The following is a 63,669-nucleotide window of genomic DNA, read 5'->3' as shown; positions in this document are numbered from 1 at the left end:
GAATTCATTATCGCAGTTGATGTCCGTCAGTAATGAGTGTCAATCATATTTCTATCAAAATAAATATTTTAAATGTGAACAACGAAATGGCCCAAATAAAATAGCAGAGTCATAAAAAATCAAGAAAAATAACCAAATCGTCTTTCGTGACACACTTATCTCAAAACATAGTAGCTTTTGTAGTCTACGTACAGAATCTGCAACTTACACTGGCTTAGTCAAAAACACAAACACCTTGCACGCAAAGAAATAGCCAAGAAAATCAACAAGGTATAACCAGCTAATCCTAATGACAGGAAGCAATCTGACATAAAGGAATTCTCCAAACTCATAACCATCAACAGAAAAAGAAAAACGGGAATGTAGAGAAGGAGCAACTCACCTGTGCTTTCCTCCCGTGCTGTTGGCTGTCCGCACAAAGAATGTGTATTGTACATGGCGGCTTGCCGGTGTACGGCACGGCTGGAGAGAGCGAAGAGACGAAGACGCGCGAATCTGAATGAACGGAGACGGGGCGCAAGAGTGGCACACTTCAGAATAACCAAGCCCTGCGATCTCAATAGCAAGGTCGTCAAAGAGTTGAGGTACTCTGCAAGCAGATGGAAATGGAATTTTAGCAAGATGTGAGCGGGGAGATACAGGCAATGGGAGACAACGGGGATGGAGTTGTGGCAGGATGATAGCCTTGGGCTAGCCCCGGATGAAGGTTTTTGTTTTTTCCTTTTGAAATCGGGATGAAGCTTGAAGGTATGCAGTCTTTTCCGTTCCAGCAGTGCGCGCGCGCGGGGCTCTGTTTCAATTAAATTATTCCAAACGTCGTGAGCCGTGGAGCTATCGGGAAGGTGCGAGTAGCTTCCGAACGCGCGAGCGCGCGGGAGACAGCGCGGGAAGGGAGTGGTGACGAATCCAATTGATTGCAGCCGTCCGATTCAGTGAAGCTAAAGGCTGATGAAGGGTGGATAAGGGGATATGTGATGAAATCAACGGCTAGAAGTGAGTTTGTGTTACTTGGCGGAAAACAAGAGTGAAGTGTAAATCCAATTTCAAAACTGATGCATTATAGTAGTAGAGAAGAGATATTGCCAAGCCCCTGATCCGATGGGCGATCGCACCGGCGGAACGGAGGGGATTCCAGTAACTTCCAGTGGACAGTTGAGTGGTCACCGCGTGTGAATGAAGAAGCTAAATGGTCAATTGCACCGGAGATTCATGGACGTGCACCGCGTGTTCATTTTTGTCCACAGAGTTGCAGAATGGAGCCGACGAACTTCCAACTCGGGTTTCAATGACCCTGCTTGACCGACTGTTCAACACCGTGTCCTTGAACGGAGTTAATTGCACAGAAGTACTACAATTCGGGCATCACATGCAGATTGGTATCATAATTGTTAATTTTTGCGTGTCAGTATCAATATTGGTTTAAGTTTTTGCAAATTAGGCTAAAACGCGTATTTATACGTATTGACGGTGTATCTGACCGATGGGGCCCGCCGGTGCCGACATGGCATGTTTTTTGCAGAAAACCACCTTATGTTATATGTAATCACAAAAATGCCCAAATTTTTTGCGGGAAAAAGGCTGCAAGAGAGGATTTTTTTGTTCGCAATTTCCACCATCGAATCTGGACTGGTTTCAATGACCCTGCTTGACCGACTGTTCAACACCGTGTCCTTGAACGGAGTTAATTGCACAGAAGTATTACAATTCGGCCATCACATGCAGATTGGTATCATAATTGTTAATTTTTGCGTGTCAGTATCAATATTGGTTTAAGTTTTTGCAAATTAGGCTAAAACGCGTATTTATACGTATTGACGGTGTATCTGACCGATGGGGCCTGCAGGTGCCGACATGGCATGTTTTTTGCAGAAAACCACCTTATGTTATATGTAATCACAAAAATGCCCAAATTTTTTGCGGGAAAAAGGCTGCAGGAGAGGATTTTTTTTGTTCGCAATTTCCACCATCGAATCTGGACTGGTTTGAAATTTTCCGCCACTTGAACAAATAAATAAAAGGAAAGTAAAATCAGGCGCCGGAGGGAATTGAACCCACGACCTGCAGTGCACAGGCGCCACGGGCTAACCACAACGCCTCAGAGCAGCTCACGTTCCTCTACAGGCGTCTCCTTTGTTATAGTATGCCTGAAGCGCTGGGCCGGCCCACCGAGGCCTGCATTTTTTTTCGTTTCGCACTTAACTGGCGCGCGTGTTGGGCTCGTTCCTTGCCCCGGTTACTATTCGTTTCATTTCTGTTATGCTTTTATAATGCGCGGTGAACATTTTGTAATCTATATATGGTGTACATTTTCATAATACATGATGAGTTTCAAGAATATTATGATCACACAATTTTTTATTTATAGTGAATGTTTTCTTAATACATGGTGAAATTTTTTGCATTTCAAAAAATGTTCAGCATGTATTAAAAATTTATTGTGTAAAATTCATTCTTGCATTTCCAGAAACACGTCAATTTTTTCTTATAAAATTTGAACAGTTTTAATGCATTTCTAAAATTTATTAAGATTACACAATTATTTTTAATACAGGTTGTCAAATTTTCTTTACGAATGATTAATACTTTCTCCATTAATAAACGTTGAACATATTTTAAATGCAAATCGAACATTTTTGTAATATATCTTGAACTTTTTCTTAAGATATGATGAACATTTTACGTAATGCGCGGTGAATTTTTTGTAATTTATGGTGAACATTTTCTTGATACATGAAGAGTTTCAAGAACTTTTTGCCCCGGTTTCTTAATCATTCTTGCAATCAATGCATTAAAAGTTGAACATATAATTTTAAATGCATTAAATTTTCGAAACATGGCGCAGAACATGTATTAAAAATAATTGTGTAATCATAATAAATTTTAGAAATGCATTAAAACTTTTCAATTTTTATTAAAATAATCAAGTGTTTCTCGAAATGCAAATTGATTTTACACAATAAGTTTTAATATATACTGAACATTTTGTGAAATACAAAAATTTCATCATGTATTAAGAAAATATTCAACATAATAATCTTGAAACTCACCATGTATTAATAAAATGTCACCATAAATTACAAAAAAGTTACCTCGAATTAAGTAAAATGTTCCTTGTCGTAAGAAAATTGAACAACCTATAGTACAAAAATGTTCAATTTGCATTTCAAATATGTTCAACGGATATTACCAAAGTTTATTATATTAAGAAAATGTTCACCATTTGTAAAGAAAAGTTCATCGTACATTGAAAAATGTTCAGTATAAGCAGAAAAAGTGTTCAGCATATATTTTTTTGAGGATTTGTTCAGCGTATATTTAAAAAAATGTTCACCGCGCATTATAAAAGCATAAGAGAAATGAAACGAATAGTAACCGGGGCAAGGAACGAGCCCAACACGCGCGCCAGCTAAGTGCGAAACAAAAAAAAAATGCAGGCCTCGGTGGGCCGGCCCAGCGCTTCAGGCATACTATAAGAAAGGAGACGCCTGTAGAAGAACGTGATCTGCGCTGGGGCGTTGTGGTTAGCCCGTGGCGCCTGTGCACTGCAAGTCGCGGGTTCGATTCCCGCCAGCGCCTGATTTTACTTCTTTTTATTTATTTGTTCAAGTGACGGAAAATTTCAAACCAGACCAGATTCGACGGTGGAAATTGCAAACAAAAAAAATCCTCTCCTGGAGCCTTTTTCCCGCAAAAAAATTGGGCACTTTTGTGATTACATATAACATAAGGGGGTTTTCTGCAAAAAACATGCCACGTCGGCACCTGACGGGCGGGCCCCATCAGTCAGATACACCGTCAATATGTATAAATACGCGTTTTAGCCTAATTTGCAAAAACTTAGACCAATGTTGGTACTGACACGCAAAAATTAGCAATCATGGTATCAATCTGCATGTGATGCCCGAATTGTGGTACTTCTGAAATTGCGAACAAAAAAAATCCTCTCCTGGAGCATGCCACGTCGGCACCTGACGGGCAGGCCCCATCGGTCAGATACACCGTCAATATGTATAAATACGCGTTTTAGCCTAATTTGCAAAAACTTAGACCAATGTTGGTACTGACACGCAAAAATTAGCAATCATGATATCAATCTGCATGTGATGCCCGAATTGTGGTACTTCTGAAATTGCGAACAAAAAAAATCCTGTCCTGGAGCCTTTTTCCCGCAAAAAAATTGGGAATTTTTGTGATTACATATAACATAAGGGGGTTTTCTGCAAAAAACATGCCACGTCGGCACCTGACGGGCGGGCCCCATCGGTCAGATACACCGTCAATATGTATAAATACGCGTTTTTACCTAATTTGCAAAAACTTAGACCAATGTTGATACTGACACGCAAAAATTAGCAATCATGGTACCAATCTGCATGTGATGCCCGAATTGTGATACTTCTGATTTTACTTTCCTTTTATTTATTTGTTCAAGTGGCGGAAAATTTCAAACCAGTCCAGATTCGACGATGGAAATTGCGAACGAAAAAAATCCTCTCCTAGAGCCTTTTTCCCGCAAAAAAATTGGGCATTTTTGTGATTACATATAACATAAGGGGGTTTTCTGCAAAAAAAATGGCCACGTCGGCACCTGACGGGCGGGCCCCATCGGTCAGATACACCGTCAATATGTATAAATACGCGTTTTAGCCTAATTTGCAAAAATTTAGACCAATGTTGGTATTGACACGCAAAAATTAGCAATCATGGTATCAATCTGCATGTGATGCCCGAATTGTGGTACTTCTGATTTTACTTTCCTTTTATTTATTTGTTCAAGTGGCGGAAAATTTCAAACCAGTCCAGATTCGACGGTGGAAATTGCGAACAAAAAAAATCCTCTCCTGGAGCCTTTTTCCCGCAAAAAAATTGGGCATTTTTGTGATTACATATAACATAAGGGGGTTTTCTGCAAAAAACATGCCACATCGGCACCTGACGGGCGGGCCCCATCGGTCAGATACACCGTCAATATGTATAAATACGCGTTTTAGCCTAATTTGCAAAAATTTAGACCAATGTTGGTACTGACACGCAAAAAATTAGGAATCATGGTACCAATCTTCATGTGATGCCCGAATTGTGGTACTTCTGTGCAATTAACTCCATTGGACGGGAACGGGACTCGCCGCACGCCAGCGGGAATGACGCACGCGCGGGCTCCTTGCTAACGGCGCCGACGGAGTTGCCCAAGTACTCCCCCGGCAGTGCCACGGGAGCTGCCGCGGTTGTTGATGGCCGCGCGGAACGCCGTCTCGTGGTCTTGGACCGAGGCCACCCGGCGCGGCCGATGCACCCCTGCGATTATTATGGGCCTGGATCAACCACGTCACGACGGCCGCCAGGAGTGCCTGCGGCAACACGGGCCGTATATTGACCCTTTCCTGAACCTGCGGCGGTTGCGTGTCCACCGGAGGCTGATGTAACTTAGTACTTCATCCGCTCCTTTTTACTCTGCATATTAGAATTCTCTAAAGTCAAACTTACAAAGTTTGATCGTATTTATATAAAAAAATATCAACATCTGACATGCTAAAGTTATACAGTATGAAACTTTAAGTCATGACACATCTATTGATATTGATTTCAGATTGTGAATGTTGGTACTTTTTTCTATAAAGTTGGTCAAACTTTACGAGGCTTGACTTCGGTCAAATCTTATATGTTCAAGTGGCGGAAAATTTTACTTTCCTTTTATTTATTTGTTCAAGTGGCGGAAAATTTCAAACCAGTCCAGATTCGATGGTGGAAATTGCGAACAAAAAAAATCCTCTCCTGGAGCCTTTTTCCCGCAAAAAATTTGGGCATTTTTGTGATTACATATAACATAAGGGGGTTTTCTGCAAAAAACATGCCACGTCGGCACCTGACGGGCGGGCCCCATCGGTCAGATACACCGTCAATATGTATAAATACGCGTTTTAACCTAATTTGCAAAAACTTAGACCAATGTTGGTACTGACACGCAAAAATAAGCAATCATGGTACCAATCTGCATGTGATGCCCGAATTGTGGTACTTCTGACTTTACTTTCCTTTTATTTATTTGTTCAAGTGGCGGAAAAATTTCAAACCAGTCCAGATTCGATGGTGAAATTGCGAACAAAAAAAATCCTCTCCTGGAGCCTTTTTCCCGCAAAAAAATTGGGCATTTTTGTGATTACATATAACATAAGGGGGTTTTCTGCAAAAAACATGCCACGTCGGCACCTGACGGGCGGGCCCCATCGGTCAGATACACCGTCAATATGTATAAATACGCGTTTTAGCCTAATTTGCAAAAATTTAGACCAATGTTGGTACTGACACGCAAAAATTAGCAATCATGGTATCAATCTGCATGTGATGCCCGAATTGTGGTACTTCTGATTTTACTTCCTTTTATTTATTTGTTCAAGTGGCGGAAATTTCAACCAGTCTAGAATTTCGACGGTGGAATTGCCGAACAAAAAAAATCCTCTCCTGAGCCTTTTTCCCGCAAAAAAATTGGGCATTTTTGTGATTACATATAACATAAGGGGGTTTTCTGCAAAAAACATGCCACATCGGCACCTGACGGGCGGGCCCCATCGGTCAGATACACCGTCAATATGTATAAATACGCGTTTTAGCCTAATTTGCAAAAATTTAGACCAATGTTGGTACTGACACGCAAAAATTAGGAATCATGGTACCAATCTTCATGTGATGCCCGAATTGTGGTACTTCTGTGCAATTAACTCCATTGGACGGGAACGGGACTCGCCGCACGCCAGCGGGAATGACGCACGCGCGGGCTCCTTGCTAACGGCGCCGACGGAGTTGCCCAAGTACTCCCCCGGCAGTGCCACGGGAGCTGCCCGCGGTTGTTGATGGCCGCGGCGGAACGCCGTCTCGTGGTCTTGGACCGAGGCCACCCGGCGCGGCCGATGCACCCCTGCGATTATTATGGGCCTGGATCAACCACGTCACGACGGCCGCCAGGAGTGCCTGCGGCAACACGGGCCGTATATTGACCCTTTCCTGAACCTGCGGCGGTTGCGTGTCCACCGGAGGCTGATGTAACTTAGTACTTCATCCGCTCCTTTTTACTCTGCATATTAGAATTCTCTAAAGTCAAACTTACAAAGTTTGATCGTATTTATATAAAAAAATATCAACATCTGACATGCTAAAGTTATACAGTATGAAACTTTAAGTCATGACACATCTATTGATATTGATTTCAGATTGTGAATGTTGGTACTTTTTTCTATAAAGTTGGTCAAACTTTACGAGGCTTGACTTCGGTCAAATCTTATATGTTCAAGTGGCGGAAAATTTTACTTTCCTTTTATTTATTTGTTCAAGTGGCGGAAAATTTCAAACCAGTCCAGATTCGATGGTGGAAATTGCGAACAAAAAAAATCCTCTCCTGGAGCCTTTTTCCCGCAAAAAATTGGGCATTTTTGTGATTACATATAACATAAGGGGGTTTTCTGCAAAAAAACATGCCACGTCGGCACCTGACGGGCGGGCCCCATCGGTCAGATACACCGTCAATATGTATAAATACGCGTTTTAGCCTAATTTGTAAAAACTTAGACCAATGTTGGTACTGACACGCAAAAATAAGCAATCATGGTACCAATCTTCATGTGATGCCCGAATTGTGGTACTTCTGTGCAATTAACTCCATTGGACGGGAACGGGACTCGCCGCACGCCAGCGGGAATGACGCACGCGCGGGCTCCTTGCTAACGGCGCCGACGGAGTTGCCCAAGTACTCCCCCGGCAGTGCCACCGGGAGCTGCCCGCGGTTGTTGATGGCCGCGCGGAACGCCGTCTCGTGGTCTTGGACCGAGGCCACCCGGCGCGGCCGATGCACCCCTGCGATTATTATGGGCCTGGATCAACCACGTCACGACGGCCGCCAGGAGTGCCTGCGGCAACACGGGCCGTATATTGACCCTTTCCTGAACCTGCGGCGGTTGCGTGTCCACCGGAGGCTGATGTAACTTAGTACTTCATCCGCTCCTTTTTACTCTGCATATTAGAATTCTCTAAAGTCAAACTTACAAAGTTTGATCGTATTTATATAAAAAAATATCAACATCTGACATGCTAAAGTTATACAGTATGAAACTTTAAGTCATGACACATCTATTGATATTGATTTCAGATTGTGAATGTTGGTACTTTTTTCTATAAAGTTGGTCAAACTTTACGAGGCTTGACTTCGGTCAAATCTTATATGTTCAAGTGGCGGAAAATTTTACTTTCCTTTTATTTATTTGTTCAAGTGGCGGAAAATTTCAAACCAGTCCAGATTCGATGGTGGAAATTGCGAACAAAAAAAATCCTCTCCTGGAGCCTTTTTCCCGCAAAAAATTTGGGCATTTTTGTGATTACATATAACATAAGGGGGTTTTCTGCAAAAAACATGCCACGTCGGCACCTGACGGGCGGGCCCCATCGGTCAGATACACCGTCAATATGTATAAATACGCGTTTTAGCCTAATTTGTAAAAACTTAGACCAATATTGGTACTGACACGCAAAAATAAGCAATCATGGTACCAATCTTCATGTGATGCCCGAATTGTGGTACTTCTGTGCAATTAACTCCATTGGACGGGAACGGGACTCGCCGCACGCCAGCGGGAATGACGCACGCGCGGGCTCCTTGCTAACGGCGCCGACGGAGTTGCCCAAGTACTCCCCCGGCAGTGCCACCGGAGCTGCCCGCGGTTGTTGATGGCCGCGCGGAACGCCGTCTCGTGGTCTTGGACCGAGGCCACCCGGCGCGGCCGATGCACCCCTGCGATTATTATGGGCCTGGATCAACCACGTCACGACGGCCGCCAGGAGTGCCTGCGGCAACACGGGCCGTATATTGACCCTTTCCTGAACCTGCGGCGGTTGCGTGTCCACCGGAGGCTGATGTAACTTAGTACTTCATCCGCTCCTTTTTACTCTGCATATTAGAATTCTCTAAAGTCAAACTTACAAAGTTTGATCGTATTTATATAAAAAAATATCAACATCTGACATGCTAAAGTTATACAGTATGAAACTTTAAGTCATGACACATCTATTGATATTGATTTCAGATTGTGAATGTTGGTACTTTTTTCTATAAAGTTGGTCAAACTTTACGAGGCTTGACTTCGGTCAAATCTTATATGCGAACTAAAAAGGATCGGAGGGAGTACTAAAACAGTCACGTAAGAGCATCTCCAACCGATGCGCACTAGCGTGATGCGCTAAAAAAAATTTACAGCATCAAAATAGCGTTTTAAGGCGCGTGGAAGGGTGGTTGCTTTTCGAGGCGCTGTAAATTTAGCGCGCCGCTGTAGCGCTTCATCTGGCGTGGTAAAACCCAGCACGCCCGCCTGGCCCGCGCTTGGAGCAGGAGTACAAAATACCCAGCGCGGTAGAGCTGGCGCGCGATGCAGTTTTTCCTAGTGCGCTGGCGCTTTCTTACCGCGCGCGGGATTATAGCGCGGTTACTGGAGCGCTACTTTCAGTCGTGCGCTATATAGCCGTTTTATCCGGCGCGCGGCTTATTTAGCGCATCTGTTGAAAATGCTCTAAGAGCATCTCTAAATGCAAAATGAGCTCCGCGTCGGTACATCGTTAAACGTACAAAGGGTAATATGGACCTTTACAAATCAACCATTCGTTTAAAGAGAACCACACTAACTAACTAGAACAACTTTGTACCTATTTACTTTTTTTCTTTACTTCTTCTTTAGTTTGCGGAAGCCCCCGGTTTCGCTGGGCCGGTCGATTGTTGAATTGGTCCTTTTCTAATTTCTAATTTGTTTTTTTTCTTCTTTTTATTTCTCATTTTCTAAAAAATCTTGGGCTTTTAATTTTTTTCAAGTTTCAAAAAAATGTTTTTTATATTGTCAATAAAATAAAAATATTTGCATTTTCATATTGTACCGAAATATAAAAAAATGCCATCACTCAAAATTGCTCAGGATGTCAAAACACGAACATTTTTTTAAATGAGCGACTAAAATTTTGAACACAATAGTTTTTTGATTTTCTCGAACATTTTTAAGAAAACACTAACAATTTTGGAATTTAAAAAAATACGAAGAAATTTTGAAACATATTTTAAAATTTCCCCAGACATTTTTTGTATTTGTGTAGATTTTTTGTGAAAACCGGAACATTTTGTAAATTCCAAACAAATTTTGATAACACAGACATGATTTGAAACTCCTCAAAAGTTGTTTGGGTTTTTTGACAATTTTTTGCATTTTCTCGAGTTTTCTCGGTGAATAAAAGGCTGATAAATGGCCGGACGCGTCGCAACATGCATAAGATATCGAAGTCATTCAAACCTAGCATGTATGCCTACAATGGGCATATGCCCACCTTCTTACAAAAGTTGGAGTCATTTAAGGGATGTCCAAAAATAAACCATGTTTGACGTGAGGTGTCTTGGTAGGCTAGAAGGCTTCGTAGGAGAGCATTTTTTCCGACGTCCGTCAAATGGCCATAATTTTTTTCCATGGCCTTGTCAAGGCACCCGAACACCCTTCGTTGAACATGGTTGTTTTTTTGACATCCTTGAAATGGCCTCAACTTTTACAAGCAGGTGAGCATGCCCATGATAGGCATCCATGCCTGGTTTGAATGACTTTGAACAGTGTATGCAGGTTGTGACACGTCGATCATTTATCTATCTTTTTTAACCGAGAAAACTTCATAAAATGCAAAACTTGTCGAAAAGTTAAACAACTAGAAATGGTTCCTTGAATTCATCATAAAATCCGTGAAAAAAAATTGGGGTCATTTAAGGGATGTCGAGAAACAAGGTACTCCCAAACAGACCCTTTCGGCCTACCCGAACACTCTACATTGAACATGGTTTTTTAAGTCTCAAGACAACCACAACTTTAGAAAGCAGGTGGACATGCCCATCTTAGGCATTCATGTCTGATTTGAACGGCTTCTAACATCGTATGCATGTTGCGACATGTCCAGTCATTTATCAGCCCTTTTCACCAGGAAAACTCCTGATAATGCTAAAATTGTCAAAAAAAATCAAACAACTTGGCATGGTGCCTTGAATTGATCATAAAGGCCATGACAAAAAAATTAGGGTCATTTCAAGGATGTCGAGAAACAACGTGCTCTCACACATAGCCTTTTGGTATAGCGAGACACCCTGTGTTAAACATGGTCTGTTTTGAAACATTATTAAAATGACCCCCGGCATTTTCAAGCGAGTGAGCATGCCCATGGTAAGAATCCATGCCATGTTTGAACGATTTCCGACAATGTCTGTGACAGCTCCTTTTAGTGATCCGATAAAGGAACAGAAAAGTATCTTGCACCTATTTCCCCAGAGCTGACCCTGGATTATCGAACCCATGAGAGAAGGTTCCCTTGAAGCGATGGTCTCTAGCAAGCTTTCATTAAAGGATCAATTCTAGCTTTTGACCAGATCAATCAAGCAAATAGTGATTCAAACACTTGTAATAAAAAGAGGTACGAGTATGAGGTCTTAATGCTTACAACCATGCATTTGTGTTGAGACCAGATATGATCTTAATTTATGCGCTTGAAGTTACCCATCAAGATGTGCTTGTTACAAACCAAAGTGGAGGATGACTTGATGGGTGACTTCAAGCGCATAAATTAAGATCATAAATGGGTGATTCCTTATTTCTTCATTTCCACTCCTTTTCATGTTCACACGTAATTTCTTCCCTTTTTAGCCCAATTCCTGTGGAAACACATCAAAGAGAGGGTTTGTATAATCATTTGTATTCATTAGTCATTAGTAGCAATATTAGAGCGAATATCTCAATTTTAATAAAATATCTCGGTTTAAACAAATGGTGAATAAGTGTAAAAATATCACTCATCAGTCTGCAAGTTTCGACACGTCCAACCAATATCAGTCTTTATTGACACAGAAAACTCCAAAATGCAAAACTTGTTGAAAACCAAAAGAACTTGGCTTGATGCCTTGAATTTGTCATACAAGCCAATTAAAAAAATTGGGGTCATACGACGGATGTCGAGAAACAGCGTGCTCTCAGACAGAGCCTTTTGACCTCTACACAAACATTCTCTGTTGAACATGGTCTTGGACATTCTTGAAATGACCCCAACTTTTGCAAGAGCATGCCCATAATAGGCATCCATGTCAGGTTTGAATGACTTCTAACACCATATGCAAGTTACGGCATGTTTGGACATTTATTGATTTTTTTACCGAGAAAACTTCAAAAAATACAAAACTTGCGAAAACCCAAGCAGCTTGGCAGGATGCCTTGAATTGGTCATATAAGGCCATGAAAAAATTGAGGCCACTTGACGGATGTCTAAAAAACGTGCTCTCGAACGGAGCCTTCTAACCTACCCACACACCCTATGTTGAACATAGTGTTTTTTTGGACATCCTTGGATAGATGGCCGCGGGCAATCTGGAAGCAGGTCGGCTGCGAACCGAGCCTCGCGCCTGGTCCAGATCTCCTCCAGCAGCTGCATCCGCCTCTCCAAAGTAAGCATTGCATAGGTGGCTAGCAGCGGATGGATTGGAAGTGGCGAGCAGCGGAGGTGAGAAAGAGGAAGAAATTGGAGCGGGCTAGGGTTGGTCTGCTCTCATCCGACTTAAATAGCCCAACTTGATAGGCACCATGAATGTGTCCTTACCAACAAACGAAGGAGGCGCTCGGGCTGCTTTACGCTATTGACCGTGTGGGCCCTAGAGGTCAGTACTAAGTGGCGGGCGCGTTCGAGTGTCCCCCTATCCGTCTTATATGAGTCAGGTATGGGGTTGTCGGTTAGTCCAGGCGTTTGTATCGGATTTGCGAGGTTCGGTTGGGTGGCAATTTCGCGTCTGGGCACTGACTAGGCAGCCCACCCAGGCGTTTGGGGACAGCTTTGAGAGCTCCAGTGGTAAATCCTCTGACATACTTATTTCACACCTAGTAGACGTGATTTAGCAAACGTGATAACTATTTCTAAATCGATTGAGCCACAGTCACCCCCAAAAAACCACTCGTGCTAGCAAAACACGCTTTAAAAGCATCTCCAACAGCCGCGCTAAACTAGCGCCGCGCCGCAAATTAGGCCGTTTTAGCGCGCGCGCAACGCGGCGGGTCGCTCCAGCGGGCGCACAAAAACGGCGCGCGCGCTATAACGGGTTGGGCGCGCGGTTGAAAACACTTACCCGCGTGGCGTATTTCGGGCGTCAGCTACAGCGCGCGGCACACTCGAGCGCTCGCACCGCACTCTCTCCTCTCCTCGTCCTACGCCCCGCGCACGCCGGCGCCGGCGCCCTGCCACCCACCCATGGACGCGCACACCGGCGCCCCGCTCACCCCGCTGTACAGCCGCGACCCCCCCCCCCCCCCCCCCCCCCCCCCCCCCCCGCCGCCGCCGCCGCAGCCGCCGGAAACCCTAGCGCGGGAAGCGCTGGCCTCGGCGCCATGGGTGGCGGTGCCGTCGGCGCCATGGGTGGCGGTGGCGGTGGCCTCGGCGCCATGGGAGGCATGGGTGGCTTCGGAGCCATGGGAGGCATGGGTGCACATCCGGCCGCCATGGGAGGCATGGGTGCACCTCCGGCCGCCATGGGAGGCATGGGTGCACCTCCGGCCGCCATGGGAGGCATGGGTGGCTTTGGAGCACCCTCCGACGCTATGGCCGCCATGGGAGGCATGAGTTTTGCTTCTCTCATGGGAGGCATGGGTGCACCTCCGGCCGCCATGGGTGCAATGTCTTTCGATGTGCCTTCTCACACACATTCTTATGAAGATGCCGTTGAAGATCTTGCCAACACCGTCGGAGCTTCACATGATGCGGTGCGTGATGAGAAGATGGAGGAAGATTCATCTTCGGAGGCGGAAGAGTCGTCTTCGGAAGATGAGGACGAAGACGAAGACGAGGAAGATGAAGATTGATGTGTCTTTCATGTCTTGAACTTTAGTTTGCATTTGAACTTGGTTGGATGAACTTGTGGGCATGAACTTTTATTCATCAACTTGTTTGTGTCAAATTTCACATGTTTATTTTTGTTTAAAATATCATATATGCAAAATGCCCGGCGAGTCACGCGTGCTGTATTTTTGCGCTCTGCTGGAGCGGCGCGCGCGCGCTGCATTATAGCGCGGCTGCTGGAGCCAGCGCAGCGCGCGCGGTAAACAGATTTTTTGCGCGCGGCGCTTAGCGCGGCTGTTGGAGATGCTCTTAGCATACAAGCATTGCGGCCGTGCTCTGGATCACCGGTACTCTGCACTTGGGCATGCACGCATGCCTTGATTTGGTGTGGTTTCGTGCTCCCAATTGGGTGGCTTCCCGGCCTCCTCGCGCCTCCCGTTGCAGTGTATCAGCGAGTCAACCAAAAATAGACGAGGCAGCATCTCGAATTGGGGCACGGCGGCAGTGCCCTCTCTTTTGCCGCAACGGCTGCATCCGACTAGCTCCATCTCGAATTGGGGTTCCGCTTAATCTCCAGGTCTTGGATTTTTGTTGCAATTTCCTTTCTTTTTCGTTTGATCTTAGGCAGAGAACTCAATTCGCATAATCGCCATGCATGGCTCGGCAGGACGTGCTCATGGAGCCCCAGTCGCGCGGCTCGCCGGCCTCTCCGGGGAAGCCGTCGGCGCCGGAGCTGCCCGAGCCTTATGCGGAGATGCGGCCGTTGGACGTGGCGCCGGACGAGGACGCCGCGGTCAAGCCCGACCGGCGGACGTCATCGGCGTCTTCTTCTTCGTCGAGGGCGTCCTCGCCCGGGTGCGTTTTCCAGGTCGACGCGTCCGAGATGCGCACCCCGTTGGTCGTGGCGGCGGCGGACGGCGACGACGACCATGCCGACGCCGGTCCGGCCGCGCCGCCGAAGTTGCCCGACGACTGGGCGTCGTTTTCGGAGCGGTCGACCGGCGGAAGCACGGTGTCGGCGGCGCCGGAGGCGCAGACGATGGCCAAGCCGGCGGTCGAGGGCTTCAACCCGGACAGGATCCCGGCGTCCATCTTCCAGCCCAAGCCGGGGGCGCAGGCGGACTGGAGCATCGCGTCCAACGAGTCGCTCTTCAGCATCCACGGCGCCAGCCTGAGCATCTCCGACGACTTGTACGCCCCCAGCAGGTCCCACTTCGACTACTTCTACGACGAGGCCATGGCGGCCGGCGGCGGCGGGTACCCAGACGGCAAGCTGCCGCCGCTCGAGGAGGTGCCGGGCAGCGCGATGTCGGACGCGAGCGAGGGGAGAGCGATCCGGCGGCACGAGAATGGCTCCATCGGCAGCTCCAGCAACTTCTCCTTCGCCTTCCCAATGTACGTACGCCCCGCCGCACGCACGATTTTCTCTCTGCCATGACCGACCGTGCTTGATCGATACCTTTACATACGCAGACTGGCGGAGCCGTCGACGGGGACGAAGGAGAGCATGGGCGGCTACCAGCAGCTGCAGAAGGAGCACGAGCAGTCGCCGCCGACGCCCTCGAACCGCAGGTCGCAGTTCGAGGAGATGACGACGGAGGAGGAGCGGCGGCCGCAGAAGGCCGGGTGGTGCTGGTGCGGGGAGTGCTGCGGCTGCTGCTGGTTCGCCTGCTCCTGGCCCTCCTGCTGCTGCCAATGGCGGTGGCGGTGCTGCTCCTGCTCGTGCTCCTGTCCGACCTGCTGCCAGTGCAGCTGGTGCCTCTGAGAGGTGGCGAGAGCCACACTAGAAATGGCGGGAAGAGAACACAGAGCTGATCTTTCAAAAAAACCATAGGTGTTGTGAAGGAACAGTAGATGAGTAGGGAACCAGCGGGGTAAAAGGGATTCAGAGATGCAGTGTAGTACATTGTTGACAGGGGATGAAAAGTGCAGACATGTACTGTTTTGTTAGGACAAAGCAAAAGGATTTTCAGAAAGTATTTAGCAGGTCATATGCATCATACAAGCACATAATCTAGCAAGACAACCATATATAGTTCTTCATGTTGGAACATTTTTTCCACAGTGCTGCGGCGCATAGTAGGCACACATCCGGCCATCGGCAAATGTGCCATGACCAAACCAACAGCCTTCAGAAACTGTCGAAGACGGTGATGCGTCGACCAAAGTGTCGCAGGCACTGCTAGCTCTGCGATTCATGATAGCCTCGAATGAAGTATGGGTACAAGGGTTACTGCCAAGTACCCCATCGCCATATGATCTCCGGAAACCTTGGGAGTCCCCGAATGGATGATGGCCAGACTGATGCAGCAGCTTGACGAACAGCATCGCTGGTATCAGCATGGAAAAGAACAGCCACCTCGCACGACGGCGCGCTCACACTAAGCAACGGCACGAACGGACAAGCAGTGATGTCCGATGCCGGTAGATGGACCAGAAGTTTCTCCAAACGGCCTGCAGACGCATGATTCGTACAGAGGCATAGGAGGCTCATCAGTACACATGAAAACCTTGGTGACAGCTTCACTTCGGTGATTCTGGAGAACAATTGGACAAGGTAGTCTGGCTTCACCTCATGGTAAAGGTCTACGCAGTTCACAGAAACTGGTAGCTCAAGATCTAATGTCCTGATATCCCGATCACTTGCAAACAGCTGCAGGAGGGACTTCAGATCCGAGGACTCGATTCGAAGATTTTTCAAACTCGCTAGGCCGTCAACTTGGACAGTTGGACCGAGTTCATCAATGGTCAGCTTCAGAGTAGACACGGAAGGAGTGTCTAAAATGAGGATATCTGGTTGAACACACTTCAACTCGAGATGAACCAAGTTCGGCGCATGGATAGCTAAGGACCACGGAGCATTTGATACCTCCCAGCGGAAAGTCTTTACTTGAGAGAGGTGAATCTTGGGGTTTTCGAGACCCCCGACTCCGATAAGATTGAGAATCTGAAGGCAAGGGAAGCATTCATTCAGCTTGCTCAGGTCCTCGTCATCGAGTCTAATGAATTCAAGAGTCAGATGGGTCAGATTAGGCATTATCTCGAGCCCATCAACAGACAGCCATGCATTTTTCAGCCCCAGTTTGAGCAGATTATGACCTGCATACACAAAATTTAATCTCAGATCATTACAAGCAGGGTTTAATTAACTGGGTAAATATCTGGAACCAAATAGACCATCATAAACTCAGCGTGACAGATGCAGCCTTAACTACACAAATTATTTATATCTGAATATGGTGATAAACTGATAATAGCACTACTTGGTGAGATTCCACATTGCAGCGCTATCACCCAAAAATGTTTTCATCTATGACCCCAAAATGTTCTACTTGTGTATCTTCATTCAAAGATAATAAAATGGTTGGAAAGTTCTCTCTAATTAAAATTGTGTTTTTGCCGTTCTGCCAGGACGAGAGTAAGCCAAATCTTAAGCCACTGTAATCTACCGAAATATCGGTTTCAAGCTTTAGACAAAGCAAAATCAACATGATCCCCTAAAAAAATGTAAAATCTACAACTGACATCTAAGAGACCCAGAACTTCAAACCAATGAGCAATAGAGTTTTAACAAAAACCAAGCCCCCTAATGTAATTATTATTTCTAGAGCCCAAAATTGATAAATGAGCAAACGGGTAAGTTTCTAGAACAGCACAGGTTAAAAGACAACCTTTTTAGAGCATTACAGATTATAATTCAACGAAGAAACAGTAAGCTTTGTGAATAAGGAGCATAACTTCAGCTAAATAACTTGTTCCGACGTGACAAGCTAACTCTAGCAGGATAATACATTCCTTGAAATGAAACAACTTTTCAATGCAGAGAACATAAATACTGCCAGAGAGAGATTGACAGAAGTGCGAAATGACAGGGAGCGCCTCCGCCTTCCGCCAGCATGACTGTGGCCAGAAGTCAGCAAATCTCCACCTCCCGGAGGGCAGGTCCTGCGGCTGTTGTAGCCCACGCCCGCACGGAGTTTCCACTGGTAACATGCAGATCATCAGGCTCATCGAACTCCCCCTCCTCCACCCACGTCGCTTCATCGGGGCAACCCTGCCCTTCAGACGCAATGATCACAAGGGAGCGGAGGTGCGACCCGAGGCGTGACGCGAGGTTTCCAGCGAGTGTGTGGAAGGCGGTGCCCTCGACCCCTCCCCCACCCTTCCGAAGACCGGGTGCGCGGCCAGAGGCGTCAAGGCGGATGCGGGGGCACTGGTAAGCCGCAGCGAGGAGCTCGCGCGAGGCAAGGCGGCACGATGCGATGTCTCTGGTATGAGCGACGCGGCCGAGGATGTCGGCGAGGATTGATAGCGGGAGAAATTCGAACGGGTCGCCAGCCTCTGACATGTGGGCCATGGAGGTATCGGATAGGGTGGGATCAGATGAAGGTTTGCAAAGTGGGATTGCTGAACAGCTTCTTTTCTTTTTTCTTTTCCATTTCCCATCATTTCCGTTTCCCGTTTCATCATGTTTCCGTTTTGAGTTTCTATCAACGGTTCGTGTTACAAATGATCCACCAATGAGATTAGCATCAGTAGGTGTTGGAGCGGCAACATTCTCCGAGTGAGAAGGATCATCGCTGATAGTAGCACATATGCCTCTTGAAAAGTTGGGAGACTGATCTTCAATAGGATCAGGAGAGACACGTGCGATATCACCCGAGACTAGACCCTCGGTGCCAACATTCTCGTTCACTTGAGTGTCCTGAGCATCCTTTGAATTTAGAACAGGAGAGACATGTACATTATCATCCGACACTCTGGCTTGACTTTCTTTAGCATCCATTGAATTTAGAACAACCTCTGGAACCTGACCTTCAGATGCAACAGCAGGATTCTGCTGATCTCGGACCAGATCGACAGGAGCTTGATCAGGACGTGGAACTTGATATTCAGTTGTACCAACAGGATGTAGCTGGTCTCGAACTTGACGGGAAGAAGCATCCACATCAGTCTGGCAGTTGCGCACGAGCGATGAAATAGCGTCAGAAATGTCGGCTGCCATTAAGGATCCACCGTGCCCACATGGCCCTAAGGCAACCAGAGACGAGGTGGACCAAAGGCGGCGCCGGCGGGAGGTGGAGGGACCCTAAACTTCTTTTGGGAAGGAGGCGCGTATTCAATCCATTAACAATATGAATGTATGTAGGATGTAATGTCCTACCTCCGTCAGGGTTTATTGTGCCCCTTCGTATTTTGGGGTAAACTTTGATCATCTCTAAAACTAACACGATATAAATTATATGATACATAAAATATACTGTGGGATTTGTATTTGAAATAGCTTTTATAGTATAATTTTTATGGTATACCGTTTACATTTTACGGAGTATTAGTTAAAATTATGGTCAAATTTTAACCCAAACTGAAAGGAGGCATAATAAACCCGGACGGAGGTAGTTATATGTGTAAATTTCATGATGAAAAACCCTGAATTGCAAGTTGTGCACACTGAGAAACAAAACCGTGAACTTTGAGAATGAACAATGCATGTGCTAAAGTTCACATATTTGTTTTTGTTTTTTTGTAGCCCTCGTTTTAACTTATTTCATCATTAAAACTTAGTAACTTACACACATGTACATTACATATCTGGGTATATGTGTTTTCGGATTTTTTTGAAACAAAAAGTATGATTTTTTTAATTGTTTAACATTGGAGCCCAAGTTTCATTTAGCATTTACGTATTTACTCATCCCTCTCACATATTCTCACCAAATAGTTGGTCAAGTGAGGATGAAGGATTGCTTGATAAAAAAAAGAACAATTCTGCCCCACATTTGATTTGGTAGGGCTACATGGGACATGGACCAAATGTATCCTTGCATACATGGGTTACACTTGCCTACAAAACAATTCAGAAAAGAACCAGCATCAATCAAGCATCTTGAGCTATATTGCTTGATATCAACAGGTAACTAGTGACAATCAAGAATTTATTGCCTAACTGGCTTTCATGTTTTGATGAGTTGCCTGGGATCTTTTCCATGACCTATGTCGTGTGAACGATCGAAATCGAAAGAATCATTAAGTGGTGCACCAAATGATAAGCCACAACTAGTGCCTCCACCTCCGGCTGTGAGAAAACCGGCACACCAGAGCCTGCTATGGAATTTTGGAAGTAACAGGAATTTTGGAAGTAACGGTAGTAGCGTACCTTAACCTCGCACCAGCTTAGCAGCTGATTTAGGGTCAAAGTGCAAATATGTATGGTTTTGGTTAGGACAAAGCATGATACCGATCATTTTTGTTTCTGTTCCATAAGCTAGCACCCAGAAACTATATATATTTCCTTATCTTGGAACATCTGTACACAGTGGTGCCAAACAGGCCCAGTACATAAGCATATCCATGGTTTCTACTTCCTCCGTTTCAAATTACTCGTTGCAGAAATTGATGTATCTAGAACTAAAATACATCTAGATACATCTATACTTGCGACAAGTAATTCGGAACGGAGGGAGTAATTTCTACCATAACATACATATGCACACATTAGGCATTTTTAGGCCATCAACAAATGTGCCATGACCAAACTCAGTTTCAGACACTTCTAGTTCTGTGACTCTTGATCATCTTGAAACGAAGTATCTATACAGGATTACTGCCAAGTACCCCATTGCCAAGTGATGTCTGGAAAACGCAGCGGCCAAGAGGATGCAGCAGCTTGGCGAGTGGCATCACTGGAATCCGCATGGAAAAGAACAGTCACCTCGCACAACGGCGCGCAGTTGTTGATCAAGGGTATGAACGGGCAAGCAGTAAGGATGGATGGCGGCATATGAACCAGAAGTTTCCTCAGACAGCTTCGGCAGTCATAACTGGTCATGGAGAACACAATGCGCCTCATCAGTTCATATGAAAACCTCGGCGACAGCTTCACTTCGGTGGCTCTTGAAAACAGCTCAGGCTCCACCGCTTCATAAAGCTCACTGAGGCCTGCAGAAGCAGGTAGCTCAAGATCTAGTGTCCTGACATCTCGACTCTCTGAAAACAGCCTCAAGAGGGAATTTAGATCCGATGACTCTATCCGAAGGTTTTTCAGATTCACAAGGCCATCGACTTGGACGGTAGGGCCAAGTTTATCTATGGTGAGTTTGAGAGTGGACACGGATGGAGTATCTAGAATGAGGATTCCTGGTCGAACACACTTCAACTCAAGATAAACCAAGTTAGGGGCATGGATAGCTAAAGACCGTGGAACATCTGATACCTCCCAGTGGCAATTCTTCAGCTGAGGAAGGTGAATCTTGGGGTCCTTGAGCCCCCCAACTCCAATAAGATTGAGAGTATGAAGGCAAGGGAAGCACTCATTCAATGTGCTGAGGTTCTCGTCATCTAATCTAATGGACTCAAGTGCCAGATGAGTCAGATTTGGCATTATCCTGAGCCCATCAACAGATAGCCATGCCTTTCTCAGCCTCAGTGTTGAAAGATTATGACCTGCGTAGCCAAAATTTAGTCTGAGATGCATGCAGTGTCAAGCTAAACAGTTAAATATGTAGAATGAAACAGATTATAAGACTGTGCGTATGGCGGGTGTCGTCTTGAATGTGCGAATCGCATATATATCTGATTACATCATGATTTACTAGATACTGAAACAAGCAACATTTGCTTAGTTAGTGGAATTCCCATACAGCTACGACGAACCAAACAAGTTCTACTTTCTGGTTAAAACTGGGAATGGATGTGAATAAGCTAAATTCCTGCCAATGTTATCTACTACTCCAGTGTCACATCAGTGTCACATCAAAATCAAGCAATGTCCTTGACTGAAACTAACAGCCTACAAGACTCAAATCAATGATCAACAGTCTTAACATAAACTGCTCGCCTCATATTGCACAAGAGAGGTGATTCCACCAAATCTCCTTATTTCTAGGACGACGATAACTGCCACACGTGTGGCATCTAGGGGGTATGTGCCGCACGCCCCGTGTGGCATCGACACATGCCCGCCCGCACGAGCACGTCCGCGCGCACCCCACCACAGCCCGCACGTTCGGTGTGCGGCGCAATCGCCCACACTAGCACGTCCGGGCGAGCGACCTCATGGCCCGCACGACCCGTCTCGGCCCTCGCCCCTCCCCGCCTGCGAGCCACACGCCCCGCGTGGCAGTAACCACGCGTCCCGCCGCGATTGCCATGGTCCGAACCCTCTTCCATGTTCGTTTAACTGTAGTTGCCATGTTGCTGAACTGCAGTTGCCATGTCTGACAACTACAGTTGCCATGGTTGCTCAACTGCAGTTGCCATCTCAGGTCAAGTGTCGGATGCCATTTTTGGGCAACTGTAGCTGTTGCCATGTATGGTCTGGTCTACTACAGTTGCCATGATTTGAAAACTTTAGGATTTGCCACCTACTAACACTAGACAGTTGCCATGTAGCACTACAAAAACATGGCAAAAAACATGTTCGGGTAAAAGAGAGAGTTGCCATCTGCTTACAAGCACACTAGGGCAGTTGCCATGTACCCTGCAAAAACACATGGCAACTGATAGCTTTTGGTGTGTGGGAGAGGAGACGGGCATGTGGGCGACGGTGGTATCTTTAGGAGTTGCCACCTACTAACACTAGACAGTTGCCATGTAGCGCTACAAAACAGACGTGTCAACAATAACATGTTCGGGGTAAAGAGAGTTGCCATCTGCTTATAATCACAAATAGGGCAGTTGCCACGCACTAGCACTGGACAGTTGCCATTTAGCGCTACAAAAACAGACGTGGCAACAATAACATGTTCGGGGTAAAGAGAGTTGCCATCTGTTTACAATCACAAATAGGGCAGTTGCCATGTACCCTGCAGAAAACATGGCAAATGACAACTTGGTGTGGGAGAGTGGGAAAAAGGGCAGTCATGGGAGATGGGGAACAGAAGTCGTGCGCGGCGTGCGGGCGCGACAGCAATTCCACCGCACGCCCCGAGTCGCAACCGGTCTCGTCCGAGGGAGAAACAGCGTGCGGGCGAACTACCTACACACCACACACCGGGCTTGTCCTACGTGGCACACCAAATCCATCTTTTGGTGTCAGGATTCGTGCAAAAAACAACCAACGACGATCCAGGCGTGTGGGCGAGTTGGAGACGTTCCACACGTGTGGGCGTTAGTGTTTCCGTATTTCTAAACCATTTGGTTAGTTTTTCGGCTCCGTGATTATATGCACTATACAAGACTAAAATTCTCCTGTTCCCAGTGCCCGCATTATTTCTACACAACACAAATAGCTACACAATTGAGCCAGAAACAGAGTTTACTAATCAAGCAAATCAATTCTTCAACATGTTCTCACTTCTCACTCAACTTTCTGATCTCTAAGAAACCAGTTTTTAGAGCAACTCGGCGTATCATACAACATATAAACAGGTTAACTTAGCTCAAATTTGGATTTGCAACTGAAATGTACTTCTAATTTTGAGATAAGATGGAGAGACTGACATAAACGGGAGATGACGGGGAGCGCCTCCGCCTTCCGCCAGCACGACTGCGGCCAGAAGTCGGCGATGTCCACCTCGCGGAGGACGGGGCCAGCGGCAGTGGCCGCCCACGCCGCCACGGACTCGCCGCTGGTGAGGTGCAGGTCGTTGGCCTCGTCGAACTCCGCGTGCTTCGCCCAAATCGCTTGATCGGAGCAGCCATGCCCTTGGGACGCGTCGAGCGCGAGGGAGCGAAGGTGCGTCCCGAGGAGCGAGGCGACGTTCGCGGCGGCCAAGCGGAAGGCGGTCGCGCCGTCCCCGCCCCCGCGCCCGCGGAGGCGGCGCGCGCGGGCGGCCGCGCTGAGGCGGACGCGGGGGCAGTGGTAGGAGGCGGCGAGCAGCGCGCGCGAGGCGAGGCGGGAAGCCGCGATGTCCCCGGCGTCCGCGACGCGGCCGAGGACATCGGCGAGGATCGCCGAGGGGAGGGAGTCGAGGGGATCGACGACGTCCGACATGTGGATGCCGAGAGCCAGAGACTGGTGTGGTGAGTGAATGCTTAAAGATTTTTATTTTTCATCACTCTGATAAGCAGAAGCGTCAAAGCAGCTCCACTTGTTTTAAAATACTTTAAGAGTTTCTAAAAAATCTCGAGATACTCTAAATGTTTCAAAAATATCTGCAACTAGTTCCAGTGTATTCTACTCCCTTTATTTGCAAATATAAGATGTCTTGAGTATTTCAACATGGACTACATATGAAGTAAAATGGGTGACTAAACACACTAAAATGTGTTTATATACATCTGATTCACAAAAAAAAATTAGAACATCTTATATTTATGAACATTGGAGGTTGGCTCCTGTTGTCATCTTTCTTCTTCCTTAGAATTTTTATATTTACGTTTTTTTGGTCTAATTGTTCTCGTGTGCTTTTAATTCCTATGGACCCATTCCAAGCTCGGATACTTCCTCACCCCCAAGGTCCTGGTTAAGGATGGTTTAAGGGGTGTTGTGTTTGGCCTTTCCAGCATGCAGGTCGTGGGTAGGTGCCGAGCATGAACAAGCCGGTAAGAGGAAGCGCGTGGCCGACCAATATGAACAAGTCATACAAGGACCAGAAAACCTTCGAGGTCATTATAAAACGTGATGTTCATAAGTTGCTTAGCTTCATATAGAAGACTGGTAGTTCTACGCCGCTAAGATCATGCCATTGTCCAGAGAAAAGACCGAGCCATGGTCCAGAGAAAAGACCATGGCATGGCTTACAAAGCTCAGCTGCCAACCAGCATCACCAAGCAACCGACATACATGCTTAATTATTCGTTGGCCCACCACGCGCTACCAATCTTAAAATACTTGTGTTGAAAACTTTAAACAACGCAAACAACCGTGCATATATTCTACATTATATTTTCTTGACAACCGCACACCCTGGGAATGAGCAATGCAAGCATCCGCTCGAAGCAATCCTCTCATCTCAATCAACAAACGACCAGCATTTCTCATTATGTATTGAATGGAGCCAGACTTGATTGATCTATCCTCCTTAGGACCGACTAGTGCATTAGGTACAACCGCGGGGGGGGGGGGGGGGGGGGGGGGGGGGGGGGGGGGGGGGGGGGGGGGGGGGTTCACTTTTTCGCCAGGCCGGCTGACAAATACTGCAAGTACCTGTCATTATTCCATCCCTTGGGGGTTCGCTTGCCAAAAGGCCATTATGGCTTTCCGCGTTGGGAATCTACACAAGGTTTAACTATCCGCCCTTCTTGTCACATCTTCTGCTAATCAGGGATGAAAGTTTGACTATGGTGCCTACAAATCGTCTTCATGACCACACATTGTCTTAAGAATCACATACCCGTACACATGGTTGTACCCAGACGTGTGTGAGAACGAAGCAACAAATGGCTATTCTACATTGGTAACTGGTGGAAGGTTTAGCCACCTGCCTTTCTTGTTCCATTTTTCGGTACACGGCCAACGATGAAACGATGCCAGTGATATTTTCAACAAAAACATGTAGCATAATGTTTTTCTTAAAACGAGACCACAATTATGGTGGTGTTTGACAATTTACTCCAAGAAAAATATAGTCTGCTTTATAGAAACATTGAAAAGCATGGTCATCAATGCAAAAACTCGCTCCTTAGAACTTCTTAGTACATGTCCAATATCAACATAATTCACAACTGCACTACTGGACTACATGCAGATCAGAAGATGTAATAACCATAAACAAACCACATACTTCTCCCCGCTATCGAAGCCAATACTGTCACCCACTCGAGATCAGATTATTCGTCATCACTAAGATAAATAAAGGAGAACTCCATATCAGCATGACCACTGGCATACCCCATTAGATAAATAGGGTGCTTCAGTGCATGCATTCCTTGATTTTTGCATGCGTTGCAGTGACCTAAACAAAGATCAAAACCGTAATTTTGTAGCAAGCAAACTAAACAAGATTCATATTTAATAAGACGAAAGAGAAGACAGTAAGGGCACATACCATCATCATATGAACTTAGTTCGTAGCAGGAATAATATTTTCTTCCGTAGATCTCTTTCACTTCAACAAAAAAGGGCGTGGATGACCAATCACCGTCTGACTTCTTCATCTTAACGGTGAAGTTGAAGTGATGGAAGGTATGGCCATCGCTATCCATGCTGAAGCACTGATGTTGAAGCTCATCTAGGCCATAATCCACCATGTCCTGAAAAAGCACCTTATAAACAAACTTGCTTTCAGATAAAAGAACAAAATAGCAGGAAACCACACGTACTTCGAATTGGCTCTTTCCTTCCTTGTACTTCTCAAAAGCCAGCATGACTTCCTCACCCATCCACTTTTTACCATTCTTAATGATTTCTTCGGTAGACACTTCACCCCTGCAATAATACATTAAAATTGTTGCATGCTTCAAAATTTTATATGAAAATCATATCAGAACATACTGCGCTATATTCTCTCTTGGAGAGGCAAAGGACTCAGGGACTTCAGGAGATACAAATGCCCCTTCTGATGCCAAAAATGCTTGAGCATCCAGTTTATGCTGGGCCGGGTTGCTAAAGCCATGTTTAGCTGCAATCATAGCCTCCACCATACAGGTGTATGTATGTTCTTCCAAGTTCTTATGTATATCACGACATGTTTGTGCCCTGAATCAGAAAAAACCCAAAGGATGAACAAATTGCAGAATAATACCACACACATGAGTCTAAGAAACAATATACAGCAAACGTTTTGTCATGCATATTGAAAATTTGTTAAATAGCATTGAACTCCATATACATATACACTGTTCTCTAAAGTGCAAGTGCAACGAGTAAAATTCTAATTAATTATGCCATTAAATGATCAATATATTGATCATGAGTCCTGATGACTTACACGCACTTAGGGTTGTCTAGTAACCAGGTTGTCTAGTACTCCCTCCATTTCAAAATACTCTACTCATCTAGGTTTGTGCTAAGTCAAACTTATGTAAGTTTGACCAACTTTATAGAAAAGATTGCTAATGTCAACAACATCAAGTATATATAATATGGAAACATATGCTATGATGAATCTAATGAAGCTAATTTGGCGTTGTATATCTTGGTATATTTTCTGTAAAACTTTGTCAAACTTAAAGATAAGACTTAGAACAAACCTAAAACTTCCAAGTATTTAAAAACAGAGGGAGTAACAATTACCGGTTATACATCCAACACATGATTAATAACCAACAACTGGTCTAGTAACAGTTACCGGGTTATATATCCAATACACAATTACCAACAAAATATCAAGTTATCCGGAATATGTAGTGATAGTTACTAGAATATGTAGTACTCCCTCCGTTCCGTGATAGTTACTAAGTTTTACTAGAATATGTAGTTACTAGAATTGTGGAACGGGAGGAGTAATAGTTACTGAGTTTCACAAACAAAATTGTATAAACATTTTTGTAACTTAACAAGAACTAACGGACACCCCTAGGAATCTAGCATTGTTTGTATCTTAGGAATGGACATAACAAGTTATCCGGGTGAGAGAAACTAGGTTGTCAAATTCTCTCTCCCAGACCAACTTACACTTTGAGAGAACCATCACATGCCATCATTTTAGGAAGGGGAAGGACATAGCCAATAACAACGATATAGATTTTCATAATCAAGCAAGACTGCCTTGGTTGTCAAAAATAAAATCTCAATCTCACACCTCCCAATCCTCCATCAAAATAAATGGAAGCTCCAAGATGTGCAGGAAGCAGGTGCCAGGGTCGGTGACACAGGAACCTCCAGACATCCATGAGCCATAGCGCTTGGTTGTGACTGAGTTGATATGGTAGGAACGGAAGAGACAAAGTAGAGCATGGAGGGTGGTGGTCTAGTGGAGGATGGCGACGGGGAGAGATTGGGTGAGTGAGGAGAATGTGTAGGTGGCTCTGTCTTTGGGGTGATTCCACGATCTCAGCCTCTCAGGTGTGATTCCCCGATCTATGTTTGAAACTTTGAATCAAGCAAGAAAGAATAAATATATTGCCGCACATATTCTCTAAGCTAGTATATGTCTGTACAGCCTCCTGCGGCCATGGTGTCTGGCTATCTTCAATGCAGTGGTTATCTCGTCATGCATCTAGGTTTATACGCCACACTACACTAATGACATGTTGTTTTGTTGTTGTTTCCTTACTTGATCCATGTATATATAAATAAGTAAAATTGTGGTACTTTGAGGCGTCTTGCTACAGAAATGCATTTAAGACTTACAAAGTACAAAACAAATATAATATGAGACGAACAAAAGCAAAATCATCATACATACCAAGGCTCTGATACATCTTTGAGCATCTCCTCAAAAATTTCTGAGCGAGTCTCACTGTCGTCGGCAGCATAATAATCACACCATTCCTTGGACCTAGAGCAAAAAAATGTCCACACAACCAATGGTTATTCCAAAGCTATCATTACTTGACATAAATAATCTTCTTCGGCAATTTTTTGTGAAGTTGATGATGAATTAAGCATATTTGAATGATATTAAAACTCATGAAAGAATGTTATAGGTCCATTTTTATTGCTTCGAGGCTTCTAAACAGTAAATGGTACTCCCTCTGTCCCAAAATGCAAACGTTTTACATTTTGGGATGGAGGGAGTAACAAACAACACGATAAAGCTAGAAGTAATAAAAATCAATCAATAATTGACTGACGGTTCGAGCTGTGCAAAAAAGAGGGCAACGCAATACCTTTGAGTTGGGTTACATGTAGGAAGTGACTGACCGAGTGTCGGTGCTTTGAACTCCCTGTTGCGCACCTCACTAGCATCCTCCTTAACCCTAAGCAAACTGATAATCAAACCAATATGCTCATTAGCTAGTGACTATTATGATGGAGGTATTGCAATAATAACCACGCATTCTCGTTTTTCATTTTAAGGAGCTCTGTAGAGACCAATGTAGGCAACGTGGAAAAATGATATGTTGTATTTATTAGAGGCACACTTATGGTGGAGCCTTAACTGTAGGACCCTCAATGTCGCTCACCTTGCCAGCATTCTTCTCAACCCTGACCAAAACATGTTGGTTGGTGATTATAGAAGTGTGGGAATAATTATACTAGCATCTATAAACTAAAGTAGCATTCCATGCAATATTATTTCTTCAATGAGAACTGCAGTACAAATAATAGCCAAAACAGATATTTTACATAAATAATCTTCCGTAACAAGTTTTATCAACTTGAGGAATCAAACGTATTTGAATTATATGCAGAATGTATGCAGGTCATAATAAGCACCTCTCATTTCAACTAACCAGATCCCAATTAATAATAAGTTAATAACTAAACAACAATGTCGTACCTATGAGTTAATTCATGTAGATCTGTAACTATAGATCCCTCACCGCCACTCACCTTGCTAGCATTCTTCTCAACCCGGATTAAAACATGTTTTGGTCAGTGACTACGGAAGTAAGGGAAAGAATTGCCAGCTTCTTTAAAAGAAACTAGCAATAGAAAACTATTTATTCTATGAGAGTACAGATGATAGCTAAAACAGGTCCTTTATCAAATGCTCATGTAAAAAAGGCACACAAAGAATATCATAAATAACTAAGAAAATTTACAGTAGCTCATTCGGTGATGGTTCTTGTTCTCGTCTGCCACGGGACCGCCTGAGGCGGCCTGAATATAGAACACTTTGCTGAACATGGGTTACATTTCCAGCTTGCCTGCAAGTATTGAATGGGTGAATTCATCTCTCTAAAGAAAGAAAAATACCTTGGTTACCCTAAAGGAACAGCAGCAACCCTCTTGGCTACTCATGTGCGGGTGGTGTTACGAGTTACAACCTAGATCATTATATTGTGCTTTATGGGTTTATAAATTTAATTTGCTAAATGTAATAGCAGTTGATGCAAATCCCCCCGAAATATTATCTATAAATTAAATGTCAATTCATAACGCCTACACATTGTGGTGCCACAGGCTCACGGCACACTAATTACATATTGATCGGTTGCCAATTTCTCCATTATTCCATTCATGTATCACACTTGATTAATATATATGTGGCGTATGCTACATTTGCAAATTTATAACTTGTAAGTGGTAACAATAAACAAGATAAACCTGGAGATTTAAAAAAGAAAAACAAATCGATATATTAAGCCATGGTTCTAAGGAGCTCCACGCATGTTAATGTAGATGTAGACAATTTGGAAAACTTATGCGTGTGTTAGCAATAAAAATTACTCAAGAGTTCCAAGATAGATTTTTCTAAACCTTGGAAGCGCATCAAGCTTTATAGATTACACTTGCACAGAAATCCATGGGAGCAAGCACCCATCATTAAATTAAGAGAAGTACCAACATAAATTAGTCATACCTATGAGTTGACTCAGGTGTAGGGCGTGATTGATCAAGTTTCAGGGCTTCAAACTCCCTGCTTCTTACCTCATCCGCATGCTCCTCAACCCTAAACAAAACAAGGACGGCAATATGCTCACTCATCACTGATTAGAAATGATGTGAGGTGCTGCAATAGCTAACAATGACCATGGCATTCTAGTTTGTCTACAAGGACAGAAGGCTAGTGTAAATATTAAATAGCTAATATGTTACCGACTAGTAATAGACACATTTGTGATAACCATAATGGAAACAGACAAAACAACATCTAGAGTCACACTTACGGTAGCTTATCTGAAGTAGGTATCCTGGATCGCCTGGGGCGATCTGAATAGAGAAGGCTCTGACGAATTCGTCCTCTCGCCGTTGCGGGTGACCTGCAAAGTTTGAAAGATCTGAAGTTAGGTTTGCTAAGATCTTATTGATGTATAGTTGGTAGGCTATCACCACCCCATAATTATAGGAACTGCGATTGGTATGTATTTTTAACCCACTGATGTAAAACATATATGAGAAAGAGACAGGGCCGTACCTCAGAAATCCAGGCCCCGGTGCGTAATCACATTTTAGGCCCCATTTACAGGCCAAAAGAAAATCTTTATTACTTTGAACTATTAGAGGGTGTTTGTTTTCAGGGACTTATTGGTCTAGGGACTTAAATAAGTCCCTATAAGTCCCATCTAAACCAAACAGGAGGGACTTATAGGGACTTAAAGTGAGTATTTGGGACTTATGGAATAAGACTCTCAAGGAGGGACTTATAGGAACTTATAATTGTAATATGGCCTTATAGAGACTTATAAGTCTCGGGAACCAAACATGCAGGGACTTTTTAGGGACTTGGGACTTATAAGTTGGGACTAAAAAAAGTCCTAGGACTTATGAACCAAACATGGCCTTAATCTACATGTCTAAAAGATGTCTCAGAAAATTATAATGCCAGCCGGATGAATAAATTCATGAAAGAGCAGCAAATTAACTTAAGAAAAGGGGTGTACAAAACAAAAAGGGACAAATACTCCGATTGCTCTGCACCTCAACCAAGAGAAAGAAAAGAAAGTCTGGTTGATCTGCTCTGAGGGATGAGACTTTGAAAGAGAGAACGCGGAATCAATACAAATCCACCCAATTTATAAGTACTCCTATGAGGTAGTAGCACCGTATAGCCAAACGAAGCAGCAGTTCATAGCCATCAATGGCTCTGTTTCCAAAAAATTATGAATCCACTGGAGAAGAATCGAGGGACGAGCCGAGGAGACGAAGGGTTGCAACGCATGCAGACTGCTTTGACTCCCGTGAAGGTGAGGCTGTGACATGACTGGGCCGTGGGCAAGTGTGGCCATGACTTGCTTAGTCTCTTATTAATACACCTGATGAGTAGTGATAACGTAGCAGTACTTTAAAAAATTGGGGCCCCAAGATTTGGGGGGCCCTGTGCAGCTGCTCCGGTTGCACCTGCCCACATACGGGCCTGGAAAGAGACCACCAAAACTTTTTCTTTAACCCCCCCCCCCCCCCCCCCCCCCCCACACACACACATGTGCAACCTAACTTTTTTTCTTTAATCCTCCGCACACATGTGCAACCTAACTAATCAAAAGAAAATCATCTCTAAGCTGGTGTTGTGTTGCCCTTATGATCAAAAGATACTTTTTTTAGCTGCTCGTAAAAGGGGCAAGGGGCTCACACAACAGTAATGAACGAATAGAGTCATCTATGAACCATTTTTTCCCGCTGAAACAAGACCCGGTGTTGCATTGTTGCAACTACAACATGACCCCTTATTGCAAAAGCATTTCCGGCTCACGGCCGTGTCATCGCATTGCAACAGGACCCTTGTTGCAAAAGGATGTCCGCCTCGCAGTCATGCTTGCAACAAGACCCTTGTTACAAACCTTCATTGCAACAGGATCCTTGTTGCAAAAGGAACAGAAGAGCTCGCAGAGCTCTCAACATTGGTGGTGGGTGGAGAGCTCGCAACATCGATGAAGGGCGTCGAGAGGAGGACAAGCTTGAAGAGCTTGGGGGTACCGAAGCCCGACTCTTGTACGACCCCGTCCCGGCTCCGCTCAGTGGAGGAGAGATTGGGGGGACAAGCTTGCAGCAAAAGTATTGTTATAGAACTCTTTGCAAGAGAGATTGTTGCAGAAACATTTGTAACATTGGTTGTGTTGCAGAAATTTTTCCAGAACATCCGTAGTTTTATTTTTGCGACAAAAGGTCATGTTGCAGAAAATTTATGCAAACAACGAGAGTGTTGCATGAAATGTTACTTAGCCGCATCCGTGGTTGCATGCAGCTGAGTGCTCAAGGAGGCGATAGCCATGGACGCCCCTATCCCTTGGGGATGGCGGTGACGTGAAGATGGACGACGACGTAGCACGCCACAAATATAAAGTGGCCTTGTATTCAAAGACGAATGAAATACTCCCTCCGTTCCATAATGTAAGACGTTTGTTGACTCTAGTGTAGTGTCAAAAAACATCCTACATTATAGGACTGAGGGAGTACTTTTTTATATTGCACCACGTATTAGAATCAAGAGAAAACAAGCCGGTACACGTAGAAACGTCTATAACGAGCGGCTCCATGAGCCAATGCACGAAGAAAAACAACTTCTCTCAACCTTGGTAGAAACTAAAACGTGATGTAATTTGGCAAGGTGGGAGTACCTTGGATTAGGGACATGGATGCTGGAAGCAGATGAAGGAGTCAGCGTTTGGTCCATAGCTGGTGGACGTGGAGCTCGACGACGACGACGAGGTCTCTGCTCCATCGATCGTTAGCCCGCTGGTCACTGGTCGAATCAATGCGATGTGTTTCTATACCGAGATTAGTCGACGAGACGTACTTGTCTCTATATTATACAGACGGATCTTCTTACATATAGCGAGGGAAGAGAAGGATAGGAAGCGGCGAACAATCGAGATCAACATCGACTTGTAAACCGACTCGAATTAAACCTGAAACCAATTTCAAAGCCACGTCGATGTGGGCCGGCCCAGCAACGGTCGCCACTACGCATCGCTCGCTCGGTTAACCGGTTGACTGGTTGACCAGTTATCCCTAAAAAAAGACTGGTTGACCAGTTGAGGGTTGACCATTGATTTTGGAAAAAATATATGAATCTAAAAAATTGTAAATTTCAAAAGTCCATTGACTGTTGACTTGGCCGTTGATCTTTCAGAAAAAGTTCGTGTATTCTGTGAATTTGAAAAAAGTTCATGTGTTCTTGAATTTTAAAAAGCTTGTGTATTTAAAAAAAAGATCGTGAATTTGAAAATAAAAATCACATGTTCCGCGGGTTTGAAAAAATTCACAAATTTGAAGGAAAAAATCATGTATTTGAGGGGGAAAAGTTCATGAATTCTAGGATTTTTTTAAGAAAAGTTCACAAAAATTAATTCATTAGCAATAACTTGGCAGACCTCTTTGTTGTAGTGCACATTCCCTTATGGGTTTGATAACCCAGGGTCACTCCTGGCGGAAAAGGCAAGAGAACCTTCTGCTATCCAAACCGGATCGCGGAGGGCATCAATCACCTTTGCTGGCACCATTGCCGGGGAGGCGTCGTGTCACTAGTCATTGAAGTAGAGTTATTGTTAAAGTTTTTATTTGAGTTTTTTTCTTGACTTTTCTTTGTTTTTCTAGTTGTGTTGTATCGGAAAAAAATAAAAAATATCATGGCACCAAAACTTGAAGAATTTACTGGTCCAAATGAGAACTTTATGCATGCAACATTCACACTACCTGATGTTTCGGCCGAACAATATGGAATTAAGCCCCACTTTGTAACATCCCAAATTTTCAATTTGGAATGTTATACATAGATCATTCATGCATATCATATTTTATTGCATTTCGTTTCGCGATCCTTGAAAATCCTAAGCAACTCAAGGACCCGCAGGGAGAGTAGGGGATTTCACGTTCTTCATATTTGAATTTTATCAAATATTGAGGCAAGGATCATTTTGGTTTTAATAATTTTTCTCTCCGAAAATATTTCATATTAAAATATATGAGAGGAGATAATACGACTTCTCCAAAAAAGTGAAATATTGGAGTAAAAATATTAAATCAAATGAATAATTTTTTTTGGATCTTATTGCAATTTTATTTGAATTAGGAAAAAAATATGCGTTTTTCAAAATTGCATTATAGGCCCAAATAAATGTTCAATTTGTCCGTAATATTATTAGAGGACCGTGAAAATTTATTTCAGAATTTTTGGAGTCCGTTTAGTATTTCTTTTATTTGTTTTGCTACGTCAGGTTTTTTTAAAAAAAGAGAGAGCGCCAACCTAACGGGCCGTGTCCGACTAGGACACTGCTCGGCCGGCTTTTTAAGGCGAGGCCCGAGGCCTGCGAAGCTGCCAGCCCCGCCCGAACCCTAGCGCCGCTCGCGCGCCGCCGATCCCGCCGCCGCCGACCTCGTCCGCCGCCGCCGGAGACCCCGCCGCCGGAGCCGCCGCCCGCCGACGCCGAGGTAGCCGCCGCCGCCGTCTGGTTTTCTCGGGAAAACCGTTGTGTTTTTAGAAAACCCTAGATCTAGTTTTTTTTAAACAGATCGATTCGTTCGGTTTTCCGTCGGCTTATTTATTTAGCGGACGTCCGTCCGTACGTTCGTTGTAACGAACTTGTTCGTCGGTTAGTCGCAGACAGCGAACATTCGTTCGCTAGCCTGTTCGTCAGTTTTTTCCAGGGTTTTTTCGGGATTATTTCCGATCACGATTTCTGCCCCAATCTTCGTTTTAGTATATCTTTTCGCTCGTTTATCCAAATGAGGTGAAACAAGCGCCTAGATCTTCGTCTCGAAGCCCTCTTTCTGTTTAACCAACTTGAACAAGACTTTGATACTGTAAAATTTGACTTTAGTCCAGATTAGTAATCGGGTCTTGTTTCTTTCGTAGTTTGAGTTTCGTTGCTCCGTTTGATTTGATTCTTTTTGCAAATCGGAGTTCTTCAGTTGAACTTTCTGGTTAGATCTTCTTATTTGAGTTTTCCCCGTGCATCTTTGCTTGATTGCTTATGTATGCTATTATTTGTTTGCGATAGAACACCCGGAGTGCGAAGCGTGCTACTACGAGTCACTAGGTTTTGCAGATCGTCAGCAAGGCAAGTAACACATTGATCATACTCTTTCATACCCAGTTTTTATGCATTAGTTACAATCCTCAAACACTACATGATTAGGATGTGATTAACATGTGGGTATTGGGAAGTAGTTGATGAGGTAGAACCTATTACCTGTTTCATTATCAAACCCTTGGGAGTTACTTCTACGCTATACTTATATTGTTATGCTATGCTAGTAGACGTGGATTGGGTTTGAGTGTATCCATGACATATGTGAGTGTATAATTAATGGTTCAATTCTAAGATGGCAACTTTAATACACATCTGAGTGGATTGTTGGTTTTGGGCACCTGGGGTTATACCAGTGTTGTCCTAGGAGATCCCGGGGTTATATCGTGTGATCCTCCTATGGTCCGCCGCCCAGGCACAAAGGGATCATTAGATTATTCATGCTAGAAACTTCCATGTGCAGCCACAAGCTATTATGGGCTCTAGCATAGTTGAGTAGGTTGCATGACCTCTTCCAGTGGTAGGCTAGCAGATGTAGGGGATGTAGGTTGGTACTGTCTACCCGGGGTTCGAGTTAATGCTTCTGAGAGACTGTGTCTCGGTCATCCGTTTCTCAAACACCATGTAGTGTGAGAAATCCAATGGAGGAGATCAAGTCTTGTGGGGAAAAGTGCGCAAACCTCTGCAGAGTGTACAAACTAATCATGGTTAGCCGTGTCCCCGGTTATGGACAACTTGAGTATCTGGTTCTTGGATTATCATATGGATCTCATCACTCTAAATTAATTTGTTGGGTTGATAATTACTTTTAATTAGGATTGAGATGGGGGTACCATTCTCAATGTTTCAACCATCATGATAGTTAAATAAAGTATATTCCTTTGTTGTAGGAAAAAATTGGCTTTTTGCAAAAACATTATAACCATAGAGCCTCCACCAGCCAAAAATGCATGTAGTGATAGCATTTACCTGTTCATTGCTCTATTGTGTTATATTGCCAGCATATTCCATGTGCTGACCCGTTGTCGGTTTGTAACATATCATGTTGCAGACTTTTCAGACGAGGAGTAAGATGCGATAGGTCGTTTGTCATGCACTCAGCTATGCCGTTAGAGTTGATGGACTCACTTTATCTTCCAAGTCTTCCGCTGTTATCTTATTTAGATGGCCTTAAGCCATATTCATTATAATAAGTTCTCTTGTGAGACATTCGATGTAATAAGTGTGTGATTGCTACTCTGTTATAAATCCTTCGAGTACTGTGTGTGTCAGTATTACCGATCCAGGGATGACACTAAACACAGAGACTTGACCGCCTGAGGTCGGGTCGCTACAAGATGGTATCAGAGCACACGCTGAATGTAGGACACGACCACTAAGATGAACCATATGACACTCTTCTCTACTCATTTCTGACTCCTCTCCATTTTCTACTCTTTAGGATGGCGGACTCGAGGAACAAGTATACACAGCCGGATGAAGACACCCCGTTTGGACGACATTTGAAGGAAGTCACCAGGTACCTGAACATCGGAATACCAAGCTTCACCGGGACCTACACCGCCACTTTACCAGAAGAGGAGCGTTGGTTGATTCGAGTTCAAGTTCCAGGAAGGACATTCACGCCAGTCACTAACCCCATAGAGTTTTCGTTTGACGCACCAACCTGGAGTCTAGGCAAGAGCATGGCAGCCCACATCGCCATAGGACGCATCGGCGAAGTTTACCACAAGGAGCTTAAGGACACTATCTACCAGATATGTGGGCGCCGAGATGAGCAATGGGAGATAGTCAGCACCAGGAGGGACAGGTCCATAGCAGCTTTCATCCAGGAGTTAAACCATCATATTCGTCGCCAGGAGAACCAGATGTGTGCAAGCATGATAGATTTGAAGAAGGCGATGACCAGGATCACATAGCTAGAAGAGGAGCTTAAGTCTACACGCGATGGATATGAGGAGGAAATGATGAGACTTGTGGAGAAGAATGATGACATGACAAGGAAGCTAGGAGTTTTCATGGGAGACCTCGCACCAGGAGGAGAAGACGAGAACCCAAGGAAATTCGTTCTGAAGACTACATCATCATCAACGACACCGACTCCGACCCCGACGATAGTGATGATCATTATGAAGACGAAGCTGGAGCAGATATCATGGAGTCTTCCACCGATCAAAATTTCTAGTAGACCACCATATGATCAGTAGTGTTTCCCCATGTATATAGAATAGTCCGAGCACTGTAACGATAGTTAGATCGATTGTATGCCCTTGCTTGCTTGATTGAGTGATATGATATGATTGTGTTTGTCTCATGTGCATATGGATAGTGCTTTTCTCCTTAGACCTCATTCTATTCTAATCTCTCCCCCCTAAAACCCATCAGATGCCTCTGAGACGTAACCCCAGTTTTGCTTTCCCACCGGAGCTCACTCAGTTGATCCAGTAGTAGAATACACTGATGCAGTTGCTAGTTCAAAATCAGGGCAACAACAACAACAACAACAATAACAACAACCCACCGCCACCACCTCTAGTTGACAACTTAGCCCGCTTTCTGAGGTTACAGCCGCCGGTGTTTTCCAGTAGCACCGAGCCTGTAGTTGCGGATGATTGGCTACGTAGGATTGGAAGGGAGTTAACCACTGCCGGTTGCACAGATGCTGAGAAGGTGCGTTTTGCCACACACCAATTGGATGGACCTGTAGCCGCATGGTGGGAGAATTACACAGTCACTTTTCCCATAGCCAATGTTACCTGGGAGCAGTTTCAGCAAGCATTCCGCACCGCCCATGTCTCAACTGAAGCTATGAGCACGAAGAAGCGTGAGTTTCGCAACTTGCGCCAGGGAAATCGTACTGTGGCCCAGTACGTAGATGAGTTTAGTAAGCTATCTCGTTATGCCCCTGATGATGTGGCCACAGATGCCGTGAAGCAAGAGAAGTTTATGGAAGGGCTTAATGATGAGATGAGCATGCAGTTGATGGTGGCAACATTTAACAACTACCAGGAGCTGGTAGACAAGGCTCTTATGATTGAAGGGAAGCAGTGATAGTCTCCAACGTATCTATAATTTTTGATTGTTCCATGCTATATTATATTGTGTTTTGGACATTATTGTGCTTTATTATACACTTTTATATTATTTTCGGGACTAACCTACTAAACGGAGGCCCATGCAGAATTGCTGTTTTTTTGCCTATTTCAGAGTTTCGCAGAAAAAGAATATCAAACGGAGTCCAAACGGAATGAAACCTTCTGGAACGTGATTTTTGGAACGAACATGATCCAGAGGACTTGGACCCTACATCAAGAAAGCTACCAGGAAGGCACGAGGTAGGGGGCGCGCCTACCCCCTAGGCGCGCCCTCCACCCTCGTGGGGCCCATGTTGCTCCACCAACGTACTTCTTCCTCCTATATATACCTACGTACCCCCAAACTACCAGACACGGAGCCAAAAACCTAATTCCACCACCGCAACCTTCTGTACCCGTGAGATCCCATCTTGGGGCCTTTTCCGGAGCTCCGCCAGAGGGGGCATCGATCATGGAGGGCTTCTACATCAACACCATAGCCTCTCCGATGATGTGTGAGTAGTTTACCTCAGACCTTTGGGTCCATAGTTATTAGCTAGATGGCTTCTTCTCTCTCTTTGGATCTCAATACAAAGTTCTCCACGATTCTTGTGGAGATCTATTCGATGTAATCTTCTTTTGCGGTGTGTTTGTTGAGACCGATGAATTGTGGGTTTATGATCAAGTTTATCTATGAACAATATTTGAATCTTCTCTGAATTCTTTTATGTATGATTGGTTATCTTTGCAAGTCTCTTCGAATTATCAGTTTGGTTTGGCCTACTAGATTGATCTTTCTTGCAATGGGAGAAATGCTTAGCTTTGGGTTCAATCTTGTGGTGTCCTTTCCCAGTGACAGTAGGGGCAGCAAGGCACGTATTGTATTGTTGCCATCGAGGATAACAAGATGGGGTTTATATCATATTGCATGAGTTTATCCCTCTACATCATGTCATCTTACTTAAAGCGTTACTCTGTTCTTTTGAACTTAATACTCTAGATGCATGCTGGATAGCGGTCGATGTGTGGAGTAATAGTAGTAGATGCAGGCATGAGTCGGTCTACTTGTCTCAGACGTGATGCCTATATACATGATCATACCTAGATATTCTCATAACTATGCTCAATTTTGTTAATTGCTCAATAGTAATTTGTTTACCCACCGTAATACTTATGCTCTCGAGAGAAGCCACTAGTGAAACCTATGCCCCCCGGGTCTATTTTCCATCATATTAATCTCCCGTCAACAAGCTATTTCTGGTGCCATTTTTATTTCACTTTATTTACTTTGCATCTTTATATCATAAAAATACCAAAAATATTATCTTATCATATCTATCAGATCTCACTTTCGTAAGTGATCGTTAAGGGATTGACAACCCCTTTATTGCGTTGGTTGCGAGGATTTTATTTGTTTGTGTAGGTGCAAGGGACTCGTGCGTGGCCTCCTACTGGATTGATACCTTGGTTCTCAAAAACCGAGGGAAATACTTATGCTACTTTGCTACATCACCCTTTCCTCTTCAAGGGAAAACCAACGCAGTGCTCAAGAGGTAGCAAGAAGGATTTCTGGCGCCGTTGCCGGGGAGTCTACGCAAAAGTCAACATACCAAGTACCCATCACAAACCCTTATCTCCCGCATTACATTATTTGCCATTTGCCTCTCGTTTTCCTCTCCCCCACTTCACCCTTACCGTTTTATTCGCCCTCTCTTTTCCGTTCGCCTCTTTTTCGCGTGCTTCTTGTTTGCTCGTGTGTTGATTGCTTACTTGTCGTTATGGCTAGTCCCCTATTTTCTCCGTTGTCTCCCAAAAATGAAGTTCTTAATTTTACGCAAAGGGAAGGAGAAAATCTAAAAGTCGCTTGGTATAGAATTTGCAATGCTCAAAATAGATCTACCAGGAAGCAATCTACTTCCGTTCTTCTCCGCAATTTTTATGTAGGCGTTACTCCTTGGTACAGATATATCCTTGATACCATTACCGGAGGGAATTTCTTGGGTAGCCATACTTTTGATTCTTATAATGCTATGATAGATTTGTTTGGCTCACCCCCTCTTTCGGTTAATGGAACTATGTTAACTTTGGAGCATGTAATGCAAAGACTTGAAATTATTGAAAATAAAGTTGCTACCGTAGAGTTAATTGAAAATTTGGATAAAAGATCCACAACCAAATTACCCAATATGGATCTAAAGTAGGAGTCAGTTTGAAAAATATTAAGGAGAAGGCCCATAGTTAATGAAAGAATAAATCAGGATTCCACTAGAATCGATAAGCTTGAGGGTATCATTACCAACTTGGGAACCACTTTTTCTTCCGTAAAGAATACTCCAAGTCCTCCAACTAAAATTGCCAAGCTTATGCATGTTCCTAAAAATAAGGGTGAATCCTCTAGCAAGGAAACTGCGGATCTCAAATCTCTAAGTATTCATCCCAATCTTTTTGCTATCATTAAGGAACCATTTTCTACAAATGATTTTTTCGATTTTGTGCCTAGAAGTTTGATAATGAATAAAAATAAAGAAACTCCTAAGGGTGATATATGTCTCATTAAAGATTTTCCAACTAAAGATGACAATACCTAGATCTATCTTCGCTTTTATGCCTAGCTAGGGGCGTTAAACGATAGCGCTTGTTGGGAAGCAACCCAATTTTATTTTTATTCCTTGCTTTTTGCTCCTGTTTAGTAATAAATAATTTATCTAGCCTATGTTTTGGTTGTGTTTTTTGTGTTCAATTAGTGTTTGTGCCAAGTAGAACCGTTGGGAAGACTTGGGGAAAGTCTTTTTGATCTTGCTGTAAAAAACAGAAACTTTAGCGCTCACGATAATTGCTGCCATTTTTATTTGGAAAGTGCTATTTAGTTAATTATTTTTGAAGATTATTAATAGATAAATTCCTCACGTCCATCAATTTATTTTAGAATTTTTGGGGTTCCAGAAGTTTGCGTTAGTCACAGCTTACTACAGACTGTTCTGTTTTTGACAGATTCTGTTTTTCGTGTGTTGTTTGCTTATTTTGATGAATCTATGGCTAGTAAAATAGTTTATAAACCATAGAGAAGTTTGAATACAGTAGGTTTAACACAAATATAAATAAATAATGAGTTCATTACAGTACCTTGAAGTGGTGTTTTCTTTTCTTTCGCTAATGGAGCTCACGAGATTTTCTATTTTGAGTTTTGTGTTGTGAAGTTTTCAAGTTTTGGGTTAAGTTTTGATGGATTATGGAACAAGGAGTTGCAAGAGCCTAAGCTTGGGGATTCCCATGGCACCCCAAGGTAAAATTCAAGGACACCCAAAAGCCTAAGCTTGGGGATGCCCCGGAAGGCATCCCCTCTTTCGTCTTCGTCTATCGGTAACTTTACTTGGAGCTATATTTTTATTCACCACATGATATGTGTTTTGCTTGGAGCGTCTTGTATGATTTGAGTCTTTGATTTTTAGTTTAAAACAATCATCCTTGATGTACACACCTTTTGAGAGAGACTCACATTATTTTAAAATTATTAGAATACTCTATGTGCTTCACTTATATCTTTTGAGCTATATAGTTTTTGCTCTAGTGCTTCACTTATATCTTTTAGAGCATGGCAGTGGTTTTATTTTATAGAAATAATTGATCTCTCATGCTTCACTTATATTATTTTGAGAGTCCTTTAGAGCAACATGGAAATTTGCTTTTAGGAATAATATAAAAACTTTCATAGAAGTGCATTGAATACTATAAGAAGTTTGATACTTGATAATTGTTTTGAGATATGGAGATGGTGATATTAGAGTCATGCTAGTTAAGTAGTTGTGAATTTGAGGAATACTTGTGTTGAAGTTTGTGATTCCCGTAGCATGCACGTATGGTGAACCATTATGTGATGAAATCGGAGCATGATTTATTTATTGATTGTCTTCCTTATGAGTGGCGGTCGGAGACGAGCGATGGTCTTTTCCTACCAATCTATCCCCCTAGGAGCATGTGCGTAATACTTTGTTTCAATAACTAATAGATTTTTGCAATAAGTATGTGAGTTCTTTATGACTAATGTTGAGTCCATGGATTATACACACTCTCACCCTTGCACCATTGCTAGCCTCTCTAATACTGCACACTTTTCGCCGGTATCATATACCCACCATATACCTTCCTCAAAATAGCCACCATACCTACCTATTATGGCATTTCCATAGCCATTCCGAGATATATTGCCATGCAACTTACCACCGTTCCGTTTACTATGACACGCTCCATCATTGTCATATTGCTTTGCATGATCATGTAGTTGACACTGTATTTGTGGCAAAGCCACCGTTCATAATTCTTTCATACATGTCACTCTTGATTCATTGCATATCCCGGTATACCGCCGGAGGCATTCACATAGAGTCATATTTTGTTCTAAGTATCGAGTTGTAATTATTGAGTTGTAAGAAAAATAAAAGTGTGATGATCATCATTATTAGAGCATTGTCCCAGTGAGGAAAGGATGATGGAGACTATGATTCCCCCACAAGTCGGGATGAGACTCCGGACTAAAAAAAGGGAGAGGCCATAAAAGAAAAGAGAAAAGCCCCCCCCCCCAAAAGAGAGAAGGGACAATGCTACTATCCTTTTACCACACTTGTGCTTCAAAGTAGCACCATGATCTTCATGATAGAGAGTCTCCTATGATATCACTTCAATATACTAGTGGGAACTTTTCATTATAGAACTTGGCTTGTATATTCCAATGATGGGCTTCCTCAAAATGCCCTAGGTCTTCGTGAGCAAGCGAGTTGGATGCACACCCACTTAGTTCCTTTTGTTGAGCTTTCATATACTTATAGCTCTAGTGCATCCGTTGCATGGCAATCCCTACTCACTCACATTGATATCTATTAATGGGCATCTCCATAGCCCATTGATACGCCTAGTTGATGTGAGACTATCTTCTCCTGTTTTGTCTTCTCCACAACCACCATTCTATTCCACATATAGTGTTATGTCCATGGCTCACGCTCATGTATTGCGTGAAGATTGAAAAAGTTTGAGAACACCAAAAGTATGAAACAATTGCTTGGCTTGTCATCGGGGTTGTGCATGATTTAAATACTTTGTGTGGTGAAGATAGAGCATAGCCAGACTATATGATTTTGTAGGGATAACTTTCTTTGGCCATGTTATTTTGAGAAGACATAATTGCTTAGTTAGTATGCTTGAAATATTATTATTTCCATGTCAATATTAAAATTTTGTCTTGAATCTTTCGGATTTGAATATTCACACCACAATTAAGAGAATTACATTGAAATTATGCCAAGTGGCATTCCACATTAAAAATTCTGTTTTTATCATTTACCTACTCGAGGACGAGCAGGAATTAAGCTTGGGGATGCTTGATACGTCTCCAACGTATCTATAATTTTTGATTGTTCCATGCTATATTATATTCTGTTTTGGACATTATTGGGCTTTACTATACACTTTTATATTATTTTTGGGACTAACCTATTAATCGGAGGCCCAACCCAGAATTGTTGTTTTTTTGCCTATTTCAGAGTTTCGCAGAAAAAGAATATCAAACGGAGTCCAAACGGAATGAAACCTTCGGGAACGTGATTTTTGGAACGAACATGATCCAGAGGACTTGGACCCTACGTCAAGAAAGCTACCAGGAAGGCACGAGGTAGGGGGGCGCGCCTACCCCCCCAGGCATGCCCTCCACCCTCGTGGGGCCCACATTGCTCCACCGACGTACTACTTCCTCCTGTATATACCTACGTACCCCAAACTAGCAAACACGGAGCAAAAAACCTAATTCCACCGCCGCAACCTTCTGTACCCGTGAGATCCCATCTTGGGGCCTTTTTCGAAGCTCCGCCGGAGGGGGCATCGATCACGGAGGGCTTCTACATCAACACCATAGCCTCTCCGATGATGTGTGAGTAGTTTACCTCAGACCTTCGGGTCCATAGTTATTAGCTAGATGGCTTCTTATCTCTCTTTGGATCTCAATACAAAGTTCTCCACGATTCTCGTGGAGATCTATTCGATGTAATCTTCTTTTGCGGTGTGTTTGTTGAGACCGATGAATTGTGGGTTTATGATCAAGTTTATCTATGAACAATATTTGAATCTTCTCTGAATTCTTTTATGTATGATTGGTTATCTTTGCAAGTCTCTTCGAATTATCAGTTTGGTTTGGCCTACTAGATTGATCTTTCTTGCAATGGGAGAAGTGCTTAGCTTTGGGTTCAATCTTGCGGTGTCCTTTCCCAGTGACAGTAGGGGCAGAAAGGCACGTATTGTATTGTTGCCATCGAGGATAACAAGATGGGGTTTATATCATATTGCATGAGTTTATCCCTCTACATCATGTCATCTTACTTAAAGCGTTACTCTGTTCTTTTGAACTTAATACTCTAGATGCATGCTGGATAGCGGTCGATGTGTGGAGTAATAGAAGTAGATGCAGGCAGGAGTCGGTCTACTTGTCTCGGACGTGATGCCTATATACATGGTCATACCTAGATATTCTCATAACTATACTCAATTCTGTCAATTGCTCAACATTAATTTGTTTACCCACTGTAATACTTATGCTCTCGAGAGAAGCCACTAGTGAAACCTATGGCCCCCGGGTCTATTTTCCATCATATTAATCTCCCGTCAACAAGCTATTTCTGGTGCCGTTTTTATTTCGCTTTATTTACTTTGCATCTTTATATCATAAAAATACTAAAAATATTATCTTATCATATCTATCAGATCTCACTTTTGTAAGTGACCGTGAAGGGATTGGCAACCCCTTTATTGCGTTGGTTGCGAGGATTTTATTTGTTTGTGTAGGTGCAAGGGACTCGTGCGTGGCCTCCTACTGGATTGATACCTTGGTTCTCAAAAACTGAGGGAAATACTTACGCTACTTTGCTGCATCACCCTTTTCTCTTCAAGGGAAAACCAACACAGTGCTCAAGAGGTAGCAAGCAACAGCAGATTGAGAGCCGCAAGAGGAAGTATGGACAAGGAAAGTACAATTCTGGACCTCAGCAGAAGCCTTGTTTCACCCCGAATTCGGGAGGATTGACCCATAACTATGGAGGCCACACTCATAATGGAGGTAGTTCGCATAACCATAGCGGCCCCAAGAATGGAAATGGGAATGGAGCAGGCAGTAACCAGAACTGCTCTAACCCAGCCACACCCGCCAAGAAGGATCAAAGTCACATTACCTGTTTCAAGTGCGGGAAGACTGGGCACTACGCCAATGATTGTCCAGAATTGAAGAACGGAAATGGCAATGGAGGCGCTGGGAAGAAGCCCAACCCTTTCAACAGGGGACAAGTGAACCATGTGAACGTGGAGGAGGTTGAAGAGCAGCCCGATGCAGTTATCGGTAAGTTTTTGGTTAAGTCATTTACCGCCCTTGTTTTATTTGATACTAGTGCATTGCATTCATACATTTCAAGCGGATTTGTGGACAAGTTTAAGTTACCCACCTTAGCCCTTAGGACACCCTTGCTAGTGAGCTCACCCGGTGCAGAGTATATGGCCAGCCGATGGTGCGATCGGATACCCATAACCATTGGTAGCCATGTTTTCCCCTCAGACCTAGTAATTTTGGAGTCACAAGGATTGGATGCGATACTAGGAATGGATTGTTTATCGAAGTATGGAGGGAACATTGACTGTGCTAGCAGATCAATTCTACTCACCGCCCCGGAGGGAAAAAGGATCAAGTATGTATCTAGGCATGCGCCTAGGAGGACTCAAGTAAATTCTCTCTCAGGAGTTGTTCAGGAGGAAGTGCCGGTAGTGAAGGATTACACCGATGTATTTCCGGAGGAGTTACCAGGCATGCCGCCAGATCGATATATTGTGTTTTTGATAGAGCTAATGCCAGGCACCGGACCAATATCGAAGAGACCGTACCAGATGCCCGCAAATGATCTGGAAGAGATCAAGAAGCAGATTAAGGAGTTGTTGGAGAAAGGTTACATCTGACGAAGTTCATCACCATGGGGAGCACCAGTGCTCTTGGTTGAGAAGAAGGATGGATCATTCAGAATGGTTGTTGATTATCGTGCGTTGAATGAAGTGACGATCAAGAACAAGTACCCACTGCCGATGATTAATGATTTGTTTGACCAGCTGCAAGGAGCTAAAGTGTTTTCGAAGATCGATTTGCGACCAGGATATCACCAGCTGAAGATTCGAGAAAAGGATATACCAAAAACAACATTCACCACAAGGTACGGGCTATATGAGTATACAGTTATGTCATTTGGACTGACTAACTCCCCTGCCTATTTCATGAGTATGATGAACAAGGTGTTCATGGAGTTCTTGGATAAGTTTGTCGTGGTGTCTATTGATGATATTTTAGTATACTCGAAGAATGAAGAGGAACACAAGGAGCATTTGCGTTTGGTTCTTGAGAAGCTCAGGGAACATCAATTATATGCCAAGTTCAGCAAAATGTGAGTTCTGGTTGAAGGAAGTTGGATTTCTTGGACATGTTATATCAAGAGAAGGTATAGCAGTGGATCCTACCAAGGTTCAGTCAGTCACTGAGTGGTTGGCACCCACCTTAGTTGGAGAGATCCGCAGTTTTCTTGGACTCGCGGGATACTATTGGAGATTTATTGAGAATTTCTCCAAGATTGCGAAGCCTATGGCGGCATTGTTGAAGAAAGATACCAAGTTCCATTGGACAGAGGAATGTGAAGCAAGTTTCCAGGAGTTGAAGAAACGTTTGACTACAGCCCCAGTGCTAATCCTGCTGGATATATGCAAAGATTTCCAAGTGTATTGCGACGCCTCACGCTTAGGACTTGGAGGAGTACTTATGCAAGACGGAAGAGTTGTTTCATATGCTTCAAGACAACTTCAGCCACATGAGTTAAATTATGCTACACATGATTTGGAGTTAGCAGCCTTAGTGCATGCGCTCAAGACCTGGAGACATTTTCTTATTGGAAACCGTTGTGATGTGTACACGGATCACAAGAGTTTGAAGTACATTTTTACCCAGAAGGAGCTGAACCTCAGGAAAAGGAGATGGTGGGAGCTCATAAAGGATTATGATATGAAGTTGCACTATCATCCAGGCAAGGCCAATGTCGTAGCAGACGCTTTGAGTCGGAAGGGTTATGCCAATACCGTAGTAATAGGAGGACTGCCAAGGGAGTTAGCAGAAGATCTTAGGGAGCTACATTTGGAGATAGTTCCTAGAGGTTTTGTTGCAGCATTGGATGTTCAGTCAACATTGTTGGAAAAGATTAGAGAAGCTCAGAAGGATGACAAAGAAATTGCTGAAATAAAGGAGAAGATGAGTGAAGGAAAAGCCAAAGGTTTTCGTGAGTACGAGCACGACACCTTATGGTTCGAGGACCATGTTTATGTGCCCAATAATGCAGAGATCAGGAAGTTGATACTTCAGGAAGCCCATGACTCGCCATACTCGATACACCCCGGAAACACCAAGATGTATTTGGATTTGAGGGAGCGTTTCTGGTGGACTGGAATGAAGAAGGATATTGCCGAGTATGTAGCCGTATGTGATGTATGTCAAAGAGTGAAGTCAGAACATCAGAAGCCAGCAGGACTACTGCAGCCTATGCCGATACCCTAATGGAAGTGGGACAAACTTGGCATGGATTTTATCACCGGATTACTCAGGACCCGATCGGGATATGATTCTATATGGGTAGTAGTGGATCGTTTGACCAAAGTCGCTCACTTTATCCCAGTGAAGACCACCTATACAAGTGCGAAGTTGGCCAAGATATACATGACCAGGACTGTATGTCTGCATGGAGTTCCAAGGACCATCGTATCAGATAGAGGAACACAATTTACTTCAAAGTTTTGGCACCAGCTGCACTAGACTTTGGGTACCAGGCTAGAGTTCAGTACAGCTTTTCATCCACAGACAGATGGACAAACTGAGAGAGTCAATCAGATTCTGGAGGACATGTTGAGAGCTTGTGCGCTAGATTATGGATCTAGTTGGGATGACAACCTGCCCTACGCGGAGTTCTCATACAACAACATCTACCAGGCAAGTTTGAAGATGGCACCGTTCGAAGCCCTGTATGGAAGAAGATGTCAAACACCGTTGATGTGGGATGAAGTTGGAGACCGCCAGTTGTTTGGACCGGATTTGATTAAGGAGTCTGAAGAGAAGGTTAAGCTGATTTGAGATAGACTGAAGGTAGCTTAGTCCCGACAGAAGAGTTACGCAGACTTGAAACGCAAGGAGGTAGCTGTAGGATCGAAAGTTGTAGGATCGAAAGTATGTCTAGAGGGGGGGTGATTAGACTACTTGACCAAATAAAAACTTAACCTTTTCCCAATTTTAGTTCTTGGCAGATTTTAGCTATTGTAGGACAAGTCAAGCAATCATCACACAATTCAAGCAAGCATGCAAAGAGTATATTGGCAGCGGAAAGTAAAGCATGCAACTTGCAAGAATATAAAGGGAAGGGTTTGGAGAATTCAAACGCTATTGGAGACACGGATGTTTTTCCCGTGGTTCGGATAGGTGGTGCTATCCTACATCCACGTTGATGGAGACTTCAACCCACGAAGGGTAACGGTTGCGCGAGTCCACACAGGGCTCCACCCAAGGGCAACGGTTGCGCGAGTCCACGAAGGGCTCCACCCACGAAGGGTCCACGAAGAAGCAACCACCCACAAAGGGTCCACGAAGAAGCAACCTTGTCTATCCCACCATGGCCATCGCCCACGAAGGACTTGCCTCACTAGCGGTAGATCTTCACGAAGTAGGCGATCTCCTTGCCCTTACAAACTCCTTGGTTCAACTCCACAATCTTGTCGGAGGCTCCCAAGTGACACCTAGCCAATCTAGGAGACACCACTCTCCAAGAAGTAACAAATGGTGTGTAGGTAATGAACTCCTTGCTCTTGTGCTTCAAATGATAGTCTCCCCAACACTCAACTCTCTCTCATAGGATTTGGATTTGGTGGAAAGAAGATTTGAGTGGAAAGCAACTTGGGAAGGCTAAATCAAGATTCATATGGTAGGAATGGAATGTCTTGATCTCAACACATGAGTAGGTGGTTTTCTCTCAGAACATATGAGTAGGAATGATGTGTGTGTTCTGATGGCTCTCTCATCGAATGAGAAGGAGGTGGAGGGGTATATATAGCCTCCACACAAAATCCAACCGTTACACACAGATTTCCAATCTCGGTGGGACCGAATAAATAAACTCGGTCTGACCGAAGTAGTAAACCTAGTGACCGTTAGGAATTTCGGTGGGACTGACATGCAACTCGGTAGGACCGATTCGGTTAGGGTTTGGGCATAACGTAATCTCGGTGAGACCGATTACACAAACTCGGTGAGACCGAGTTTGGTAATTAGCTAACCAGAGAGTTGGTCAGGCAAACTCGGTGGGACCGATTTGCTCTTTCGGTGAGACCGAGTGGAACTCGGTGAGACCGAAAAGTTACAAAGGGGAAACACTGAGTTTACATTGCAATCTCGGTGGGACCGATTCGCTCTTTCGGTGGGACCGAAAAGTTACGAAAGGGAAACAGAGAGTTTGCAACCCCATCTCGGTGGACCGAGATCCTTATCGGTAGAACCGAATTGCTAGGGTTTGGCAGTGGCTAATGACAATTGAAACTCGGTGGCGCCGGATAGGAAGAAATCGGTAGGACCGAGTTTGGCTTAGAGTTAGGTCATATGTGGATATGGGAAAGTAGTTGAGGGTTTTGGAGCATATCACTAAGCACATGAAGCAAGAGGCTCATTAAGCAACACCTCATCCCTCCTTGATAGTATTGGCTTTTCCTAAAGACTCAATGTGATCTTGGATCACTAAAATATAAAATGAAGAGTCTTGAGCTTTTGAGCTTGAGCCAATCCTTTGTCCTTAGCATTTTGAGGGTTCCACTTTTCACATCCATGCCATGCCAATCATTGAGCTTTCCTGAAATAGTCATCTTGGAATAGCATTAGCTCAATGAGCTATATGTTGTTATGAATTACCAAAACCACCTAGGGATAGTTGCACTTTCAATCTCCCCCTTTTTGGTAATTGATGACAACATATAGATCAAAGCTTCGACAAATGATAATAAGCATGAATATATCGTCGCTTTGAGAAGTATGTGATAAGTAAGAGCTCCCCCTAAATTTGTGCATATTTAAAATTTGCTTTGGACTGCAAATGCACAAGGAGTTAGAGTCATGGGTTACTCTTCCATGTCACATACATCTTGGTGGAGCGCTAAAATGATAAGAATGAAATACATGCACTCATCACAAGAATAGTGAATGATCACAAAATAGATAGCATGATAATATTTAAGCAAGCATTAAGCAAACATTAAGTGTAGCTTATGATCAAACACATGATCATCGATGTCTCACAAATAATGACATAGTATCAAGCACTCAAAAGCAGAAAAAGGTTCGAAAGACCACCAAATAAAGCAAGAGAGAAAAGCAACACTCTCTCTCTCGAAGCCTATGATCTATACATCTTCTCCCCCTTTGGCAACAAGTTACCAAAAAGTTCCTAGAAAATGCATAGTGCTAAGTCGTCGCTCAGGCTTGATCTTCAGGTGGTGGTGGAGTCCGGATCACTCCAAGGACGAAGGCTTCTGTAGATGCTGAAGTAGTCGCTGGAGTTGGAGCTGAGGTAGATGCTGGAGCTGAGGCTGTGGCTGGTGCAGACGTTGTAGCTCTGGTGTCAGCAACTGGCAGTGCAGACGACCTCGGGCCTCGTGGCACTCTAGAAAAAGCATGAGTTGTGGTCCTGCCTCTCCTCTCATTCATGTCCTCCTGGAGCTGCTCCACTACAGACTGGACTTCTGTTACCTTGACATCCAAGTCATAGAACTTCTGTTCCATGATCCTCTCTAGGCTCTGCTGATTTTTGGTGAGGTTGGCTAGACTTTGCTCAATTCTCAGCGAGGATGCAATCAAGTAACTGAGCTGCTCTTGTTTGGTCTTCAAGAAGTACTCAGATGCCTCCTCTTGAGTAGGCATCCTGGCAGCTTTCTCCTTCTTCGCCTTCTCCTTCTTTGCAAATGCTTGTGCAGATGATGGCTCACTCTGTCATTCAACTTCATTGTTCTCAAAGTCTGGACGGATGGGCAGGTGTTCCTTATCCAAAATATATGCCCGTGCCCATCTTGGAGTTGATGAGCTCCTGAATCTGAGGGGCATATCCACAGCTCCTCTTTTGATCTGCAGCTGTCCTCTTAATGGTTTCCACAATGAGACTCATGACCTTGAATTTCTGAGGCACGTCAAAGACATGAAGCAGGTTGATCGCGTGACCTCTGATCATCTTGTGATCTCCAGACTTAGGCAACAGAGTGTGCCTTAGTATCCAATTGATAGTAGGCAATCCTGAGAGCAGATAGTGCACTGAGCCAAACTTGAATAGTGTCAAGAGCTTCATTGGGAATTTCCTTGTACATGTTGGACATGGAGTTATGGTCCATTTTCTTCTTGGCATAGATGTCCAAGTCCTCATCTTGCTCTTCTGGGGCATTGATGATCTGTGCCCACTCAGCCACTGTAGATTGGTACCTTGTACCCTCTGACATCCATGTAATCCTTCCATCCGGATAAAAGTGAGCTGTGGAGTAGAACTGCATGATGAGTTCCTCGTTCCACTTTGTGAGCTTCTGCCCAACAAAGTCCTCTACTCCACACGCTCTGAAGCTGTCCTGAACTCCTGGATAGTGCTCTTCATTCTCCTTGATATAGGTCCAGTCGACCCATCTCATGTCACAAACGATTGGCTTCTTGTCAAGCAAAACAGTCTCATAAAAATCTTGTTGCTCCTTTGTGTGAAATCTGTAGTCCACGGCAGTCCTTCTCCTAGAAGCATATGGATCTGCTTCCCTCCATTTCCTGAGCCCTGAGTCTCTCCTGAGCTTCATGTCCTCAGCCACAGGATGAGCATCGTTGTGGTCTGGGATCTTGGGCTTGAGCTTCCGAAGGACACTCTCTTCCTCTTCTTCGATAGCTTCAGGCACTGGGGCCTTGTTCTTTTCTGCAGCAGGTATACTCCTTGTGTTTCTCTTTGAGCTGTCTTAGGCTTAGATGCAGCCTTAGGAGCTTCCTTGGGCTTGGATGCAGCTTTCCCCCTGACCTTATGGCATCTCCCATAAGTTTGGCTGCCTTGGGTGCTGGTGCAGCAACCTCTTCTTCCTCCTCCTCTTCTACCATGATGGAGGCTCTCCCAAGCACTTTGGCTACAGTCTTCTTTCTCTCTCTTTCCTCTTCTTACCCTCAGCAGCAATGGGCTCAATGGGAGCAGGTGCAGGCTTCTCAGTTGATGCTCTAGCCTTAGACATGGGCTGCCTGCCTGCTGGCCTCTTGATTTTCAGGCCTGGCCTTGAGCCTTGAGCTGGCTCAACCCTCTTGGAAGTGGCCTCTTCCTCTGCCACATAGTCTTCATCCTCAGAATCAGACGTTCTCTTCTTCCTTTGACGTGTGGCAGCCTTAGGCAGATTGCTGGGTGTCTCCTGCTGCCATCATCAGAAGAACTTGAGGGGCTAGTGCCCTCACTCATCACAACTTGCTGCTCTGAGAGGTTTTGGCTGTCACTTTGATCAGACATGTTGCAAACTGACTGCTGACCCTGTGAATAGATTATAGAAGAGATAGAGTGGATGAGCATCACAAAAAGCAGAGATTTTTGCAAAAGATAATTCAAAAACTTAGTTTTAGTTTTCCACAGAAAGCATCTCGGATCTACCGATTTTCAAACTCGGTGACACCGAAGCAGTTTTGGCACCAGAACTGGTGAACTCGGTCAGACCGAGTCACAGTTCGGTGGCACCGAGACTGCTAGGGTTTCACAGAATTCCAAAATCGGTCGCACCGATAAGTTATTCTCGGTCAGACCGAGTTAACTTGTGCAATGGCAAAAGCCAGATCGGTGGGACCGAGTTTTTCAACTCGGTGGGTCCGAGATGGTTTCGGCGGAAACCTAACCCTAAAATTTTCGAATTAAACCTAATCTACGAGCGTTTTGACTGGATAGAAGTTTATCAATCGTGGCAAGATACATGAATCACAATGTGCTAGGAATCAGATTGAGGAATAGCACAATGATCAAGTCCATACCCTAGTTCGGCGTGGACTTGCTACGGCGGCAACGGCGGGGCAGAAATCCGTAGGCAGAAATCCGTAGGGAAGGCTAGAAATCAACTTGGGAAGGCTAGAAATCAAGATTCATATGGAAGGAATGGAATGTCTTGATCTCAACACATGAGTAGGTGGTTTTCTCTCAGAACATATGAGTAGGAATGATGTGTGTGTTCTGATGGCTCTCTCATCGAATGAGAAGGAGGTGGAGGGGTATGTATAGCCTCCACTCAAAATCCAACCGTTACACAGATTTCCAATCTCGGTGGGACCGAATAAATAAACTCGGTCTGACAGAAGTAGTAAACCTAGTGACCGTTAGGAATTTCGGTGGGACTGACATGCAGCTCGGTAGGACCGATTCGGTTAGGGTTTGGGCATAACGTAATCTCGGTGAGACCGATTACACAAACTCGGTGGGACCGAGTTTGGTAATTAGCTAACCAAAGAGTTGGTCATGCAAACTCGGTGGGACCGATTTGCTCTTTCGGTGGGACCGAGTAAAACTCGGTGAGACCGAAAAGTTACAAAGGGGAAACACTGAGTTTACATTGCAATCTCGGTGGGACCAAAAAGTTACGAAAGGGAAACAGAGAGTTTGCAACCCCATCTCGGTGGGACCGAGATCCTTATCGGTAGGACCGAATTGCTAGGGTTTGGCAGTGGCTAATGACATTTGAAACTCGGTGGCGCCGGATAGGAAAAATCGGTAGGACCGAGTTTGGCTTAGAGTTTAGGTCATATGTGGATATGGGAAAGTAGTTGAGGGTTATGGAGCATATCATTAAGCACATGGAGCAAGAGGCTCATTAAGCAACACCTCATCCCTCCTTGATAGTATTGGCTTTTCCTATGGACTCAATGTGATCTTGGATCACTAAAATATAAAATAAAGAGTCTTGAGCTTTTGAGCTTGAGCCAATCCATTGTCCTTAGCATTTTGAGGGTTCCACTTTCATATCCATGCCATGCCAATCATTGAGCTTTCCTGAAATAATTATCTTGGAATAGCATTAGCTCAATGAGCTATATGTTGTTATGAATTACCAAAACCACCTAGGGATAGTTGCACTTTCAGTATCCTATGAAATCAGAGATAGAGCATATCTGCGAGTGTCACCTCTGCGAGGAGTTAAATGTTTTGGGGTCAAGGGAAAGTTAGCCCCGAGATTTTTAGGACCGTACCGTGTTTTGGAACTGATGGGAGAGGTTGCCTACAAGTTGGAGTTACCCGAAGGACTGTCAGGAGTTCATGATGTGTTTCACGTTTCCCAGTTGAAGAAGTGCCATGCAGAGATGACCGACATTCCTCTGAGAGATACAGTGCCCCTGGAAGCAATCGAGTTGGATAGTGATTTGACATATGAGGAGAAAACTGTCAAAATTCTCGAGTTTGCTAGCCGAGTTACTCGCAGCAAGGTTATCAAGTTTTGCAAAGTTTAGTGGAGCCACCATACCGAGGAGAGAGCCACCTGGGAAAGAGAGGATGATCTATGCAAGGACCACCCACACCTATTTTCTAGCCAACCCGAATCTCGAGGATGAGATTCATCTTAAGGGGGGTAGGTTTGTAACATCCCAAATTTTCAAATTGGAATGTTATACATAGGTCATTCATGCATATCATATTTTATTGCATTTCGTTTCGCGATCTTTGAAAAATCCTAAGCAACTCAAGGACCCACGGGGAGAGTTGGGGATTTCACGTTCTTCATATTTGAATTTTATCAAATATTGAGGCAAGGATCATTTTGGTTTTAATAATTTTTCTCTTCGAAAATATTTCATATTAAAATATATGAGAGGAGAAAATATGACTTCTCCAAAAAATAAGTGAAATATTGGAGGAAAAATATTAAAATCAAATGAATAAATTTTCTTTGGATTTTATTGCAATTTTATTTGAATTAGGAAAAAAACATGTGTTTTTCAAAGTTGCATTCGAGTCCCAAATAAATGTTCACGTTGTCCGGAATATTATTAGAGGACCGTGAAAATTTATTTCAGGATTTTTGGAGTCCGTTTAGTATTTCTTATACTTGTTTTTCCGCGTCAGTTTTTTTAAAAGAGAGCGCCGACCTAATGGGCCGTGCCTGACTAGGACACCGCCTGGCCGGCTTTTTAAGGCGAGGCCCGAGGCCCGCGAAGCCGCTAGCCCCGCCTGAACCCTAGTGCTGCCTCCCGCCGCCAGCGCCTCCCGCTCCGCCGCCGCCCGCCGCCAACGACCCCGCCCACCGCCGCCGATCCCGCCGACGCCAAGGTAGCCGCCGCCGCCTTCCAGTTTTCTCGGGAAAACCGTTGTTTTTTTAGAAAACCCTAGATCTAGTTTTTTTAAATAGATCGGTTCGTTCGGTTTTCCGTCGGTTTATTTATTTAGCGGATGTCCGTCCGTACGTTCGTTTTAACAAACGTTGTTCGTCGGTTAGTCGCAGACAGCGAACATTCGTTCGTTAGCCTGTTCGTCAGTTTTTCTTTTTCCAGGGATTTTTTCGCGATTATTTCCGATCGCGATTTCTGCCCTAATCTTCGTTCTAGTATATCTTTTCGCCCGTTTATCCAAATCAGGTGAAACAAGCGCCTAGATCTTCGTCTCGAAGCCCTCTTTATGTTTAACCAACTTGAACAAGACTTTGATACCGTAAAATTTGACTTTAGTCCAGATTAGTAATCGGGTCTTGTTTCTTTCGTAGTTTGAGTTTTGTTGCTCCGTTTGATTTGATTCTTTTTGCAAACTGGAGTTCTTCAGTTGAACTTTCTGGTTAGATCTTCTTATTTGAGTTTTCCCTGTGCATCTTTGCTTGATTGCTTATGTATGCTATTGTTTGTTTGCGATAGAACACCTAGAGTGCGAAGCGTGCGACCACGAGTTACTAGGTTTTGTAGATCGTCAGGAAGGCAAGTAACACATTGATCATACTCTTTCATACCCAGTTTTTATGCATTAGTTACAATCCTCAAACACTGCATGATTAGGATGTGATTAACATGTGGGTATTGCGAAGTAGTTGATGAGGTAGAACCTATTACCTGTTTCATTATCAAACCCTTAGGAGTTACTTCTATGTTATGCTTATATTGTTATGCTATGCTAGTAGAAGTGGATTGGGTTTGAGTGTATCCATGACATATGTGAGTGTATAATTAATGGTTCAATTCTAAGGTGGCAACTTTAATACACATCTGGGTGGATTGTTGGTTTTGGGCACCTAGGGTTATACCAGTGTTGTCCTAGGAGATCCCGGGGTTATACCGTGTGATCCTCCTATGGTCCGCCACCCAAGCACAAAGGGATCATAAGATTATTCATGCTAGAAACTTCCATGTGTAGCCACAAGCTATTATGGGCTCTAGCATAGTTGAGTAGGTTGCATGACCTCTTCCAGTGGCAGGCTAGCAGATGTAGGGGATGTAGGTTGGTACTGTCTACCCGGGGTTAGAGTTAATGCTTCTGAGAGACTGTGTCTCGGCCATCCGTTTCTCAAACACCATGTAGTGCGAGAAATCCAACGGAGGAGATCGAGTCTTGTGGGGAGAAGTGTGCAAACCTCTGCAGAGTGTACAAACTAATCATGGTTAGTCATGTCCCCGGTTATGGACAACTTGAGTATCTAGTTCTTGGATTATCATATGGATCTCATCACTCTAAATTAATTTGTTGGGTTGATAATTACTTTTAATTGGGATTGAGATGGGGGTACCATTCTCAATGTTTCAACCATCATGATAGTTAAATAAAGTATATTCCTTTGTTGTAGGAAAAAATTGGCTTTTCGCAGAAACATTATAACCATAGAGCCTCCACCAGCCAAATATGCATGTAGTGATAGCATTTACCTGTTCATTGCTCTATTATGTTATATTGCCAGCATATTCCATGTGCTGACCTGTTTTCGGGCTGCAACTTATCATGTTGCAGACTTTTTAGACGAGGAGTAAGATGCGATAGGTCGCTTGTCATGCACTCAGCTATGCCGTTGGAGTTGATGGGCTCACTTTATCTTCCAAGTCTTCTGCTGTTATCTTATTTAGACGGCCTTAAGCCATATTCATTGCAGTAAGTTCTCTTTTGAGACATTCGATGTAATAAGTGTGTGATTGCTACTCTATTATAAATCCTTCGAGTACTGTGTGTGTCAGCATTACCAATCCAGGGATGACACTAAACACAGAGACTTGACCGCCTGAGGTCGGGTCGCTACACACTTAGTCACAATGTTTCAACAAGACTAATGTGAAAGCACTACATGAGAGGATGTCGGCATGCACTTACATAATTTTACCGAACTATGCGGTATGACACGTATTAAATAATATGAACCACACGATTTGAAGTTCCGTATATTTCTTTTCTCCCTAAGAGGAAAAGTGAAAGAACGACTTACAACTTTTTGCTTAGAGGAAATACAATGTTGCATGTTGTCACAAATTATTATCTAGGTTTTGCCCCCTGCTTATGCAACTTCGATCTTAGAGGTTTTAGGCAGGAAGATTGCAAGTCACTAGAGCTTGCGTGGGATCGCATAAAGGAGGCTATAAGAAACTGCCCCAACTATGGGACGGAAGAATGATTAATTCTTCATATATTTTATAATTCTCTTAATCCCATGTAGAAAACCATGTTTGATACAACTGTAGGAGGAATTATTATGGGAAGCCCTATTGAGAAGGCCAAGAAAGTTTATAATGATAGCATGAAGGAGACCATAAATATTGATGAATTAATTGATACCACAAGAGATAAAGAAGAGGTAAACGTGAACTCCATTATCAATATCGATGTTAATGATGTCAAGTTTATTCCTCACAACAATTATAATCCTAACTGGAAAAATCAAGGGGATGCTCCATGCGAGAGCTCCTCCCGACGCATTTAATGCTCCTTCACATTCTCGCGCTCATGTCACAAGCTTCATGGACCGCTACAAACTATCTGCAACTCGGTGCTTCGCTCGTGTGGCTTTTTTTGCATTGTTGGCTAAATAAACCCGATCTCAGTTTTTTTGGTGGATATAGAAAAAGTTCACAAATTTGAAAAATATTCATGAATCCAAAGAATGTTCACAAGTTAAAAAATGAATTTGAAAAAATGCAAATTAAAAAAAGTTCATGAATTCAAAAAAATCATGACTTTAAGAAATGTTCATGAATTAAAGTTCACAAATTTGGGATTTTTTAGCGAATTAAAAAATGTTCACAAATAAAAAAAGGTTTGAAAAATATTTGTGTTTTTTAAAAAGTTATCAAATTTTATAAAAACATGAAAATTAAAAATTAAAAAACTAGCAATACCCATGCGAGGCTTGTCCATCTAGCAAGGTAGGGGGCACGAGAGGCCATAGTACCCCTTGAGGTCGATGCAACGGAGGCGGAGCCGCAACCGGTGACCGGCACCCCCTGACACCAGAATCGCGTCGTGATGGTGTCGGGCTCTGACCATGATGTCACACAGTCCATGTCTAATGTGGACCCCACCTAGAGCGCGACGTCCAGGCCACTGGCTCCGATGAGGAAGAGTAGGGCATGGGAGACGGCAGGGCCTCGTGTCCTATGTGGTCCAGTCTGTGTCCCATTTCCTGCTCTTCCTTGTCGATGACCAAACCTTCACTTTGTCGGTCTCATGGCCGCTAGATAGTAACAAGGACGGGCGTCGATGAAGATTTATACTAGGCTTTACATTGCATGTAATTGTATGAGTTTGAAGATTTGCTAATGAGGTATCTTGTTGTGAAAATGGACATTCGAGGGGTGACCGGTCAATGTCCGCGTCCGCGGAAATTTGAGGGGTTGGATTAGTTGTGTGCGGATATAGATGCCCTCATGCCATCAAACCTTGGGCATATGTGATGTTCTCGTTGTTGGAAACGTGACCGGGGACATTGGCGAGTATCACCGATGGGAGGGAGTCAGGGGACGATGACGTCCGACATTGACATGTGGCTCCTAAGAACCAGACTGGTGAGTGAACACTTCAAAGATGTTAATTTCACCAGAACCCTCACCCTAGCCTTCGGGGTCGCTCCTGGGCCAACTCTGAAGGCGTACCTAGCTGCCACCAAGAGCTATATGTTGTTATGAATTACCAAATCCGGAAGAAAAAGAAAAGAATCGGAGAGAATACGGAACGGTTCTTTTACGAAAAACTGGACCGGGGAAGAAAAAGAGAGGCGCGGCTACCTCGGGAGGCGGGCTCCGGGCGGCGGCGGCTAAGGGCGGCGGCGGCTAGGCGGCGGCGGCTAAGGGCGGCGGCGGCACGGCTAGAGGCGGCGGCGGCGGGTGAGGGGCGCGGGGTGGGGCGCAGCTTGGGAGGAGAGAGGGGCTTGGGTTTTGGTGTGAGGAGAGGGGGGGTGTGGGGGTATTTATATTGGTGAGGGGAGGGGGTTTCTTGGGGTAGGGGACAAGAAATAGAGTAGGAATAGGAAAGAAAAAGAGGAAACGGAGTAGGACTAAAGTCCTACTAGGACTCCAAAAGGGGCGGCGGCGGCGGCCTCCTGGCGCCTGGCGCGCGCGGCACGGGCGATGGCCTGGCCCGCCGGCTGCTGGTTGGGCCTTGGCCCAGGGCGCTACAAGATTTTTTTTAAATCGGTTTCGCGCGCAGAAAAACAAAGAAAAAGAAAACTAAACGGACTCCAAAAAATCTAAAGTAAATTTTCCCCGACTCCTAAAAATGAGCCGAACAAAATGAACTTTACTCCGGACCTAAAATGCAATTTTTGAAAACACGCATTTTTCCCTATCCAAATAAAATGCAAATAAACACCGGAAAACAAAATTTGATTTATCCATTAGATCTTCATTTTCCTAAATTTTGGGAAAGTCATATTATTCCCTCTCTCATTTTTGATATAGGAAAAAATAATTGAAGATGAAATAAATAAATCAAATGATCCTCTTTTCAAATTTTGAGAAAACTCTCAAATATGAAAATAACGAAATCTCCAACTCTCTCCGTGGGTCCTTGAGTTGCGTGAAATTTCTAGGATCAACCAAAATGCATGAAAATATGATATGCATGATGATCTAGTGTATAACATTCCAAATTGAAAATTTGGGATGTTACAAACCTACCCCCCTTAAGATGAATCTCGCCCTCGAGATTCGGGTTGGCTAGAAAATAGGTGAGGGTGGTCTTTGAGCAAATCTTCTTCTCTTTCCCAGGTGGCTTCATCCTCTGAGTGGTGGTTCCACTGAACTTTGCAAAACTTGATAATCTTGCTGCGGGTAACTCTGCTGGCATAATCGAGAATCTTGACTGGCTTCTCCTCATACGTTAAGTCGTCCTTCAACTGAATCGCTTCGAGTGGCACGGTATCTCTTAACGGTACCTCCGCCATCTCGGCATGACATTTCTTCAGCTGAGAAACATGGAATACATCATGAACTCCTGACAGTCCCTCTGGTAATTCCAACTTATAAGCGACTTCTCCCATACGTTGCAAGATCTTGTACGGTCCAACGAAACGCGGTGCTAATTTTCCCTTAACTCCAAAGCGCTTAACTCCTCGAAGTGGGGATACTCGGAGATAAACTCTGCCTCCAGTTTCGTAAACTGTCTCCTTGCGTTTTGAATCTGCGTAGCTCTTCTGCCTGGACTGGGCTACCTTGAGCCTATCGCGAATCAACTTAAGTTTCCATTCAGACTCCTTAATCAAATCTGGTCCAAAGAACTGACGGTCTCCAACTTCGTCCCATGACAACGGTGTCCTGCACCTCCTTCCGTATAAAGCTTCGAAAGGTGCCATCTTCAAACTGGTTTGGTAACTGTTATTATAAGAAAACTCTGCATACGGCAAGTTATCGTCCCAACTAGATCCATAATCTAGTGCACAAGCTCTCAGCATATCTTCCAAAATCTGATTGACTCTCTCGGTCTGTCCATCTGTCTGCGGGTGAAAAGCTGTGCTGAACTCAAGTCTGTTTCCTAAAGTTTCATGCAACTGATTCCAAAATTTTGAGGTAAATTGGGTTCCTCTATCTGATACGATACTCCTCGGAACTCCATGCAAACATATGATCCTAATCATGTATATCTTTGCCAACTTAGCACTGGTGTAAGTGGTCTTAACTGGAATGAAATGTGCTACCTTCGTTAAACGATCAACTACTACCCATATCGAGTCATAGCCTGCTTTCGTCCTGGGTAGTCCGGTGATAAAATCCATGCCTATCTTATCCCACTTCCATTCGGGTATCGGCAATGGTTGTAACAATCCTGCTGGCTTCTGATGCTCTGCCTTTACTCTCTGACATACGTCACAAACTGCTACATGTGCTGCAATATCCTTCTTCATTCCGGTCCGCCAGAATGTTTCCTTCAAATCCAAATACATCTTGGTATTCCCTGGGTGAATCGAATACGGTGAATCATGTGCCTCTTGCAAAATCAACTTCCCGATCTCCGGGTCATTGGGCACATAAACACGGTCTTCAAACCATAGGGTGTCGTGCTCATCCTCACGAAATCCTTTAGCTTTTCCTTTGCTCAATTTCTCTTTTATAGCAGAAATCTCCTTGTCAGATTTCTAGGCTTCTCTGATCTTATCCATCAATGTTGACTGAATCTCCAATGTTGCTACATAGCCTCTCGGAACTATTTCCAAACATAGCTCACGAAGGTTTTCTGCTAACTCCTTTGGTATTTTCCCCGTTATTAGAGTATTGACATGGCTCTTACGGCTCAATGCATCAGCTACTACATTAGCTTTTCTGGGATGGTAATGCAATCTCATATCATAATCCTTGATGAGCTCCAACCATCTCCTTTGTCTGAGGTTCAGCTCCTTCTGCGTGAAAATGTACTTCAAACTCTTGTGATCCGTGTACACCTCACAATGATTTCCAATGAGGAAATGTCTCCACGTCTTCAATGCATGCACTACGGCTGCTAACTCCAAATCATGCGTGGCATAATTCAACTCATGAGGCTTCTGTTGCCGTGAAGCATACGAAACAACTCTTCCTTCCTGCATAAGCACTGCTCCAAGTCCTCGACGTGAAGCGTCGCAATACACCTCATAATCCTTGGTCCGATCTGGCAAAATCAATACTGGTGAGGTAACCAAACCTTTCTTCAACTCCTGGAAACTAGCCTCACACTCCTCAGTCCATTTGAACTTCATATCCTTCTTCAGCAATTCAGTCATAGGCTTTGCAATCTTTGAGAAATTCTCAATAAATCTCCGGTAGTATCCTGTGAGTCCAAGAAAACTCCGGATCTCTCCAACTGTTGTTGGTGCTTCCCATTCGGTTACGGTCTCAACCTTTGTGGGGTCAACTGCTATACCTTCTCCGGATATAACGTGTCCGAGGAATCCAACTTCCTTCAACCAAAACTCACATTTGCTGAATTTGGTGTATAACTGATGTTCCCTTAGTTTCTCCAAAACCAAACGCAAATGTTCCTTATGCTCCTCTTCATTCTTTGAATAAACCAGGATGTCATCAATGAATACTACGACGAACTTATCCAAAAACTCCATAAACACTTTGTTCATCAGGTTCATAAAATAGGCAGGTGCGTTAGTCAATCCAAATGACATAACGGTGTACTCATACAGTCCATATCTCGTGGTGAATGCTTTCTTAGGTATGTCCTGCTCTCGAATCTTCAATTGATGGTACCCTGATCGCAAATCGATCTTGGAAAACACTTTAGCTCCTTGCAACCGATCAAACAGATCGTTGATCATTGGCAGTGGGTACTTGTTCTTGATGGTTACTTCATTCAATCCCCGATAATCTACAACCATCCTTAATGATCCATCCTTCTTTTCCACTAGAAGTACGGGTGATCCCCAAGGCGAAGAACTTGGGCGAATGTAACCTTTATCCAATAACTCCTTAATCCGATTCTTAATTTCCACCAAATCCTTTGCTGGCATCCGGTACGGTCGCTTCGATATTGGGCCTGTACCTGGCAATAACTCAATCAAAAACTCAATGTCTCTATCTGGTGGCATGCCTGGCAATTCCTCAGGAAATACATCAGGAAAATCCTTTACCACTGGTACTTCTTCTTGCACAACTCCTGTTAAGCAGTTCACTTGTGTCCTATTTGGCACATGCCGGGATACATACTTGATCCTTCTTCCTTCTGGTGTGGTAAGCAAAATTGTCTTACTGGCGCAATCGATGTTTCCTCCATGCATCGACAGCCAATCCATACCAAGAATCACATCCAGACCTTGGGATTCCAGAATAATTAAATCC

General features: G+C 44.0%; 2 protein-coding genes and 1 pseudogene across 2 annotated transcripts; 1 reads left to right on the top strand and 2 right to left on the bottom strand.

Annotated features, from left to right (window-relative positions):
• Positions 1-14,521: 14,521 nt before the first annotated feature.
• Positions 14,522-15,631, top strand: LOC125546666. The gene is made up of 2 exons (XM_048710839.1): positions 14,522-15,261; positions 15,340-15,631. Exons 1-2 carry the CDS (start codon positions 14,522-14,524, stop codon positions 15,629-15,631), a joined length of 1,032 nt encoding a protein of 343 aa, XP_048566796.1.
• A 177-nt stretch (positions 15,632-15,808) lies between these two features.
• LOC125547981 lies at positions 15,809-18,871 on the bottom strand (annotated as a pseudogene).
• Positions 18,872-20,127: 1,256 nt separating this feature from the next.
• On the bottom strand, positions 20,128-23,845 carry LOC125542900 (F-box/LRR-repeat protein At4g29420-like). The gene is made up of 2 exons (XM_048706126.1): positions 23,308-23,845; positions 20,128-21,309 (listed from the first exon to the last, which is right to left on the bottom strand). The coding sequence occupies exons 1-2, from the start codon at positions 23,798-23,800 to the stop codon at positions 20,468-20,470; spliced, it is 1,335 nt and encodes a 444-aa protein (XP_048562083.1). The 5' UTR covers positions 23,801-23,845; the 3' UTR covers positions 20,128-20,467.
• Between the last annotated feature and the right edge of the window lie 39,824 nt (positions 23,846-63,669).

Source organism: Triticum urartu, chromosome 3 (assembly GCF_003073215.2).
Source record: "Triticum urartu cultivar G1812 chromosome 3, Tu2.1, whole genome shotgun sequence".
Classification (NCBI taxonomy): Eukaryota; Viridiplantae; Streptophyta; class Magnoliopsida; order Poales; family Poaceae; genus Triticum; species Triticum urartu.
Note: the sequence above shows the minus strand (reverse complement) of the source record. Positions and strands in the feature narration are given on the sequence as shown.

Excerpts from the sequence above, each read along its gene's own strand:
- LOC125542900 (XM_048706126.1), bottom strand. The coding sequence starts at position 23,800 with ATGTCGGACGTCGTCGATCCCCTCGACTCCCTCCCCTCGGCGATCCTC. Across the intron at positions 21,310-23,307 it reads CCCCGTCATCTCCCGTTTAT|GTCATAATCTTTCAACACTG; the intron begins GTCAGTCTCTCC and ends TTGGCTACGCAG.
- LOC125546666 (XM_048710839.1), top strand. The coding sequence starts at position 14,522 with ATGGCTCGGCAGGACGTGCTCATGGAGCCCCAGTCGCGCGGCTCGCCG. Across the intron at positions 15,262-15,339 it reads TTCTCCTTCGCCTTCCCAAT|ACTGGCGGAGCCGTCGACGG; the intron begins GTACGTACGCCC and ends TTACATACGCAG.